A 72,089-nucleotide genomic window follows, 5' to 3' on the forward strand; every position below is an offset into this window, starting at 1 on the left:
TGAGAGTGGAACAGTGATAATGTGATAGGAGAGCAAATAACTGAAATGAGGGAGAGTGTGTAAGAGAGAGAGAGAGAGAGAGGGGGGTGGAGAGAGAGGGGGGGTGGAGAGAGAGAGCGATTGTATGCGAGAGATAAACCTGAGTGTTTCAAAGAGCCTAACGTAACATGATTCCATTTACCTCTAGCTTCACATTGCATTCTTTTATCGAATTTAGTTTTGTTTTCATTTCTTTCATCTCAGCTACCTGCTGTTGTTTCATCTTTCCTTGTCGCTGAATTGCACTGTTCAGGTTCTGTTGTTATTGTTGTTGTTTTACATTAATGAAAGAAAAGAGAAAATGGTTTAAAACGCTTCAAATTTAACCACAAGATTTACAAAATTTCAAATCATTTAACAATTTTGCTTTAACATGAGATCGTTGCCAGTGCCCCTGGACTGGCTTGTGCGGGTGGCACATAAAAGACACCATTTCGAGCGTGGCCGTTGCCAGTATCGCCTGACTGGCCTTCGTGCAGGTGACACGTAAAAGCACCTACTACACTCTCTGAGTGGTTGGCGTTAGGAAGGGCATCCAGCTGTAGAAACTCTGCCAAATTTAGATTGGAGCCTGGTGTTGCCATCCGGTTTCACCGGTCCTCAGTCAAGTCGTCCAACCCATGCTAGCATGGAAAGCGGACGTTAAACGATGATGATGATGATGACGATGAGCAGATGCTTCATTGTTAGTTGGTGGGCTTGATCGCTGCCCCGTTTAACATCGACAATTGGCCGTTTGGGTGGCTTAAGTGACGTCCCCTCTGTTAGAAGCTGCCTGACCAGGTTTCGGGTCCTTCACTAACTTCCTGCCCCATCCTACCAGTCATAGAGGTTCTACAATGAGTCAGCAACACCGATATTCCTCCTCTGATGACGGCATAATTATTTTTATGTTAAATATACAACCCACTTACAAAATGCTGCGAATGGCTGAGTCGTTAGAGCACCAGACGAAATATTTCGTGATATTTGTTCCAGCTTGCTGCGTTCTGAGTTCAAATGCTGTTGGGGTCAACTTACTTTCCATCTTTTCGTGGGTGGACAAAAAGTACCAATCCAAGGCGATGGATGGGCAGAATTGAACGAAACGTCGGACTAGATACCTTGTAGTATTGGTCACACCTCTTTACTTTCTGAGTTCAAATTCCATCTGGGCCCACTTGGGTTTTACTGTTAACCCGTCCCTGGATTAACACTGGCACCTTGTGTGCCTTGAGCGGATTCTACTCAGGCCCTGTTTCCGGTTTGATGATACCTTCTTCTCTCCCACAAGTCTCGGAAACCCATATGAAGGGTCATGGCACTACCTTTCCTCCTGTCTCAACGATAAAAAAAATCCGTCCAGCTAGAAAATATATCATTTATGTCCGCCACCAACCCGACCACCATCGCCCCCAAATAATTATTCCACAACAAATATTGCATTAAAAGTTGCCAAAGCCAGGCTATAAAACTACCAAACTCGCAATGAATGCACAAAAATACCTACTAGTAATATGATAACAAAAGGACTAAGGATTAATTTCGAGTGAAGGCAGTGTATTTCAGTAGAAACATGATAACAAAAGGGCAAAGGATAATGAACACTCCCTTTCATTGCTTTCAAACGAAAAAGTTAGGTACTTTTTTCGTTATCTCACCCCCATTAAAATATTGGGTTATCTTCCCTTGTTTTACCAGAAATATCGGTACTTCTGGTTATCTCCTTCAACTAAAAAAATTGTTTAACCTTCAATAAAAGAAAAAAACAAAAGTGAAAAGATCTTATCGAATCTGATAAAATTTTTATAATAAATCATACAAAACTGACAAAAAATTAATAAACATGAAAACTGAAACAGAGCACGTGGTTGTTGAAAGTGACCCTTTTTCCGGACTGACAGGTAAGACTACCACCATTCTCGCTTCGCTACCGTCCTTTCTCTCCATTTCCAGGTATAGCGCCAATGCTGATCGATCGAGGTACAACGATATAAAACTCCGCTAGGTTATCTATACATTGGAGTCTTGCCGCCAACTTAACTTTTTGCAGCCAAGCGGTGACATCTCTCTCGCCACAAAATAGCCTAACCGGCTCAAGCAAAAAAAAAAAATGATTGGTATGGTCCGTGTTTCGAATGAGAGTAAAAAGCTGGCTTGCGTAGGACCAACACCCCTACCTACAAAAAAGCAGTTACACTAGCATCAATATCAATTCAAAACCAACAAGATCTGAGAAAGAAAAGCCTTTTCTCAGGGAAACATGTGACGTAATGCAATACGTGACGTAAAGCGGTGGAACTGGAAAAGCCTGGATTCAGTTGGAGAGAAGCAGTAAAAACAGCCCAGAGCCGAGGAGAGGAGAGAGAAAGCGTCGATGGCCTATGCACCTTGGGGAGCTAAGGGCTTAAATAAATAAACTTGATACCTCTATTTCAGCTGTAGAAACTTTCAACAATTTGTCCTTAAATACGAGATTCTCTTTACATTCCTTCAGGTCTTCAGACATTTTCTGTAAAAAGTGCTCCCATTGTAGATGCACTTGGGACTTGTATTCCGTGATGTCAACACGCATCAGGTTTTTCTGGGAGAGAGGAAGAGGAATACAGAATAGAATCATTAAGAAGTTATGATGGATATATGTGTGTGTGTGTGTGTGTGTGTGTGTGTGTGTGTGTGTGTGTGTGTGTGTGTGTGTGTGTGTGTGTGTATTTCTGAACAAATAAATATACACACACGTACAGTCATGCACACACATACACGCACACACACATACATAGACAGACAGACTAAGAGAGTCAGAGAGAGAAAGAGACAGAGAGACAGAGAGAGGCAGGTAGACAGATAGAGAGATACATACATACATACATAAATAAATAAACAGACAAACAAGCAAGCAGACAGATAGTCAGACAGACAGACAGACAGACAGATAGATAGATAGATAGATAGATAGATAGATAGATAGATAGATAGATAGATAGATAGATAGATAGATAGATAAGCAGAAAGACAAACAGATAGATATATAAATTTTTAGAAATTTCTACTACCAATGGCCTAGCGTGTAAAACAAATTAGTCAATAGAGTTTATATAATTCATACAATGGTGGATTTGAAAAATTATAATGTATAAGCACGGGGCACATGCTGGATTGCCTCGTACTTATATGTTTAATCTAGGTGTACCTGCTGATGAAGACTTCGCCAAGCAAATTATTTTATTTGCTAAAAAAAGTCTGAAACCATGGTCCAGTAGATAGATGATAAATGTTATTATTTTTCATTCCCTTCGAAATTTATCCCCGTGCAAGGAATCCTATGACGGATACTTCTTATGTATTTAAATGTACACTGTATATATATATATATACATACATATATATAACGATGCGTACTGCCTTAATTCTTCGAAACACCGATGTTTTAATGGTGGCAGCTGATGAAGGAGATGTTTCTATGTGGCTTCCTTGTTTGTTGTACCTTGTTTATCATTTTGTCCATGTTCTTTTGCCACGTCATGTACCCAGTTATGTATCTATATGTACATGTAGATGAAGGTATGTACATACATGTACATATATATGAATATACTCATATATTGTTTGTATCACGACAGAACGTACGCGTTAACCTTTATACAGTAAGTTTTAACTATTTTTCTAACGCGACTCTCTCTATATCTATATCTATCTCCCCCCCTCATTCTTCCCTCTGCTGTTCTTCGCCTCTACCTGTCACTACTATCTCTCTATTTCTTGTTACTCGTCCTTCGCCTCTCACCGCTACTACTACTATATATCTCTCTCTCTCTCTACCTCTCGTTGCTCACTTTTATTCTACTTCCTCCCCTTCTTTTCCCTCTGCTACTCTTTCTCTTTACACAGCCTTGGTCACGTGTGTCCGGCTGCTATTTCTTTTCGTTCTTGGACTCCCCAAGCTCGCACGTACTTCTTTGCCCCTCCTGTTCGTGCTTCACAGCTTTCAATACATACGCACTTCACGTCTGGCTGTACAGCCTTTTTGCTTGTTTGTTTATTCACCGTTTCGTTTTCCTGTCTTGTTTTCTGTCCGCCACTACCCTCCACGAAAATAATTTAATTTGTGTTCGTGGGAAGAACCATTTCAACGATGCGTACTGCCTTAATTCTTCGAAACGCCGGTGTTTTAATGGTGGCAGCTGATGAAGGAGATGTTTCTATGTGGCTTGCTTGTTTGTTGTACCTTGTTTATCATTTTGTCCATGTTCTTTTGCCACGTCATGTACCCAGTTATGTATCTATATGTACATGTAGATGAAGGTATGTACATACATGTACATATATATGCATATACTCATATATTGCATTGTATATATATATATATATATATATATATATATATATATATAGTAGACTTACTTGCAAAAAAGGACGTGTGCGTTCAATAATGTAATAATACAAAGAATATATATACATGTATACACACATATATGTACATACTTACATCTACATGTGTATATACATGCATATCAGGGTACAGGACGTTAGAACAATAAACTACAGACAACGGAACGAACACATAGGAAAACGGAAAGCCACTTGGAATATCCCTTCATCAGCTATCTCTATTCTATCTAGACGTTTCGAAGACCAGACAGGACGTACTCTAGAATAGTCTCTTCCTGAGTAGTGGATCAACCCACTACACAGAGGATTCCAAGGTGGCAAACACAAACCAAGACAGGAAAAATTGGACAGTGAAAACAACATTCAAAAGCCGTACATATATGTGTGTGTGTGTGTGTGTGTGTGTGTGTGTGTGTGTGTGTGTGTTTATGTATATATATATGTATATATATATATATATATATATATATATATATATATATATATATATATATATATATATATATATATATATATATATATGTATGTATGTATGTATATCATACGTGTGTGTGTGTCGCACCACAGATTGATATCGAGCGTTGGTGTGTTTTTGTCTTCGTAACATAGCAGTTCAACCAAAGAGGTCGATAGAATAAGTCTCAGGCTTACAATGAAAATAAGTACTGGTATTGACCTATTCAACTAAAATTCTTCAAGGCGATGCCCCAGCATGGCCACGGTCGAATGACTGAATCAAGTAAACGATATAAAAAAAGATAAGTAAATACTTTAAGCTTCTTTCGATTTCGTTTGAAAGATAAGATACTACGAACGATTACAACCTACCTCTTGTCTAAGAGCTTCCTTAGTCCGGCTTAACTGAGTGATTTCGTTGCTATACTGCAAGACAGAACAGACCACAGGTAAGAAGTGTGTTGCTACGATATATATATATATATATATATATATATATATATATATATATATATATATATATATATATATATATATATATATATATATATATATATATATATATATTCGGTGCGAATGGGTTTTTTTATACGGTGCCAAGTTTACAATCTCGTAAATAATATTGTTATTTTTATATAAGCTTAAATCTTATGGTGATGACCGTGCAATGACTAAAGAAAATAGTCTAATAAAGGGACATATGAGCCCTCAACAAAAAAAAAGGCTTTCCTATCCGCCTTCTTTTTTCTGTTGAGGGCTTGTATGCCTCTTTATTAGACTATTTTCCTAAGTCATTGCACGGTCATCGCCATAAGCTTTAAGCTTATATAAAAAATACCATTATTAATGTGTGTGTGTATCTATATATATATAATTGAAAAAGACATAACTACAGTTTAATACTTCACCGACTTAGTTGCCTCATAACTTCCAGAAACATGGATATTTTTTAATGTAACTTTCACCAAATAATTACTTATGTCCTGTAGATTGAGTGTATGTGAAGATTTCTTGGAAAAAATTTTCCGAAGGGCTAGGGAGAGGAGTTTCGGAAAATTTCCAGGACCCGACATTTTCCTCCTCATAACTTTCTGGAAAATAGGTATTTTTTAATAAAATTTTATACAAATACCTTTCAAATGGTGTAGATTACGATTACAAAGAAATCTGTAGGCAAAATTTTTGGAAGGGAGCGGGAGGGCAAGTGGGGGGAAGTTTCTGGAAAACGGAGTTTCAGATCAGACGGCCCATGTAAGTTGGAATTTCTCAGTTTTGCCGGGGATTTTTTCCAATGTTTTTCAGTAAAGTCTTCAGAATGATGGGGGGGACACCTTTTCACGGCATAAAAAAGAAAAAACTGGGAAAATTTTTTTTTCACTCCTGCCACTTCTTCACCACCCCAGTCCAAAACGATTTGGGCCGTTTTTTTTCACTACGCACTTAAAACCTGTGAGAGAAGCATTTTCGGTTTTAAACAAATTGTTAATAATTGCAGAGGAAAATATGTGATTTAAGAGATATCTGGCTGTTGTTTCTAGCATATCCCAAAACCTACCTCCTCGTTTCTTTCTCACTCACACATCTATTGATGTTTTTCAATTTATTCCTCCCCATAAACAAATTTTATGGAATGATGATGTCAAAGTAACATACGTGTAGTCCCAACTGAGCGAGGCCGTGTTGTGCGTATGTAAGACAAAAAACACTTAAAAACATCTTTAGTGTTCATATTAATCTATCAAATGTATTAATTGACGTTCTTTTGAATTATTCAGGTTCAAGAGGGGTGTCCACAATATTTGCTTGTAACTTTATAAATTTTTTACATACAGATTTAAATTTTTGTCAGTGGGTGCTTTATATACCACTGGTTTATAGTTATGCAATTTTAGCTGATCTTGCTGAGTAAATTTGACTTTTATGAGCCGGTAAATTTAATTAACATGTCTAAAAGCAATAACATTATGGATAAACACTAAAATTGAAGTTCTTAATGCATCTTACCTGTTTGATTTGTTACTAAAATTATCCCAGATGGCAACCGACAACAATTTTGCCACTTTTCAAGATGAGGTACATTAATTTGAATGAATTAAAATACAGGTATAATTGATACAAGATTTTATTCTTTCGGTAAATATTTCGTACCACGGTGTGGAATAATTTTTTTCCACAGTTTTTTTTTTCCGGGTGCATTCAACGTATCCAAGTAAAATGGGGATTCAAGGGGCTCCATAGGTCAAAAACAAAAAAATTGAGGGCCACTGATCCAAGCCAATAACCAAACATTTTAATCCAATACAAATTAATTTTAAATTCTAGGAATAAATTTTCCCTTAACCTTTTCGGCAATTTCTCTCTGTAATTTCAGTTCTCGCTCAAGTTGTAGGTTTTCCTGATTCAATTTGCTAATATGACATTCCACATTGTAATCAGTACTGCTAATTAATGACACCGAGTCTGCTTGCCTGACGAAGGGTTCAAAATGCTGAATAAATTAAGAACAGAAGCACGTATCAGTTATGGTGATCCCTTTGTATTTATGAAGTAAAAAACAAAAATTATTTAAATTATTTACATTTGAAAGATATTTGTCCTCATTTTGTTTGTTGTTAACACAAAGTTTCGGCTGATATACACTCCAGCCTTCATCAAGTGTCTTGGGGAAATCTCAAACCTGGGTTCTCATTCCTAAGGTATTTTTCAATGTTGTTATTATTATTATTATTATTATTATTATTATTCAGGTCACTGCCTGGAATCGAACTCGGAATCTTAGGGTTAGTAGCCTGCGCTCTTAACCACTACACCATATGCCCATGGCGTAGTGGTTAAGAACGCAGGCTACTAACCCCAAGATTCCGAGTTTGATTCCAGGCAGTGACCTGAATAATAATAATAATAATAATAATAATAATAATAATAATAATAATAATAATAATAATAATACAAGTATATATAACAAACAGAAAATTGCACTACTGGGTACTGCGCACATTCTACGCAAAACACTTTCAATACAGTAAACGTAAGAGCACTACAGCAAACCACAGCACATACCCAAGGCGCACAGAGCTGCGCTCGGTAGTGAAGTGAAAGCACGTTATAAAAATAAAACTACTGAACAAGGACTCAAAGCAGAGACTGAAGGATTTTTAATTGCTGCACAAGACCAGAGCCTCCCCACCAGAAATTACCAAAAACACATAATGAAAAGAAATATAACAAGTAACTGTAGAATATGTGGAGATCGACAAGAAACAATAAATCATATTATCTCTGGCTGCCCAGTCCTGGCTAAGAAGGAATATATTCACAGATACGACAGAGCTGGGACCTATATACACTGGAAGCTATGCCAACACTATGGAATAACAACAGAAAAAAGATGGTATAAACACACGCCAGAAAAGGTCACAGAAAACGAGAAAGCAACCATACTCTGGGATATGCCAATACACACAGATAGAGAAATTAAGGCAAATAGACCAGATATAGTTGTCAAAGATCATGAAGAAAAAAATGCTTTCTAATTGATGTATCAATACCAGCAGATGACAACGTTTCTCTAAAAGAAATGGAAAAACTTTCAAAATACAAAGACCTGGAAATAGAGATAACTCGAATGTGGAATCTAAAAACAGAAACAATTCCTATCATAGTAGGTGCCTTAGGTATAATAAAAAAATATTCAGACAAATACATAACAAAAATACCAGGACTTACAAATATATATAACATACAGAAAATTGCACTACTGGGTACTGCACACATTCTACGCAAAACACTTTCAATACAATAAACATAAGAGCACCACAGCAAACCACAGCACATACCCAAGGCGCACAGAGCTGCGCTCGGTAGTGAAGTGAAAGCACGTTATAAAAATAAAACTACTGAACAATAATAATAATAATAATAATAATAATAATAATAACATCGAAAAATACCTTAGGAATGGGAATCCAGACAAACAGACAGACAGACAGACAGACAGATAGATAGATAGATAGATAGATAGATAGATAGATAGATAGATAGATAGATAGATAGATACCGCATGAAGCTCCTTGTGTTTCTGTTCTTTAATGACTGTAATATATATACATATATATATACATTAATCAAATTAATACGGCTGACGTTCATTTTGAAAAATTATGAGAGAACAAAGAATCTTATATTTGTTTCCACTTCCTGATTGGACAACTGGTGTCGGTGTGTTTATGTCCCTATGACCTAATGGTTCAGCAAAAGAAACCGATAGAATAAGTGTCAGGCTTAAATTAAAAATAAATACTGGGGTCGATTCGTTTGACTAAAATTCTTCGAAGCGGTGCTCCAGCATTGCCGCAGTGTAGTGATTGAAACTAGTAAAATATATCAATAAAAGATACACACATATATAAAATATATCTACTTGCATGTACATGCATGAATGTCAACACACTTTCCAACCACATGGTTCCGGGTTCAGTCCCACTGCGAGGCACCTCGGGCAAGTGTCTTCTAATATAGCCTCGGGCCGACCAAGGCATTATGAGTGGATTTGGCAGACGGAAACTGAAAGCCTATCGTATATACACACTCACACGCGCGCGTGTGACCGTTTAACGTCCGCTTTCCTTGCTAGCATGGGTTGGACGATTTGACTGAAGACTGGCGAACCGGATGGCCGCACCAGGCTCCAATCTGATTTGGCAGAGTTTCTACAGCTGGATGCCCTTCCTAACGCCAACCACTCCGAGAGTGCTTTTATGTGCCACCGGCACGAGGGCCGGTCATGCGGTACTGGCAACGGCCACGCTCAAAATGATGTTTTTTACGTGCCACCTGCGCAGGAGCCAGTCCAGCAGCACTGGCAACGACCTCGCTCCAATGATTTTCTAACGTGCCACCGGCACAAGTGCCAGTAAGGCGACGCTGGTAACGTTCGCGCTTATATATATTTAATCAGAGGTTATGTTAACCTCATGAGAGGATGGTTTCATCCAAGTCTAATATTTTCGGGTAATTAATTTCCTTAAAATAATAGGTATATATATATATAAACATAGTTTATATTCATTTAAAAGAAGAAAAAGAAAATGGAGATTGGGAAGTTAATAATTGTTTTATTATTAACAGCAAATTATTCATCTTCACTTACAGCTGTTTCAATTATTACTCAGTAAATATTAAATTTATATTTATATGACCTGAGCGTATCTTCAGAAGAAAAAGATATAGGCTTGGATGTTGTATATGTGTTTGGATGTATGTTTATATATATGTATGTCATTATTCAGTTTATTTCAAGATTTCTTGCCAATAGAGAAAGAACTGGTTTCTAACCTAAATCCAAGGCTCCTTCATTGAAATTTCAACATCAACAACAGGGTATGTATGTATGTATGTATGTATGTATGTATGTATGTATGTATGTATGTGTGTATGTATGTTCAAGGTCAATCTGGGCCAAGCGGCTTCACTCTGCATAGTTTAGTTCGTTACTATGGCAACAGTCCCGATACTTATTGATCAAACCACGTACACATGCATCAACATACAGACACAAACATATGCATATATGTCAGCGTATACACAAACACTGAAACAGACAATAATTATATCAGGGTACATTAACCCATTAAGTCCCACTGTCCTATAAATAGGACACTAAATGAGAACATTAAATAAGTTATAACACATTGTCCCATTGTCCTATTTATAGCTCTATCACATTGTCCCAGTGTCCTATTTATAGCTATATCACATTGTCTCAGTGTCCTATTTATAGGACACCGAGTATTTTCATTTCTACTTGAAGTAAAGGAGTTTTAATAATTATTTTTTTCATTTTAATCTATTTTCAATCATCTGTAAAAATTTAAAAGTAATATTCAGAAATTTAAGTACTGTGGGATTTAATGGGTTAAAAAGGGCCACACAATCTTCTAAGTCAATTGATCTCTAGTTCACAGCCTTGCGGGTACACATTGCACCCGTAGAGAAGAGCATAACCAAAGGTAAATAGGTAAAACGATCTGGGTGTGAAACAAATATAACCAGGTGCTTAGACAGGTGAAAAGCAACTGTAATCCGGTATTAGATATTTGATATTGTACTACCGAAGTTTGGTCACCCACGTGACTGATAATAATATAAGCACATTCAGAGGGAAAAGAATACATACATGCATACGAGTGGTTGCATGGTAAGTAGCTTGCTTACCAACCACATGGTTCCAGGTTCAGTCCCACTGCGTGGCACTTTGGGCAAGTGTCTTCTACTTTAGCCTCGGGCCGACCATAACCGTGTGAGTGGATTTGGTAGATGGAAACTGAAAGAAGCCCGCCGTATGTGTGTGTGTGTGTGTGTGTGTGTGTATGTGTATGTATGTGTGTGTGTGTTTGTGCGTGTGCGTTTGTCCCCCAAATATCACTTGACAACCGATGCTGGTGAGTTTACGCCCCCCGTAACTTAGCGGTTCGGTAAAAGAGCCCGATAGAATAAGTACCAGGCTTACAAAGAAAAAGTCCTGGGGTCGATTTGTTCAACTAAAGGCGGTGCTCCAGCATGGCCACTGTCAAATGACTGAAACTAATAACAGAATAATACATACATACTCCGCAAGAGACCATTTATTTTAGTGGGGTGCAGGCACCGCCAATTGGGAAACACCCAGCCTTATCGCTAAAGGTGCGAAACAGAATATCACCAATTGGTCGATAACTGATGAAGAATCACAGAGCTTCTGTTTGTCTCCCGATCGTTTTTCCATTCAGTATACGTTACGTTGTTTGTTTATACATTTTTCATTTGTGTCTGTGTGTGTGCATGCATGCGTTCGTGTGTGTGTGTGTGTGTGTGTGTGTCTGTGTATGCATGTGTGTGTGTGCGTGTATATCTGTGTGCGTGTGCATGGTTGTGTGTTTGTATGCGTGTTTGTATGAATTTATGTATGTCTGTGTGCGTGTGTATATATGTATGTATGTAGATTCGTATGGTTTGTTTTATGAATGTATGTATGAAGGATTTTAGTTCAACAAATCGTCCTCAGTACTTGTTCTTTTGTGTGTCTGTGTATGTGTGTGTGTGTGTGTGCGTATGAGTGTGTGTGTGTGTGTGTGCGTGTGTGTGTCTGTGTATGCGTGTGTGCGTGTCTGTGTGTCTGTGTCTGTGTGTGTCTGTGTATGTGCCTGTATGTGTATGTGTGTGTGTGTGTGTCTGTGCCTCTGTGTGTGTGTGCGTCTGTCTGTCTGTGTGTATGTATCTGTCTGTCTGTTTGTCTGTGTGTGTGCGTCTGTAAGTGTGTTTGTGTGTGTGTGTCTGTCTGTGTGTGTGTATGTATCTGTCTGTGTGTGTGTTTGTGTGAGTGTGTGTCTGTCTGTGTGTGTGTGTATGTATCTATCTGTCTGTCTGTCTGTCTGCGTGTGTGTGTGTCTGTCTGTCTGTGTGTGTGTGCGTGTCTGTCTGTGTGTATGTCTCTGTGTATGTGTGTATGTGTGTGTGAGTGTGTATGGGTTAAATAAAATGAGATGACAAGGTCAAAGCAATTTGATATTCCTAGCGGTAACCTCATTTTATATTATTCCCCATACACACGCCCACACTTGACCCGCCTTGGCCTCCTCACTCATGCCATTAGTGGACCGGGAGCTTAACAGCGCTCCTCCCGTAGCACTTACATAGCCTAACCCACCTTTTGGGTCATCTGAGGCACAGGCATGGTTGTGTGGTAAGAAGCTCGCTTCCAGGCGGCGAGCTGGCAGAAACGTTTGCACGCCGGACGAAATGCTTAGCGGTATTTCGTCTGCCGTTACGTTCTGAGTTCAAATTCCGCCGAGGTCAACTTTGCCTTTCATCCTTTCGGGGGTCGATAAATTAAGTACCAGCTACGCACTGGGGTCGATATCATCGACTTATTCCCTTTGTCTGTCCTTGTTTGTCCTCTCTATGTTTAGCCCCTTGTGGGCAATAAAAGAAATAAGAAGCTTGCTTCCAAACCACATGATTCCGGGTTCAGTCTCACTACGTGGCAAGTATCTTCTCCTATAAACTCGAACCGATTAAAGCCTTGTGAATGGATTTGGTAGTTGGAAACTGAAAGAAGCCCGTCATATATATGTATGTATGTATGTATGTGGAGGCGCAATGGCCCAGTGGTTAGGGCAGCAGACTCGCGGTCGTAGGACCGCGGTTTCGATTCCCAGACCGGGCGTTGTGAGTGTTTATTGAGAGAAAACACCTAAATCTCCACGAGGCTCCGGTAGGGGATGGTAGCGAACCCTGCTGTTCTCTTTCGCCACAACTTTCTCTCACTCTTACTTCCTGTTTCTGTTGTGCCTGTAATTCAAAGGGTCAGCCTTGTCACACTGTGTCACGCTGAATATTCCCGAGAACTACGTTAAGGGTACACGTGTCTGTGGAGTGCTCAGCCACTTGCACGTTAATTTCACGAACAGTTGATCGGATCAACTGGAACCCTCGACGTCGTAAGCGACGGAGTGCCAACAACAACATGTATGTATGTATGTATGTATGTGTGGGTATGTTTTGTATCTGTGTTTGTCCTCCACCACCACTTGACACCCGATGTTGGTGTCTCTACGTACTCGTAACTTAGCAGTTCAGCCAAAGAGATTGATAGAATAAGTATCAGGCTTAAGAAAAAAGAGCAAGTACTGAGGACGTTTTGTTAGACTAAAATTCTTCAAGGCACTGCCCCAGCATGGTCGCACTCCAATGACTTATTTCGGTGATTAGAGTGCGACCATGCTGGGGCACCGGCTTCAGGAATTTTAGTAGAACGAATCGACCCTAGTACTTATTTTATTGATCTCTTTTGTCGAACTGCTAATTTAAGGGGACGTAAAAACACCAGCACCGGTTGTCAAGCAGAAGTGGGGAGCAAATACAAATACAAACACACACACACACACACACACACACACACACACACACACACACACACACACACACACACACAGATACACACACACACACATACACGCACACACACACACACGCATGTATACATGCATACGTACATACATGCTTACAAGTTCAGGCTTATACCTGTAATTATTTGGGACACTGGGATATGTAACACACTGCCTAAATACTAATCTAGAAAAGAGAAATCTGATTCGAAGACAACTAATCGAAGCCATCACTGGAACTGTAAAGATCTGTAAAACTTTCCAGAAGTTTATCATTTAAATATATATGAGCATGTCTAGATATGCAACTATATGCATGAGAATACATACATAAAACATAAAAATCTGCATATACATACATACATACATACATACATACATACATGCATACATACATACATACATACATACATACATACATACATACATACATACATACAAATATACCCTGTTGTTGGTGTTGAAATTCCAATGAAGGAGCCTCGGATCTAGGTTAGAAACCGGTTCTTTCACTATTGGCAAGAAGTCTTGAAATAAAAGTGAATAATGACATACATACAAACATACATGCATACATACATACATCACTTGCTAAACTTGTATTGGTTGGTACTGTTTGGACTTTTGACGTTCTACATGTATCTCATGGTTTATTATTACAAAATTATTTCTAGACATTGCTTTTTAACCACTTGGTTTCCACTTCACTCCCATTATGTGGCACCTTAGGCAAGTGTCTCCCTCTGTAGCACATGGGTTTGGTAGACAGAAACTATCTAAATATCTAGGCGGCGAGCTGGCAGAAACGTTAGCACGCCGGGCGAAATGCTTAGCGGTATTTCGTCTGCCGTTACGTTCTGAGTTCAAATTCCGACTTTGCCTTTTATCCTTTGGAGGTCGATAAATTAAGTACCAGTTACGTACTGGTGGGGGGGGGGTCGATGTAATCGACTTAATCCCTTTGTCTGTCCTTGTTTGTCCCCTCTATGTTTAGCCCCTTGTGGGCAATAAAGAAATAAGAAACTATCTATCTATCTATCTATCTATTAATATGTCTATACGCTTTGGCGTTTGTAAGTCCCACCACTACTTCAGAACCAATGTTGCTTTGTTTACATCCCCGTAACTTTGCTATTCAGGAAAAGAGACCACCAGACCTAAAATAAGTGCTGGGACGATTTGTACAACTAAACCCTTCAAGATGGTGCCCCAGCATGGCCGCAGTCTAATGACTGACACAAGTAAAAGAGAATTATAAAAGACGAGAAAGACAATGTGATAAGAACAAAATGTAAATTAATACCTCGTTTAGCTCCGTCTTTAGCATCTTGTAATGTGATTTTTATAGCTTCATCCAGTTGGCATTCTTTGATGGTTGCTAAAATTCGGGTTATTATGAAAAGCTGCCTCAATTGTTTGACATCAGAAATCTCTTTAGGTTTCACCTAAATAAAGAATGGTAAATAAACACAATGGAACCGAACACTGTCAACTTACAGGAATACCAATTGGTACTTTTTGGTTATCTCACCTCCATTTAAAAAAATTGGGTTATCTCCCCACGTTTTATAAGGAATATCGGTATTTTATTTAATTTGCGTTGTGGGAGCAACTGTTTTATCGAAAGTGTATATTGTTGCTAAATGTTCTAAATACGAGAGTAGAAAAACAGCCAACAACTGATGAAGGGCCGTTCTTTATGTTGCTTGTCTTGTCTTCCATTTGTGTCATTCGTTGTTCGAAAAAAATAGTTCATATTCCATGGACTCGTACTTCAAATTTTTTGTTGTACACATTTCGTGACGTCCTGTGCCCACATATGCATATATATAAATGTATAGATGTAAGTATGTACATACACGTATGTACATACACGTATGTACATACACGTATGTATATATGCATATGTATATGACTGAACGTTACGCATCCTCTTCCAAGTAAGTTTTATATATATATATATATATATATATATCTGTAAAAATATGTGACACTTATTCGGTAGCCATGATAAAACTTCGAGTTTCGGATGCCGGGGTGGGAGCTCACGCTAACATCTCTTCAGTTATCCGGCCATTGAAAAGAGATGTTGGCGTGGGCTCCCACCCTGGCATCCGAAACTCGGAGTTTTATCATGGCTACCGAATAAGTGTCACATATTTTTACAGATAAATTCCTCTATTTGCATAATATCGAGGTCTCTTTCTTTCTTTTGTTGTCCTTCCTATCAATATATATATATGTATATATATATATAATAAGGGTGATAAATTGGATATTAATTTAACACCAATTTAAAACCAGTGGCCTAGCATAAAGATTTCTAACGTAAAGGATGTCCACTTAGTGGTCATCCCTTCTCACATGTATATATATATATATATATATATATATATATATAGATAGAGAGAGAGAGAGAGAGAGAGAGAGAGAGAGAGAGAGAGAGAGAGAGATTGACAGACAGACAGACAGACAGACAGACAGACAGAGAATTAAAAGAATATTACTTACATTTTGAATAATTTCAAAATAAGTATTTGCATCACTTTCTATGGTACGTTGATCCACCGACATTAACGCATCCAAATTCACGGGATACATTCTTTCTTTCCTTTTTCTTTTTCTTTTTCTTTTTTTTTTTTTCAGGTTCTGAAAGTAAATTTATGTACATCTATGAGAAATCAAACTCAGAAATCTCCCTCAAAAAAAAGTGTGTGTGTGTGTGTGTGAGCGTACGCATGTATTTCTTTTTGTGAATGCCGACATGATGTGCGATACTTTGTCATAGCTATGGATAAGCTTTAACCAAGGGAAAGAACTCTGGTAAAAACACTTTGGATTATCTTCCATAAAGTTGATAAAAACCGACGAAACGATGTCTCCGTTATGATTGTAATTAAATGACTGTAGGAAGTAAAAGTATGTGTCGTCAGTCGACACAGCGTATTACTGGTACCTCTTCTATCTGTGCCAGGAGGATGAAAGATTAGTCGGTCCCTGGCTAGACCTCAACTCAGAATCTGGAACAACAGAACGAAATTCTCTCTCTCTTTCTCCCTACTTTCTCTCACCCCTCTCCTTCTCCCTCCTCTGTCCCTCTCTCTTCTTCTTCACTCTCTCCTTCCTCTCTTTCCCACTCTCTCCTTCTCTCCTTCTCCCTACTCTCCCTGCCTTTTTCTCCCCCTTTCCGTCTCTCCCACCTTCTCCCACTGTTTTTCTCCCACTCTCTCTCTCCTCTCTCTTCTACTCTCTCCCTCCCTCTTTCTCCCCACTCTGCTATTGCTGCTATTGGGTAGATAGATCTACCCCAGGTCAAGAGACTGATCGAACATGTCTATGATCAAACATCTCCCGTCCGTGACCATCGCGTCCTTTAGCATATATACCCAGGAATACATCACATAACACTAACTCCTTCTTTTTAAATAGTTGTGCGTATTTAACATGGAAAAGGTGTAATCACCAGCGTAACAATAAGAAAAGGATGAGAATACTTCATCGCCCACTTCTCTAGTAAGATCCGTCTGGAGAGGAGGAGCCTGTCGCAAAGCATGTTTGAAAAAAGATGGATGACAGTGGTAAGATGACAGTGGCACGGTCGGTCAAAAAATAAAAGGATAAGGAAAAGTGACCAAAAAAAGAAAAAACGACCGGCGGATTAAATCATAAACCCAAAACTAATTTATCATTCGCCATTTATATTTTTAACTTTTCATTCGTAATTGTAACTTCATCCGTTTTTAAATCATATGTGTAAGAATGTATGTCCGTCCCCTACATGACTTTTGTCTGTCCTTGTTATGTCCCGTCAATGTAAACCTTTTAATAAGGGAATAAAGAAATTCTGTTGGTTCTAGATTTTCTAAGGTCTAACCACTGACCACGTTACAGCGACCTCCATCTTCGTCGCCACCACTGATGTCTCTCACCAACGCCGTCAACAACATCTACACAGCACCAACACACTGCACTGGTTCTAACATATTGCTGTTCGTGAGCTTTCCTCACCAGGGTTAACAGTGGATCTTTTCAATCTGACGGCCAGATTTTTTTATAATTTTTTTTTAACTAAACACTTTGGAACTTCGGATACTGGTAGAATGTGTCATATAGAAGACGGTTTACTCTTAACGTTTTTGACAAAATTTTGTATTTTAGAAGTTATTTCGTGTTAAAGTTGTTGTATTTGAGTATTTTAAACCAATCAATGACGTGTATTCAGCTGAAGAAAATTACTGCTGCTGTTTGCAAACAACAATTTCCTGGTCCATTGACAAACATATATGTGTAAAAAAATCTCATCATGCAATTGAACCAATGAAAGAGATTCTACCTAGTCACTCGACACACTAAAAATAGCAGCCAGAGTGTCCCCCTACTTAAATCACACGCCCATTGTACATAATGTCCTAGATTATCTCTAAAAAGACAGTATGCTGAAAGCTGGAATGTAAATTAGTAATGAGAAACACACGTAGAGCCGGAAGATGCAGCCGATTTTGTCCATTAGTTTGCCTGCAATCGTTACTCTTGAACTGTATATGCAACTATTTATTCTCCTTCGAGAGTCAAGATAAAGGGTAAAGTTAGACACTGGAGCTCAGGTCTGTGAGGGTTAAGCTACAGAAGCCAGCTCGTTAGTGCTACAAACTCTTTTTCGTACAAGGAGTGTTTGGCTGTCGATATCGGCTGATGTTGAATAGTGCCTGATATGAACGCATCATTGCGCTCTGCTCTCTGTTCTGTCTTTTGCTGTACTGTTCTCAGAATAGTGTCGCAATCAGCCACCCGACTGTATCAGCTTCCAATATCTTCGTAGTAACGCCTTGTCTCGTGCGCATGCGTAGTCATCAATATCCAAGTTTGGCGCCCTGATTCTTTCTCTTTTCTCGCTGGCCGGCGACGATGGCAGACGTCCAACAGCGGAGCTCTCTAACATGTCAGCACCAGAGCTTCACAAATAACCACTTTCCTATAATTGGTGACCCCGAGTAAGAACAAACGCAGCCGAGGATTCTGATCTACCAACCGAATTCATGACAGCCAGTTTACAGCGACTCCATCAACAGCATCTCCAGCTACGACTACACACCGCCGTCGCCATCAACAACCACGACGAACTACAAGCATCGCCCCGACGTCGCCAACAGCGTCAACATGACATCATTATCACCACACACATACAGAACTAACCAACTAGAATATTCAGTACCAGGTAACAGGTCTCAACTAGCATCCGACGCTCAACTACAGCTCTGCTCACTGACCACGACTTCCTGCGTATTAGCATTCTAAATCTCCTTGTGTAACTTTTATAGGATATTCCGTACCAGGTAACACAAGTCCCAGCATCGACGCTGAACTACAGCTCTGCTCCTTTGACCACAACTTCCTGCGTATGGATATGCTATAATCTTGTGTAACTCTTATACGAACTGGATTTTTTCTCTACAGACACTTTTACTATGTTCTGTGTTTTTTCTCTCTCACACACACACTTGTGCACTCATATATTTTCTTTCCTTTCAGAAACATTGCATGCATGTATCTCACAAGTGTACATTCATTTCTTTGATTTTCTTTGTGTGTGTTTGTGCCACATCTTGTGGGTGGTTTTCAGTGGCCATCCTGCCTCAGGCGTTCCTCCAATTTCTATTTTCGTGCGTTCCGCACTGGCAGGGGAGCCCTGTAGTAACGCCTTGTCTCGTGCGCATGCGTAGTCATCAATATCCAAGTTTGGCGCCCTGATTCTTTCTCTTTTCTCGCTGGCCGGCGACGATGGCAGACGTCCAACAGCGAAGCTCTCTAACATGTCAGCACCAGAGCTTCACAAATAACTGCTGCCTATTTTCACCATAAATAAATATTGTTGTGTTGATAGTTCGGAGTCAGCGTTTCGTTGTTATTTAGAATTTAATATAGGAAAGCAGGTGTACACCTAATGGTGTATAACCAATTTCCTATATCTTTTTGTGTTTCTAAGCAGAGCACATCGACATGAAATATTGTCTCAGGACGTGTGCTGTGTGCATGAGTATATATATATATATATATATATATATATATATATATATATATATATATATATATATATATATATATATATATATATAAGATTCCATACTCGATCGCATGGAAAATACTCGAGAACCCAGGCCCCTACATCAACGGGACGAAACGGTGCAAGTTTTGCATTGCCGAACGCACGAGGATCCTTAAAAACTCGCTCGTGCCAGGGGGCATCCTGAGCTCCAGGATAGAGATTTTCGGACCATGCCTGCATTTTAAAAAATTCCTGCTAGCTTTTTGGAATCCATAAGGCGCACAGCCGGAAATCAATAGCCAAGGCCAAAGGGAGACAATCGTTTACCTTCGTGGTGCTTTGGTGCTGGTGATGGTGATAGTGCTGGTGCTGGTGATGGCAGCGCGATCGAAGATCGACGGACAATGGCAAAGGGAGATAATCACCTAAGGTTTTACCCATAAAAACGAGGCTTTTCCCCCTCCATATTTTAAAGGTCTCAGGCCAGCAGTATTTGGGTTCTGAAGATACGCCGAAAGGCTAAACCCCTTATGAGCGAGAAACCCAGGGTAAACCCATAAACCGGCCGACCCCACTATGATATTAACTGCTCTACATCTTAGAGCAGTTAATATCATCTGGATTTATGTATTTCCACAAACGATATATGTGTGTGTGTTTACATATATGTGCACAAACATACGTACGTTAATATGTGTGTTTATGAATTCGTGTGTGAGCGCGCATGTACGCACGCGTGTGCGTGGGAAGGGTCAGGGATTGATATTTTGATACGGAGGATATTTGGGCTGCCATTGCTAACAGATCGAACAACTGTGCAGAGAAATTTCCCCAAAGTATAAAGACGAACTTTTCACAAAGGCAAAAGTTGGATGAAAACGACACTCTAAGAAAGTAAATGTCTTGAGTTGTATTTAGAAATAAAAGTAATACAAATTATTTATACTAACCGAAATATCACCAAAATTTAATGAAGACCATCAAATTTCTCAAAAGCATTGGAAATTATACGAACATCGCAGAGGTATCTTTGCCGACAAATTTAGTCTTTCATAATTTAGTCTGTTGGTGTCATGCTTTAACGAAAACTTGTTTCATAGTTCCATTAAACCGTGGTTATTTAACGATAGTTTTTAGTAAAAGTCACAGAGGTTTTAAATTCTGATTAAATCGTCTCTGTGCTGTCATTAATTTTAAAAACCATAGATAAAGTGAAAAGAAGACAGGGTTTCTTTGAAAATAACCATCACGGTTTTGGATGCAATCATCGTGGTTTCAACGATGATTACGTTGTTTTGTTGAGTTTATTCTTTCTTTTTATTTTCCTGAGAAAATAAGGGCTGACGTCACAAATGCCATTTTTTGTTTTTTGTTTTTTGTCTTTCATTTAGGCGCAGACATGGCCGCGTGTTTAAGAAACTCGTTTTGCAACCACGTGGTTTCCGGTTCAGTGCCATAGTGCGGTTTCTTGGGCAAAGGTCGTCTAATATAGCTCCGGGCCGACCAATGCTTTGTGAGCGAATTTAGTAGACAGAAACTGTGTGGAAGCCCGTTGTGGAATTGGACAAATGGTATAGGCATCGATGGACAATGGCAAAGGGAGATAATCACTTAAGGTTTTACCCATAAAAACGAGGCTTTTCCCCCTCCATATTTTAATTATTTCAAACTGAGGTTACGAACGGGTCTTTTATGAAATATTTATGCCAAAAAGAATTTTTGCAATGGTATTCACTTCGAAAAATAATTTAGAATCCATTAAGATATTGTCTGTTTAAAGAAAGCTAAGATATAAATACTCATCGTACAAACAACTTACATCTTTGAAAACACATTTACTTAAAAATATTTCTAAATGATTAAAATATTGTGTTTAACAAAAGCGAAAATAGAAACATTTTTCATTTTTAAGTCACTGTATAATCGAAAGCTAAGAGTTACTTCCCTTTCAGGATCAAGTTAATTTCGGAGACTTTTCCCTTAAGCACCGAAAACCCTTAATATCTTCACAACGACTTATCCAATTTAAGCGAAATTTGTTTTATTCCGCTTGTATTTATATTTCTGCGTGAACTTCATTCATAGTATTTTCTCATTATGCGCCAGTTTGCCTGAGTAACATTGCAAGCAAGCAAGCAAGATAGGAGTGGCTGTATGGATAGGCACTTGCTTACGAACCACAAGGTTCTGGTTTCAGTCCCACTTTGTGGCACCTTGGGTAAGTGCCTTCTACTATAGCCTCGGGCCGACCAAAGCCTTGTCAGTGGATTTGGTAGACGGAAACTGAAAGAAGCTCGTCGTATATATGTATGTGTGTATATGTTTGTGTGTCTGTTTATTGGTGTGTTTGTGTCCCCGTAACTAAGCGGATCGGCAAAAGAGACAGGTAGAATAAGTACTCGGCTTACAAAGAATGAGCCCTGGGGTTGATTTGTTCAACTAAAGCCGGTGCTCCAGCATGGCTTCAGTCAAATAACTGAAACAGATAAAGGAATAAAAGGGATCCTTCTGATTTGGCGGACACCATTTCTTATTTAGTGCATTTTCTACCGAAACACTTTAAAACTTCGTATACTTGTATATTTTGTCTTATAGAACAGAGAAAAAATTTTATATTCGAAGTTATTTCATGTTAAAAGTTGTCGTATTTCGGTAATTTCAATCAATCACTGACGTCTATTGAGGTGAAAATAATTACTGCTGTGGATTGTCAACAACACATTGTGGCGGTGTAATGGGAACGATGTCATAAATAACAGTACCGCCGATAGTTGTTGTTGACAAACAACGGCACTAATTTTATTCAAGGGAAAAGATCCCATTACACCGCCACGTGTTGTTGACAATCCACAGCAGTAATTGTTTTCACCTCAATAGACGTCAGTGATTGGTTGAAATTACCGAAATACGACAGTTTTAACACGAAATAACTTTAAAAATATAAACTTTTCTCAACAACACTAAGAGTAAAAGATGTTTTATATGACACATTCTACCAGTGTCCAAAGAGCCTGACTTGTAACATTCTATGTCATACTAAATCTTCCTGAGAACAACGTTAAGAGTACATATGTCTGTGGAGTGCTCAGCTACTTGCACGTTAATTTCACGAGCAATTTGTTCCGTTGATTGAATCAGCTGGAACCATAACTCTAACCAACGGAATGCTGCAATACAATACAATTTTGAGCAACAGAGATTCAGAATCCAACCGAAACCAGCTGGCGAAAGTTCTGCCTGGTGTTAAACTAGTAGTAACATGAAACAGCCACTTTGATGTGGCGATTAACTTTACTGGTATTCTTTTATTGGATCTTTCGAAGCTTTAAAGTGTTTCGGTAGAAAACACACTAAATAAAAAATGGTGTCCGCCAAATCAGAAAGATCCCTCAATTTTGCCAGCTGAATAAACTGGAGCAACATGAAATTTATTCCATGTCTTGCTCAAGGACAGAAGGCGCGCCCAGGAATCGAACTCATGACCTCAGGATCATGAGCTGTCCTAACCACTAGGCGACACGTCTTCAAAAGGTCCAAAAGACAAAATTCGGAATTTTTCTTTAAATACAAGCTAGAAGAGACGATTGAAAAAAAATTCACGCTGAAACGAATAAATTCTGGAAGTTTTAGTAGTTTCGTTTAGCTGAAATAAGAAGACAATATTAAACGCATTCCCGGTTTTGTATATTTATAAGGAACGATAGCAAATATGGAGGAGCACGTGGATAAGTCTCGGACCCTGTTTGTTAGGAAAATACCTCTGACAGCAACAAATGAATCCCTTGCGAATAAATTTAGTGAGGTTGGACCAGTTAAACGGGCTTTTGTTATTAAAGAAAAAGGTAAGTTTCTCATGATTTCTGTTTATTATTTATAAATCGCTCCAGTTACACCGATGTTGGTTCAATTTGTAATTAATGTCAGCATGTGGTGAAGAATATTTATTAATTATGAATATTACAGACTTAAATATATAAAATAGAATTAATAATTATATTTCTAAGAACTGAAAACGTCGGTGAGAGAAAGACCAACAACTAACTGATTTTTGTTACTTATGATCATAACATGTAAAAGTAATTAATGAAGACAACACAAATATATACATCGGCTGTAATTAACCGTAATTAACATCAGTATTAATACCAACTAAGGCGGCCAGCTGGCAGTCTTTAGCACGCCGGATAAAATGCTTAGCGGCATTTTTGTCCGTCTTTACTGTCTGAGTTCTAATTCCGCCGTGGGGGGGGGGGGGGGTAATGCAGAATCGCACCTCTCCTAAAAAAATGCGATTCTGTATTAGCCCCTGGTCGACTTAGCATTTCATCATCAAAAATAGGAAAGACGTAGCGGTTGGGTCCTGGGGTCGATTTACAACACGCACCTCTGAAATTGCTGGCCTTGTGCCAAAATTTGAAACCTAAATCCCATGTGATATAAATCCTTTTATTGGTGAAAGTGCTTAAATAGTGTAATAGGTGTAAAACAACATGTAGTAAAGCCAACGGGGAATCCTATAAGTGGTCATTGAACTTTCTAGAAACAACAGCTAAATCTCTCACCCATATTGAATCCTGTATAGCCTTTAAAAATAGGATTATCACGGCCCAATTGCCTTTGATGAGCGAAACAACATCTTAATGCATGAAACAAGGAAACCTGATCACTTGAGTTGCTAGAAAGAGCAGCTAAATCTTTCGCTTAACAACCTCCAGTGTCTTAAAATTGTGAAGCAAAAAAAAAACGAGCTGGTCGTTGCTGGAATGTCTTGCATGCTTGCATGGATTAGATTGCCTGGTCATAGTGACGTGGAAAATTGGAAACGAATGACAGCATTTGCATGAGCTTTTTTGCTTACGAAGAACGTGCAAAGAAGTCAAGAAGCCCGGACATATTTTTGCAGTTGACAACAACCGAATCGACACCACCTGAGCCTTTTTGTAACCAGCGAAACACATGTGAAGACAGGGGAAATATGAATTCACTAACATACACACACACACACAGGTGCAGGAGTAGTAGTGTAGTAAGAACCTTACTTCTTGGTTCAGTCCCACTGTGTGGCACTTTGGTCAAGTACCTTCTACTGTAGCTTTGGTCGGCCGAGGAGTGGATTTGGAAGACGGAAACTGAAAGAAGCCCGTCGTATATATATATTGCCCTAACTCTTCGAAACGCTTAGTTTTAGAATGGTGGCAGCTGATGAAGGAAATGTTCTCTATGTGGCCTGTGTGTTTTCTGTACTCCGTTTATCATTTTGTCCACGTTTTTTTTTGCTACGTCCTGTACCCAGATATGCATCTATATATACATGTAGATGTAGGTATGTACATACATGTACGTATATACACAAATACTCATATATTATTTATATATATATGTATGTATTTGTGTGTTTGTGTTTGACACACAAATACACCAACATCGCTTGACGACCTATGTTGGTGTATTTACGTCCCCGTAAGTTAGCGGTTCGGTAAAAGAAATCCGATAGAATAAGTACTAGGCTTACAAAGAATAAGTCCTGAGGTCGATTTATTTGACTAAAAAGCGGTGCTCTAATGACGGAAACAGGTAAAAGATATACCTATGTATGTGATGGGTTTCTATCTGCCAATTTCACTTGCAAAGTATTGATTGACTTGCTGTTATAGGCATTAGCTGAAAGCTTCCACACACTGGTTTGAACCCCTACTTCATGGTTGTAGAATGAATTGCTTAACCATGCACTTATGTCTGCCTCTCATGAAATTTGTTGATTTTTATTTCTAGGTGAAACTAAGAAGAACCGAGGCTTTGGTTATGTCACATATTCTTTCAGGTTTGTAATAAATATTTCATTGAATTTGTTTATCTTCTACTGTTACGTGATTTGTTATTGAATATGTATTTATTGGGCCTCACAGGCAGTGTGGCCGATGCCATTGTAGCATAGCTAGCACTTGTGCTGGTGGCACATAAAAAGCATCCTTTGAGCACTGGGCCTCACAGAGGCAATGTCAGTTGACCAAGATCTTTGGCAAATGCTGTGCTTGAGAAGGAAAACCCATCAAGTTAAATGAAATCTTAGTTGTGGCAGATACTGGTGTCGTGCAAATGGCACCCATGCCAGTGGCACATAAAAAGCACCCATTACACTTTCGGAGTGGTTGGCATTAGGAAGGGCATCCACCTGCAGAAATTATTCTGAAGTCTGGTGCAGCCCCTCAGCTTGCCAGCTTTGGTCAAATCGTCCAACCCACGCCAGCATGAACAATGGACACCAAATGATGATGACGAAGATGAAACAGAACAGGTAACCAGATGGTCACAGTTTCAAATCCTGTCACTACCCATTCTTTAAATGTTACTCAACTTGTTCAGTTATCCAACATCATGAAGAGAGCATTTTGCTTCATCATTATCGTTTAACATCCACTTTCCATGCTGGTATGGGTTGGACGGTTTGACTGAGAACTGGCAAGCCGGGAGGCTGCACCAGGCTCCAATTGGATCTGGCAAAGTTTCTACAGCTTGATGCCCTTCCTAATGTCAACCACTCTGAGTGTAGTGGGTGCTTTTTACATGCCACTGCCACGAGGGCCAGTCAAGTGGTACTGGCATTGACCACGTTCCTGTGGTGCTTTTTACGTTCCACCAGCACAAGAGCCAGTTAGGCGGCACTAGCAACAACCACGTTTGAATGGTGCTTTCTACATGCCACTGGTACGCGTGCCAATCATCGGCAATGACAGTGACTTCACTTGACTCAACAGGTCTTTGCAAGCACAATTTATTGCCCAATGATTGAAGGGTACTCTTAAATGGGCTGGTTATGGTCTCACTTGGCTTGCCAGGTCTTCTCAAGCACAGCATATCTCCAAAGGTCTCAGTCACTTGTTATCACCTCTGTGAGGCCCAACGTTTGAAGGTCGTGCTTCACCACCTCATCCCAAGTCTTCCTGGGTCTAACTCTTCCACAGGTTCCCTCATGATAACGATATGTATGTATATATTTAGTATCATCATAATGATATGTGTGTATATATAGTATGAGGACTAAATATATTTTCTTCTTCTTCTTCTTGCAGAGATGACGCTGTTAAAGCAATGGAAACCATCAAAGAATTTGATGGTCGTAACATATTCATCACTTTTGCCGATCGGAGAAATATGGGGGATTCTTCATCACAGAAAAAAGCACCCCCAACCAAACGTACGTCGACATGTTGACTTTCTATCTTTTATAATGTAAACGTATCCAAGATCCCTCAAGCCGAATATTTTGTTTTCTGTGTTGTGGACAGAAATAGGTCTACAGCGAGACACCTAATCCATCATCATTGTTTAATGGTGATGATAATGATGAAATAGCTGTCTTGTTGTAGACCTATTTCCTGTCTCCTTATTCATAATTCTACATGATCCTGTTTTTAGGTGCAGGTGTGGCTGTGTGGTAAGAAGTTTGCTTCCTACCACATGGTTCTAGGTGCAGTCCCACTCCGTGGCACCTTCAGCGAGTGTCTCAGGTTGACCAAAGCTTTGTGAGTAGATTTGGTAGATAGAAACTGAAAGAAGTCCCCTCTGTGTGTGTGTGTGTCTCTGCATCTGTGTTTTGATCTGTTTGTCCCCCACCACTGCTTGACAACCAGTGCTGGTGTGTTTATGTCCCTGTAACTTAGCAGTCCAGCAAAAGAGACCAATATAAATAGCTACCAAGCTTGAAAAAAAATTAGTTCTGGGGTCACCTCACAGAGGTAGTGACAGGTAACCGAGACCTTTGGCAATATGCTGTGGTTGAGAAGACCTATCAAATCATAGTCTGATTGGCTAATGCCAGTGTCAGATAACTGGCACATGAAAAGCACTCTCTGCACTCTTGGAGTGTTGGTGTTAGGAAGGGCATCCAGCCATAGAGACCACGCCAAAACAGACATGGAACCTGGTGCAGCTTATCAGTCTTCTGTCAAACTGTCCAACCCATGCCAGCATGGAAAATGGATATTAAATTAGGATTATCATTTCAATTCATTCAAGGAAAATTCTTCAGAGTGTTACCCCAGCATGGCCACTGTCTAATGACCAAAACAAAAGATTAAAGAAAGATGAAAATAATCTAACTTGTCCTCAAATGGCACAAAGCCATCTTCCTCAATACTGTTCCCTGTTCGGTTGAGGAGTCTTGTATTATTGTAAGATATTTGGTAATCTCACTGCAGCTGGTGCCATACAAAAAGGAACCCAGCACACTTTGTAAAGTGGTCGGCATTAGGAAAGGCATCCAGAGAGGGAAACTGTTGCCAAGGCTGACATTGAACTCAATGCAGATTGTTGTTAGATCCTGTCAAACCATCTAAATCTTACACGGATAGAAAAAAGGATGTTAAATTGTCATCATCATCGTTGTCATTTAACGTCCACTTTCCATGCTGGCATGGGTTGGACGATTTGACTGGTGGCACGTAAAAAGCACCCACTACACTCTTGGAGTGGTTGGCATTAGGAAGGGCATCTTGCTGTAGAAACCTTGCTGGATCAAATTTGAGCCTGGTGCAGCCTCCCAGCTTTTCAGTTCTCAGTCAAACTGTCCAACTCATGCCAGCATGAAAAGCAGACGATAAACGATGATGATGATGATTCCAATAAGGCATTCTTTTCTTGACAAAATATCAGTTTTTGGTTACAATAAATGTTGTGTTGTGGTTATTATCCTTCCTATGGCTTACTTTGTAACATATCCATGACTATTTGACATGTGTCCAGGCTCAGTCCCACTGCATGGCACCTTGGGCTAGTGTCTTCTACTACAACCTCAGACCTACCCAAAGCCTTGTCAATGGGTTTGGTAAATGGAAACTGAAAGAAGTCCATCGTGTACACACACACATATATGTGTGTGTGTATGTCTACGATAGACTTCTTTCAGTTTTATATATATGTGTGCATGTGTGTGTTTTTGTCTGTGTTTGTTCCCTACCTGTGCTTGGCAAACGGTGTTGGTGTGTTTACATCCCCGTAACCTAACAGTTCAACAAAAGACACCAGTAGAATAAGTAACAAGCTTGAAAAGAAAATAATTGCTGGGATCAATTCGTTCAGCTACAAACATCTTCGAGATGGTGCCACAGCGTGGCCTCAGTCTAATGGCTGAAACAATTAAAAGAGTAAAAGATTTGAAAAGCAGGCGACTTTTGTCTTTCCAGGGGTTGAGTCGAGTAAATACTTAAGAGCCAGAACTATTGTCGTGTCACGGATTCCGAAAAACACACCACTTGAGAAAATCGAGAAACTGGCCAAGTAAGAGTTACTTCCCTTTTTCTTTCCCTTTTTTTTTTTTTTTTTTTTTGGTGGGCGGGGTAATGCTTTGTCCTTTGGTATATATAAATCATATTAAGAATAATGAAAAATTTAGTAAAAATACCTTTATCATTATTAATCCTTTAGCATCCATACTGCCTCCCGTGCTGGTGGCACATCCAAGAGTGGTCGATACCAGACTGGCTCCCGTGCCGGTGACATGTATAAAGCACTATTTGAGCATGGTTGATACCAGTGCCGCCTGATTGTCTCCCATGCTGGTGGGACAAAAAGCACCATCTGAGGGTTGTCAATGGCAGTGCTGCCTGACTGCCTCTTGTGCTGGTGGCACATAAAAAGTCCCATTCAAGTGTGGTTGATGGCAATGCTGCCTGACTGCCTCCCGTGCTGGTGGCACAAAAAGCACTGTCCGAGATTTGTCGATGCCTGACTGGCTCCTGTGCTGGTGGCACATAGAAAGCACTATTCAAGCGTGGTCATTGCCAGTGTCACCTGACTGGTCCCCCCTCCCCCTGCTAGTGGCATGTAAAAAGCACCCACTACACTCTCTGAGTGGTTGGTGTCAGGAGCGGCAGCCAGCTGTAGAAACTCTGCCAAATCAGATTGAAGCTTGATGCAACCTCCTGGCTTACCAGTCCCCAGTCAAACCATCCAACCCATGCCAGCATGGAAAACAGACGTCATCATCATCATCATCATCGTTTAACGTCCGCTTTCCATGCTAGCATGGGTTGGACGATTTGACTGAGGACTGGTGAAACCGGATGGCAACACCAGGCTCCAGTCTGATTTGGCAGAGTTTCTACAGCTGGATGCCCTTCCTAACGCCAACCACTCAGAGAGTGTAGTGGGTGCTTTTACGTGTCACCCGCACGAAAACCGCCACGCTCGAAATGGTGTCTTTTATGTGCCACCCGCACAAGCCAGTCCAGGGGCACTGGCAACGATCTCGCTCGAAAATCCTACAGGAGCCAGTCAGGCGGTACTGGCAACGGCCACGCTCAAAATGGTGCATCTCATGTGCCACCCGCACAAGAACCAGTCCAGGGGCACTGGCAACGATCTTACTTGGCTTGCCGGGTCTTCTCACGCACAGCACATTTCCAAAGGTCTCGGTCAGTAGTCATTGCCTCGGTGAGGCCCAATGTACGAAGGTCTTGCCTCACCACCTCAGCCCAGGTCTTCCTGGGCCTACCTCTTCCACGGGTTCCCTCAACTGTTCGGGTGTGGCACTTTTTCACGCAGCTATCCTCCTCCATTCTCACCACATGTCCATACCAGCGCAATCGTCTCTCTTGCACGCCACAACTGATGCTTCTAATGTTCAGCTTTTCTCTCAAGATACTTACACTCTGACGGGTATTCACATTGACATTACACATCCAACGGAGCATACTGGCTTCATTCCTTGCGAGCTTACGTATGTCCTCAGCAGTTACAGCCCATGTTTCACTGCCATGTAGCATGGTTGTTTGTACGCATGTGTCATACAGTCTGCCTTTTACTCTTAGTGAGAGTCCCTTTGTCGCCAGCAGGGGTAAGAGCTATCTAAACTTTGCCCAGGCTATTCTTATTCTAGCAGCTACACTTTCAGCACACCCACCCCCACTACTAACTTGGTCGCCCAGATAGCGGAAGCTATCGACTACCTCTAGTTTTTCACCCTGGAATGAGATAGAAGTTGTTTCCTGTTTGTTTACAGTCTTTATTGCACCTGAACATCTGCCACAAACAAAAACTAACTTGCTAGTTAACCTGCCTTTGATGTTGCTGCACCTCTTATGTGTCCATAGCTTGCACCGGGCACATCTTATAGAGTTACTACCTACTCCTTTTCTACATACTGAGCAGGGCCATCTACCTGAAGGGGTTTGTGTTTTATCTACCTTCCTACTTATTAGGATTTTGGTTTTAGCTAGGTTGACTCTAAGGCCCTTCAATTCTAGACCTTGCTTCCACACCTGAAACTTCTCCTCTAGTTCTGATAGTGACTCCGCAATTAGGGCAAGGTCATCAGCATAGAGGAGCTCCCAGGGGCAACCTGTCTTGAACTCCTCTGTGATTGCCTGGAGGACTATGGTAAATAAGAGGGGGCTGAGGACGGAACCTTGGTGGACCCCTACCTCTACCCGGAATTCATTGCTGTACTCATTTCCAACCCTCACCTTACTTGCAGCATCTCTGTACATGGCTCGCACAGCTCTCACTAACCATTCTTCTATCCCAAGTTTCCTCATTGACCACCAGATAAGGGATCGGGGGACCCTGTCAAAGGCTTTCTCCATGTCAACGAAAGCCAGGTACAGAGGTTTATCCTTAGCTAGGTATTTCTCCTGCAACTGTCTCACTAGAAATAAGGCATCAGTAGTGCTTTTACCTGGCACGAACCCAAACTGCATCTCATCTAAATTGATTCGCTCCCTAATTAGTTGGGCTATGACCCTCTCTGTAACTTTCATAACCTGATCTAACAGCTTGATGCGTCTGTAATTATTTGTATCTAAAGCGTCACCTTTACCTTTGTAGCAGTTGACTATGATGCTGCTACACCAGTCATTGGGTATGACTCCTTCGTGTATCACCTGGTTCGTAATACGGGTGACTAGGCTATAGCCAACACTGCCAGATATTTTGAGCATCTCTGCAGTGATTCCTGATGGGCCGGGGGCTTTCCCGGTCTTCATACTCTTAATTGCTTTATCTACCCTGGTACTATCAACTCGGATAGATGGTCCCTCTATTGGGTCGACATACGGCAGGCTCTCTTTCTCCCATTCATTCTCTTTATTAAGCAATCTATCGTAGTGGCATCTCCAGACCTCTTTCTTTGCATCCTCATTTAATGCAAGCGTACCATCATCCATGCGAACACATTTCTCTCCTACAACATCACTATTCTCTCTCCTACACTGTCTTGCAACACGAAATACCTCGAGTCTTTGGTCCTCACGGCGCAGAACATTGGCAAATCTTTCCTTATCTGTTTCCCCTCTGGCTAAATAAACCTGTCGCCTAGCCTCCCTTCTGGCACATTGGTACAATTCCCTGCTACCACCGTTCTTCCAGTCCTTCCAAGCCTGTTTCTTTTGTCTAATAGCCCTGTCTACCTCCTTGTTCCACCACCACGTTACTCTGGGTCGGGAGGGGACCTTACACCACCCACAAATCTGGTCGGTGGCTTTCAACAGGTTGTCCCGCAGAAATCTCCAATTGTCTTCCACGTTGTATGATGCTATATCCCCTTCTATTTCGTTAAATGCTTCAAGTAACTTGTCTCTAAGTCTCTGTCCGTTTGCAGGGTCTTTAAGCTTCCACACCCTTCTCCTCCAAGCCTGTCTAATTCTGGGCACCCATTTTGCCTTGATCCCAAAGTCGCTAACTACTAATCTATGTTGTGGGGTACATTCTTCGCCAGGGTAGGTTTTGGCATTTATAAGCCGCCCTCTTTCCCTATTTCTGGCGAGGATGTAGTCGATTTGGCTAGAGTGTCTGCCGGAGCGGTAGGTGACTAGGTGACTGGCAGGTTTCCTGAAGGTGGTATTGCAGACCATAAGATCGGTTGCATCACAGAACTCCAGCAGTCTGGTTCCCTCCTCGTTGCGGGAACCGAAGCCATAGCCTCCATGTATGCCATGGAAGCCTCCAGCACGATGTCCGACATGACCGTTGAAGTCTCCAGCCACAAAGAGAAGGTCCCTGTCACTCGTCGACGAGGTAGTTTGCAAGAGGGTGTCATAGAATTGGTCTTTCAGACCATCTGGTAGCCCCGGTTGAGGTGCATAGGCGGAGATGACAGTAGCTAATCTATGATGAAGCACTAGTCTGATCTTAAGTACTCTGTCACTTACTCTAACGACCTCGATTACCTTATCCACCCATTTCTCCGCTAGAAGTATTCCTACGCCCCCGACCCCGTCAGTGTTCCCTGCCCAGAAAATCTTGTACCTGTGTTCTTTGCCTGTGAGGAACCTCGCAGAACCTCCTCTCCATCTTACTTCCTGGATGCAGCACATATCTACGCGTCTCCGTTCAAGCATCTCAACAATTTCACCAGGTGGTTTTGTGATTTTGGTGATATGATTGTTTATTTTTAGAATGACATTGTAGAGTCATTGTTTAACATCCGCTTTCCATGCTGGCATGGGTTGGATGGTTTAACTGAGAACTGACAAGCCGAGAGGCTGCATTAGGCAACAATGTGATCTGGCAGGGTTTCTACAGCTGGATGCCCTTCCTAACGCCAACCACTCCATGAGTGTGGTGGGCCAGTTTGAACATAAAACAGATAGAATATTTAGACCAGGTATGGCAAGTTTAAAAACTAATGGGTTAATCCAGTTCTTGGAATATAAATCAACACAAAATTTTGATGGAAGCTCTTAATTTAGATCACTTTAATTCTTTAGTATTCAAACCAGCCATGTTCAGCCCAAATATTCTATTTGTTTTACGTTCACACTGGCCAGACGCAGCCTCTCACACCTACTCTACAATGTCCTTCTAAAAATAAGCTATCACATCTTAAAAATCTCAAAGCTATGAGATAATACATGATTAATTCAAACCAATGGGAAGAAATAAGCATTACATTTGACAGAGAAATCTGAATGCTAAAGAGTTAAACATTTTGTTTATTATTTCCATTGAAATTCATTGTCTTAATTTCAATTAATTTTGAAAATAAAGAATTGAATGAATTACCTTCCACAGCTAATTTTTTAAATATTGTTTAGCCTGAAATTTTGATGGAAGATTTTAATTTTGCTCACTTTATTGTAAAACAAAGAATTTGTATGAAAGAGCCAAGGGCAGTCTCAGGTGGATTGGTGCCAAGATGGTTAATGTCTCCTGTGAAACCTTAAATGTTTTTTTTTTTTCTGTGACAGGTCCCTAAAGAAGGTTATTAATATGGAATACAAAGATGCAGAAACCAATCCAACGGCATTGATGCATTTTAAATCTATCCGTGAAGCAAAGATGGCCCTGCGTAAACTAGACAATTCACAATTCAGAGGTAATATACATTGTCTTTTTGGGTCATTTCTAAAAATGTGTGTGTGTAGTATCATCATCATCACCAAAATATGCACTAAGGTTAGTAAACTCCATCTGACACATATAAACTTGGAAGAAGTCGACAGTAAAATGATGATGATGATGGTGGTGGTGGTGATTATTATTATTAAAACTGTTCCTTTCTAATAATAAGATTTATTGTCCAAAAGCAAAAAAATATTTGTCTTAATGAAAAATGAATCTCAGATAATTAATGTGATGCAAATTAAAACCTCACATCAGTGGTTCCCAACCTGTAGTCTGCAGACCCCTAATGGTCTGCAAAATTGTACTGAAACTAAATTCAAAATTTCCTGTATATATACACACACATAAGGATAAGCATATCAAAAGGGGTTCATGGGAAAACTCATTTAAATATAAGGGGTCCTTGGTACATTATTTACATTTGACAGATATTTGTCCTCATCTTGTTTGTTGTTAACACATTTCGGTTGATATACCCCCCAGCCTTCATCAGGTGTCTTGGGGAAATTTTAAACCTGGGTTCTCATTCGTAAGGTATTTTTTCGATGTTATTATTATTATTCAGGTCACTGCCTGGAATTGAACTTAGAATCTTGGGGTTAGCCCGCGCTCTTAACCACTGCGCCATATGCCCATGTATCAGTGTTACCAACTTGCTCTCTTCCTATGGGCATATGGTGTAATGGTTAAGAGCACGGGCTACTAACCTGCAGAGTCCGAGTTCAATTCTAGGCAGTGACGTGAATAATAATAATAATAATGTAAAGAATAAAAAGTTTAGAATGGTACAACAATAAACTATAATACAAAAAATGGACTATATACCTGTTGTAATTTAGTTATCCATAGTCCGATGATATTTCGGAATACAATTCCTTCTTCAGATATTCTTAGATGGTGTCGCTGCTATAATCGGTTTTCCAACGGCTTTCTTTTCTTTTTTTTTAATAATGATAATAATAACATAAAAAAATACTTTAGAAATGAGAACCCAGTTTCGAAATTTCCCCATGACACCGGAAGAAGGCTGGAGGGTATATCAGCCGAAACGTTGTGTTAACAACAAACAAGATGAGGACAAATATCCGTCAAATGCAAATAATGTAAATAATGTACTTCCTCATCTCTTAAATATAGAACTTGGTCCTTGGTAGTAAAAATGTTGGGAACTGCTGCCTCACATCAAAATTTTGTGTTAACTCAAAATGCCGTCATAATAATGACAGTTATTTTACTAAATTCTTCATTATTTTCAAAATTATTTGAAACAAACACAGTATATATATATATATATATACACACACACACACATATATATATATATATATATATCAACAGAAATATGGTAAACAAAAGGATTAATTAATTTTGTCTATATTTGTAATTTTTCTTTCCAGGTGTGACTTTAAAGGCAATACAACAATGTAACGATGCTGCTTACATGCCTCGGAAAGTTCTCAAGATGCGACGCCTCATAGTTAGGAACCTGTCTTTCAAAGTATGTTTATTCACAGAAATTTGACCCCCTCCACTGTTTAGTATATACTATAGGTGCCGGCTTAGATGTGCAATGGCCCAGTGGTTAGGGCAGCGGACTCGCGGTCAGAGGATCGCAGTTTCGATTCCCAGACCGGGCGTTGTGTGTGTTTATTGAGCGAAAACACCGAAAGCTCCACGAGGCTCCGGCAAGGGGTGGTGGCAACCCCTGTTGTACTCTTTCACCCCCAACTTTCTCTCACTCTTTCTTCCTGTTTCTTGAGTAACGCTGCGATGGACTGGCGTCCCGTCCAGCTGGGTGGGGGGGGAACACCTACGCCATAGAAACCGGGAAACCGGGCCCATGAGCCTGACTAGGCTTTGAAAAAGGGCGGGAAAAGAAAATAGGTGCTGGCATGGCTGTGTGGTAAGACGCTTGGTTCCCAACCGCATGCTTTCGGGTTCAGTCTCACTGAAGTGTCTTCTGCTATAGCCTTGGGCCGACCAAAACTTTGTGAGTGATGTGTGTATGTATGTGTTTGAGTCCCCCACCGCCATAGCTTGACAACTGATATTGATGTATTTACGCCCTGTGAATTAGTGGTTCAGCAAAACAGACCAATAAAATAAGTCCCGTGGTCGATTTGTTCGACCAAATGCAGTGCTCCAGGATGGCCACAGTCAAATAACTGAAACAAATAAAAGAATATTGTTCTTATTGAATTCACATCCCACCAAGGTTAACTCTGCTTTCCTTTCAGAGTTAATATAATTAAGTACCTGTTTTATACTGGGGTCCAGTGTAACCAACTTGCCCTCTTCCCACTAAATTGGTGGCGCAATGTCAGGATTTGGAACAATTATTATTAAGGCAGTGCACTGGCAAAATCGTTAGCATTTCAGACAAAATGCCTAGTGGTGTCTCATCCGCCTTAGTTCTAAGTTCAAATTCCAGTGAAGTCGATTTTTGCCTTTCACCCTTTAAGGGTCAATAAAATACATACCAATTGAGCACTGGGGTCAGTGATGTTACTGCCCTAAGATTTCAGGTCCTGTGTCTATAGCTGAAAGGATTATTATCTCCTCCTTAGCAAAGGCAGAGGTATTGTTTTCAGTTGTGTTTGTTTGTTTGTTTGTGGACAAGATATCTCAAGAACTGCTGGATGGATTCGGATGAAACTTTCAGAGATGTTTGACCCCATGACTTGCACAAACTGATTAGATTTTGGGATCGATCCGGTACCAGACAAAGATACTGGATTATTTTTCCGTTTTTTTTACTTAATTTTTGAGAGCAGTCAAGTTTATATCAGATATTTTCATTCTAAAAATCATCTCCAGCGAATCGTTGAGAGGACATTGGTGTTACCTTGGCAGAGGTTTGTGCTCTCTGAGTGCTCTTGTTATTCCTATGAGCGGCATTTCATCTGTCTTGATGTTCTGAGTTCAAATTCTGCCAGGGTTGACTTCACCTTTCATCCTCTGATGGTCAATAAAATAAGTACCAGTTGAACATTTGGGTTAACATCATTGACATACTCCCTCCCTCGGAATTGCTGGCCTTGTGCCAAAAATTGAAACCATTATTACTTTTGACTTGGATTTATGTGGCCAGCAGGTAACTACCTGGGACCTTAGGTATTCACAAGCTTTCAATATAGTCTTTGAAAGGCTTAGAACCTTCCTGGTAATCTTTCCTGTCCCCAAGAGGCAGACTTTCTGTAGAAGCTCTCCAGGACATTTTATTCCAATCTCCTTCAACCATTTGTCTATACCTTTGCTTAGAGTTCCCAATGCACCAATTATTATAGACGCAACTTTTACACTTTCCATATTCCAAATTCTTGCAATTATTATTAAGAGGTGATGAGCTGGCAGAATCATTAGCATGCTGAACCAAATGCTTCGTGATATTTCACCCGTTGCCTCGTTCTGAGTTCAAATTCCGCTGAGGTCAACTTTGCCTTCCAACACTGGGGTCAATATAATCGACTCATCCTCTCCCCCAAAATTGCTGTCCTTGTGGCAAAATTTGAAACCATTATTATCCTTTTGTACTCTAGGCACAAGGCCCAAAACTTTTAGGGAGCGAGGCCAGTCGATTAGATCGACCCCGAAAGGATGAATGGCAAAGTCGACCTCAGCGGAATTTGAACTCACAATGGAAAGACCAACGAAATACTGCTAACATCTCTGCCAGCTTTCCGCCTCGGAACCATTAGTGGTGGGCGTTAGGAAGGGCATCCAGCTGTAGAAACTCTGCCAAATTAGATTGGAGCCTGGTGTTGCCATCCGGTTTCACCAGTCCTCAGTCAAATCGTCCAACCCATGCTAGCATGGAAAGCGGACGTTAAACGATGATGATGATGATGATGATTATTACTATTTATATTAATCTTAATGGGTTTCTTTTTCCTTCCCTTGACAGACTACTGTTGAAAATTTCAAGAAAACTTTTGAAAAGTTTGGTGAAGTACTTGAAGCAGTGATACCGAGTTCAAGTAAGTTCATTTTCCTGTATAACTTTTCATCATCATCATCGTTATTTAATGTCCGCCTTCCAGCAGTTTGATGAGAGCCAGCCAGGCAGAAGCCTGTGTCAGACTTCTGTAAATGTTTTGGTAGGATTTTTACAGCTGGATGTCCTTCCTGACACCAACCACTCAGCAGAGTGGACTTAGTGCTTTTTACGTGGCACAAGCACAGGCGAGGTCAGTTTTGGCAAGGTTTTTGCAGCTGGATGCCCTTCCAAATGCCAACCACTTTACAGTGTGGACTGGGTGCTTTTTAAGTGGCACCTGCACTGACAGGGTCACCAAGTACTTGCAAGACAACAAAAAAGAACAAAAATAGAAAATATTTCTGTGTGTTTGTGAAAGTTGTTTATTACAAGTGATGTTGTTGTTACTGCTCTTGTCTTCAGCTTGCTCACATACTTTGCACCTTCAAAGGTGTACGAAATTAGAAATGGAATGGCATTCAGCTGTAAAAATAATGCTTTGATAATATATTCGTCTAGCCCATTGCTCTGCAACCAGTATGCCACGGCACACTGGTGTGCTGCAGTGTAACCTGAATATAATTTTTTCCCCCTGTACTTTTAGTTATGTTTTTAGTTCAGGTGTGCCAGGAAATTTTGAAAAGAATATGAGGTTGCGGAGCACTGGTCTAACCCATACTAACAAAGTAAAACAAATGTAAAACCTCTCTCTTCATATACGTGTTTGTATTTACACTGGTCTAGAAACCTGTATTGTGTCCCCTTATGTCTTGCTATGTAGCAGTTCAACTAATAGTGATTAATAAAAAAAAAAAATGGTTCAAACTGAAATAAGTGTTGATGTGAGCAGCAAAGACCTTTGATGACAGTGCCCCAGCATGGCCACAAGCTAATGATTGATGATTCCTAATGGCTAAAATTATCCTTCTATTCATTAGGTTATTGAATGGCTGGAATTACTTTCCTTACATTTTTACCATGCAACAAAACAAATTACAACATAACCGTAGACATTTTTTGGAGACAGTCTCTGCTAATAATATTAATAATAAGAGAACTCAGAGAATACAAACCAAGGTACTACTGTATGTATATGTATATATATACATACTCTCTGAGTGGTTGGCGTTAGGAAGGGCATCCAGCTGTAGAAACTCTGCCAAATCAGATTGGAGCCTGGTGTTGCCATCCGGTTTCACCAGTCCTCAGTCAAATCATCCACCCCATGCTAGCATGGAAAGCGGACGTTAAACGATGATGATATATAAACAATTGTACCGTGGAAGATTTTTATAAGCCATTTAAAAACACACAAAAACCGTTAGATTCACTTCAACATTTAAATTCAATTTGCCAAAATATTTTCATCGCTTTGAGACCACAACCTGTTCACTGACAAAATTCCGAGATGCAGCACAGAATTTTGTCAGTGAACTGGTTGCGGCCTCAAAGCAACGAAAATATTTTGGCAAATTAAATTTAAATGTTGAAGTGAATCTAACAGTTTTTGTGTATTTCTTAAATGGCTTATAAACACCTTCCATGCTGCAATTGTTTTTGTTCCAGCACACGATCTCAGATCAGGTCACTTACTATGCAAGTACATTTCCATAACATATATATATATATATATATATATATATCATCATATGGCATGGTGAGTTTCCGGACAGATTCCATCTACGTAGTTTCTTTCACATGGTATTATTACTTTATACCATCATTTTATATTGCTTATTTATAACAAAGTCAACATGTCTTCTTTCTTTTCTTTCCCGCTACTCAATCTATGAAGGTAATATTTGTTTCCATTTCAGATAACAGAAGTTGCGGTTTTGGATTTATTCAGTTCATAGACATTCGAAGTGCTGACAGAGCTATTAAAGAGATGAATGCAAAGGAAATTGATGGTTTGTTTTCCGTATTTCTTTCTTTCTGCTGTTTTATGTTAATGTTGGCGGCATTGGTGTTAACTCGTATCCATGTAGTATCTCTGTAGCTCCTATCTTGACGGGTGTGAAGGGTGTTGGTGCCTGAGGTGATGGTAGTATTAAAGAGGTAGGGGCAGATGCAACAGCAAGGGAAATAAGCTACTAACCAGAAGGTCATGCAGGTTATGGGCATGTTTGAAGGAAGGAAGATATGGGAGGTGAAAGGGGTCAGATTGAAGTTGGCAGAAGGCTCGAAGAATGGTACATTGGAGGGGTAGGTGTGGGGAAAGAGAGTGGAGGCACAGGCGAGGGCAATTTGGATAATGTTGGGGAGTCTCCCCATTGGGTGAAGTGGCAATCCACAAATTGGGGTTGTCTTCACTACAGGGCCTTCAAATATTGGGGGAACTGAAAGTAAGGGACGGGCAGTTTGGTGTTGGTAGGGTGGGAGAAGTTGAGATAGGAGGGTGAGTCTTTGGGGTTTATAGAGGATGAAAATGGTAAGATAAGAATGGTGGCTGGTGACAGAAACATCAAGAAAGTTGATGGAGGTGTTTGAAACAGAGCAGGAGAATTGGAGAGCAAGGTGGGAAGACGTGATGAAAGAGAGGAAGGAGTCATGATGTTCATGGGAAAGTGAGATTGTGCCAATGCAGTCATCTATATTGTGTTTCCTTATGTTAGTCAATATATATAACCATTACCCATGTTACTGTGTATAACATTGCTTTTATCTATCCTTTCTTCATCTCTTACAGGACGAGTTGTTGCCATTGACTGGGCAATATCCAAGACAAAATATGATAAATACAAAGAATCGTTACAGCAAAAAGGTCAGTTACTGATCAGATATACATGGATGTGTGTGTGTGTGATATAATCAACTAAAATCCTTAAAAGTGGCACCCTAGGGTGGCCATAGTCCTATGAAAGAAGCTTACTTCTCAACCAATTGGTTCTGGGTTCAGTCCCACTGTGTTGCAACTTGAGCAAGCGTCTTCTACAATAGACCCAGGCTGACCAAAGCTTTGTGAGTGGATTTTGTAGATGGAAACTGAAAGAAGCCTGTCGTATAAAAATGTGTTTGTGTTTGTCCCCAACTACCACTTGACAACTGGCGTTGGTGTGTTTGTCCCTTTAACTTAGCAGTTCAGTTTTAGAGACCGTTAATACGAGGGTGAGTCAAAAAGTAATGCCATTTTGTTTAGGACAGGTATAATTACCAATACAGGAACATGTATCATACATCAAAATGAAGCTGGTCCTCTGTGGATCACATCCCTACTTCTCAACATAGTCACCGTTTCTCTCAATAACAATGTTCCACCTTTGAATGAAAGCATGTATCCCTGCTCCGTAAAATTCTGTTGGCATTAGGAAGGGCATCTAGCAATAGAAACTATGCCAAATCATACTGGAACCTGGTGAAGCTATCTGGCTTAGCAGTTCCAGTCAAACCATCTAACCCATGCCAGCATGGAAAGTGGACGTTAAAGGACAATGATGATTATTATATATATATATCGTCGTCGTCGTTTAACATCTATTTTCCATGCTGGCATGGGTTGGATGGTTTGACTGAGGACTGGCGAGCCAGAAGGCTGCACCAGTCTCCAATCTGATCTGGCAAAGTTTCTACAGCTGGATGTCTTTCCTAACGCCAACCACTCCAAGAGTGCAGTGGGTGCTTTTTACGTGCCAGTCAGGTGGTACTGGCATTGACCATGCTTGAACAATGCTTTTTACGTGCCACTGGCACGGTAACCAGTCAGGCGGCACTGGCAATGTTCACACTTGAATTGTGTTTTTTATGTGCCACTGGTACAGAACCAGTCTGGTGGCACTAGCAAGTTATATATATATATATATATATATATATACATACACATACGCACATCATTTAATAAATACAGAATTTAAACGTGAGCTACGGCAAGTTTCATGCTTGGATAGTACAGTAATCCGACACACTTGTCTAGTGTGCCATTTGCTTGTTTATTTTAATTTTTTTCCTTTTTCTTTTTTAGATTCTAAGAAAGATGACAGTAAAGTCCCTGTCAATGGTAAGGGTTCAGGTGGTGACAACGATGATGATGATGATGATGATAATGACGATGATAACGATGACAATGATGATGATGGCAGTGATGACTCTGCCAGCGTTCATGAAGATGTGAAGTCAGGGAAGAAGAAAGTTAAAAGCAAAATCTCTGATGATGATGAGAGTGAAGGAGATGACGACGGCGACGATGATGATGATGGTGTTGAAGATGATGATGGTGATGATGATGGTGGTGAAGATGACGATGGTGATGATGATGATGACGATGGTGATGAAGATGATGATGATGAATCTGATATAAATGACAGTGACATAGAAGACAGCCAAGTTGAAGACAAGGCATCAAAGAAGAAAGGTAAAAATAATTTTTTTCTAAATTTCATCTCTATATATGGTTACCCAGCCTACTAGAAACAGCAGCTAGATCTCCTTCAAATCACACCCTTCTGCCTTTATTTTTTTATTATTATTCTAACCAAAATGGAAGAGTGAAGGTGTGTAGCCTATCAGTTAGGATGTTGTGCACCCAATCACAAGATTATGGTCTTGGTTTGCAGATCAGGTGCATAATAATGTTCTTGAGTAGAGCACTTCATTTCAGGACATTGCTTCATTCTACTCAACTGTAAACAAGTTTCCCTGCAACAGACTGGTATTTCTTTGTGATCTCAGTCATTTATATATGCCATGGGAACAGGGAAACCAGCTCTGTGGGTCCTAGAACTTGAGACAATAACGTCCAATGGGTTACTCTTTTACTTGTTTCAGTCATTTGACTGCGGCCATGCTGGAGCACCGCCTTTAGTTGAGCAAATCGACCCCAGGACTTATTCTTTGGAAGCCTAGTACTTATTCTATCGGTCTCTTTTGCCGAACCACTAAGTTACGGGGATGTAAACACACCAGCATCGGTTGTCAAGCGATGTTGAGGGGACAAACACAGACACATATACACACACATACATATATATATATATATATATATATATATAAATGTGCTGTGCGTGAGAAGACCCGGCAAGCCAAGTAAGATCGTTGCCAGTGCCCCTGGACTGGTTCTTGTGCGGGTGGCACATGAGATGCACCATTTTGAGCGTGGTCGTTGCCAGTACCGCCTGACTGGCTCCTGTAGGATTTTCGAGTGAGATCGTTGCCAGTGCCCCTGGACTGGCTTGTGCGGGTGGCACATAAAAGACACCATTTCGAGCGTGGCCGTTTTCGTGCGGGTGACACGTAAAAGCACCCACTACACTCTCTGAGTGGTTGGCGTTAGGAAGGGCATCCAGCTGTAGAAACTCTGCCAAATCAGACTGGAGCCTGGTGTTGCCATCCGGTTTCACCAGTCCTCAGTCAAATCGTCCAACCCATGCTAGCATGGAAAGCGGACGTTAAACGATGATGATGATGATATATATATATATACATATATACGATGGGCTTCTTTCAGTTTTTGTCTACCAAATCCACTCACAAGGCTTTGGTCGGCCCAAGGCTATAGTAGAAGACACTTGCCCAAGTTGTCGCGCAGTGGGACTGAACCCAGAACCATGTGGTTGGTAAGCAAGCTACTTACCACACAGCCACTCCTACGTCTTATAAGGATTTTTCTTCTTTCTTCTTTGGGTGCCATGTCCAGAATGTAGGACATAGGCAGTCATGTCCTGCTGCAAGTCTCTGTTCTTTGTTTTCTTTAACAATTCCACTTCCTTGGCCGGGTTGGTCATTTGAGCCCAGAAGCTTTTCGGCCGGCTGCAGCCAGGTTGGTAATGAAACGGTTAATGTTACTTCTTCATTGTCATCATCATTATCATTTACCATTTCTTATTTGTGGTTTATTTCTTGTGTTGATGTTTCTTCCAGCTCAAACCAACAAACAGCTGCAGAACAAAAAGAGTGATGTTAATCAAGGAAGAACCATTTTTGTCAGGTAAATAAAATGGATAGCTTTAATCAGTTATGCTTAGTTATTATATATATTTTATATATGTATATATATGTACACATATTGCCAGTGACTCCTGATTGGCTCCCGTGCCGGTGGCACATAAAAAGCACCATTCAAGCATGGTCAATGCCAGTACTGCCTAACTGACCCTCGTGCCGATAGCACATAAAAAGCACACACTACCCTCTCGGAGTGGCTGGCGTTAGGAAGGGCATCCAGCTGTAGAAACCTTGCCAGAACAGATTGGAGCCTGGTGCAGCCTTCTGGCTCACCAGTCCTCAGTCAAATCGTCCAACCCATGCCAGTATGGAATGCAGAGGTTAAACGATGATGATGATAACATATGCCATTATTTTCTATTTAGGAATGTTCCATTCAGTTGTACTGAAGCAGATTTAACAGATTTATTCTGCAAATTTGGAGAAATTACTTACAGTGTCCTGGTAAAGAAAGATAATATTCCTAGAGGTTGGTTCATTCTATATTTTTAATAGTTTTTTTTTTTTAATACATTATTTATATTTGACGGATATTTGTCCTCATCTTGTTTGCTGTTAACAAGTGACGGCTGATATACCCTCCAGCCTTCATCAGGTGTCTTGGGGAAATTTTGAACCTGAGTTCTCATTTCGATGTTGTTGTTGTTGTTATTATTATTATTCATGTCACTGCCTGGAATCGAACTCGGAATCTTGAGGTTAGTAGCCCGCGCTCTTGGCGTAGTGGTTAAGAGCACAGGCTACTAACACCAAGATTCCGAGTTTGATTCCAGGCAGTGACATGAATAATAATAATAATAATAATAATAATAATATCGAAAAATACCTTACGAATGAGAACCCAGGTTCGAAATTTCCCCAAGACACCTGAAGAAGGTTGGAGGGTATATCAGCCGAAACGTTGTGTTAACAACAAACAAGATGAGGACAAATATCCATCGAATGTAAATAATGTACATAATTCCTCATCTCTTAAACATAGAACTATTTTTTTTTAATGTTTTTATATTTTTGTTTGATATTTGTGTTCATTTTATTTCTTCCTAATCATAAAATTGGTGGAAATTAGATTTAATGTTTTGTCAGTACAATTTACAACAATTCTGAATTCAAATTCCGCTGGGGCTATCAGTACAGGTATAACGGTGTGGTTCAGAAATTTGCGTCTCAGCCTCGGTTTCAACTTTGCTCCCACTGCGTGCCACACTGGGCAATTGTCTTTTGCTGTTGTCTCTGATTGACCACTGTCTTTTATATATTACCTTTTACGTGTTTAACCCTAAGCCATTGGATTGCAACCATATTAGGGCACTACCTTGAGGGTCCACTCAAGCATATCAGCTTCTTAACCAACCAGTCGTGCCCAGTAAAAAAACAAAAAACTATTGTCAGCTGTGTTATGGACCTTCTGCAACATGAACTTATAAACTTATAAAACACTGTAAAGAATAAAAAGTTTTGAATGGTACACCAATGCACTGTAATACAAAAAATGGACTATATACCTGTTGTAATTTAGTTATCTATAGTCCGATGATATTTCGGAATACAATTCCTTCTTCAGATATTCTTAGATGGAGTCTCTGCTATAATCTGTTTTCCAACGGCTTTTCTTTTTTCCGGAAGTGTCTCAGTAGTGGTTTCACGAAGCTCCTTCCAGAATTTCTCATGAGAAGTGCATGAGGTTGGCTATGTCTCAATCTCGTGTGTGTTGGTACATCTTATTTCTCTACTACCCACAAGGGGCTACACACAGAGGGGGACAAACAAGGACAGACAAACAGATTAAGTCAATTACATCGACTCCAATGCATAACTGGTACTTATTTAATTGACCCTGAAAGGATGAAAGGCAAAGTTGACCTTGCCAGAATTTGAACTCAGAATGTAGCGGCAGACGAAATACCGCTAAGCATTTTGCCCGGCATGCTAACGATTCTGCCAGCTCACCACCTTTTGTGTTGGTACATCTGTAGCGTTACTTCTAAGTTATGTGTTATACGTGCAGCTTCCCTTTTTTTTTCCTTTTTTTCTCTTTTTTTTTTTTTTTTTTTTTTTTTTTTTGTTATAAACAGTACATGAGCATGTAATCAAAAATGAACCTACACGCATCCAGATGTAGCTAAATAATATATTGATTACCAACCTCCAGCCTGTTGTTAATATTTGGGGTCCTAGTCTGTGTATGAGTATAGCCTCCTTAATTCTTAAATTACCCAAATTTCTTTCATTGGCCTCTGCTTTTACTTACATGTTTCATGTTTATATTTTCAATGTTTCAGGATCTGGCTTTGTACAGTTTGTAAATAAAGAAGATTCAGAGAAGTGCCTTGAAAGATGTAGTGGAGAAACACCGGTAAAAAGCTACTTAAAATCATATTTATCAAATCAGAGTAATTAACGAGTTTTAAGGTGACAAGTTGGCAGAATCATTAGCACACCTGGCAAAATGCTTAACAACATTTTGTTCATCTTTATGTTCTGAGTTCAAATTCCACCAAGGCTGCTTTGCCTTTCATCCTTTTGGGTTGATAAAATCAGTCCTGGTTGAGCTCTGTGGTCATTGTAATCGACTACCCCAACTCCTGAAATTGCTGGCCTCATCCCCAAAATTGTAATCAATGTAATGTAGCTGTGTTTAATATAATATAGGGCGGCGAGCTGGCAGAATTGTTAGCACACCGGGCGAAATGCTGAGTGGTATTTCGTCTGCCATTACATTCTGAGTTCAAATTCCACCAAGGTTGACTTTGCCTTTCATCCTTATGGGGTTGATTAAATAAGTACCAGTTACGCACTGGGGTCGATGTAATCGACTTAATCCCTTTCTCTGTCCTTGTTTGTCCCTTCTGTGTTTAGCTCCCTTAAAGAAAGAAATATGTGTTTGTGTACTCTTCTGTGCTTTCATGGATCAGATGGAATTTTTTGGGGTAGATTTTCTATGCTTGGGTGCCTTCTTGTCACCAACCCATATCTATTTGCAAAGAAGATAATATTTCCCCATGATATGATATCACAGAATTTTGTAAAATAACATTATCGTTAATTAATTAATCTGTTGATTGGAACTTAAAATTAACATTAAATTTTGATGGGAGGTTTTAATTTTGATCATTTTAAAACCAGAAACTTTTGATGTCAACTCACCTGTGAATTGGCATCAAAAAGGTGAACCCTTTTGTTACCGTATTTCCATTGAAATATTCTTTGTCTGATTCTCCCTCCTCTCTCTCTCTCTCTCTCTCTCTCTCTCTCTCTCTCTCTCTCTCTCTCTCCCCCTCCTCTTTCTCTCTCTCTCTCTCTCTCTCTCCCTCTCTCTCTCTCTCTCTCTCTCTCTCTCTCTCTCCTTCCCTGTTCCTTATATCTAACTACTACTACTACTTCTACTACTCAGATTAACTCTTTTAAATGCCAATGCCATTTCAGAAAGAGAAGATCTTAAGTGGTGGTCGCCAACTGTTTGTCTCCGCTGCCCTCTCTCGTGAACAAGTTGACAACTTGAAGACTTCAAAAACAGAAAATACCAACAAAGATGGTCGGAATTTGCATTTAGCTCGGGAAGGATGTAAGTTCTGTAGCAATCTTAATCAACAAAAGAAAATACATGCTTCTGTTTTATTTCTGCAACCCTTAATAACTTTTTAAATCATGATTGAACTAAATTCGATGACTGGCACCTGTGCCAGTGGAGGGCTAAGAGCACTGTCCGAGCGTGATCATTGCCAGAGCAGCTGTCTGGCTTCCATGCCAGAGGTACGTAAATAGCACCATTTGAGCATGATTGTTACCAGTGTCGCCTTACTGCCACTTGTGCCGGTGGCACGTGTAAAAACATTCAAGCGAGGTCATTGTCAGTGTCGCTGGACTGGCTCCTGTGCAGTTGGCATGTAAAAAAAAACTTTTGAGCGTGGCTGTTGCCAGTACCGCCTGACTGGCCCTCGTGCCGGTGGCACTTAAAAGCACCCACTACACTCTCAGTGTGGTTGGCGTTAGGAAGGGCATCCAGCTGTAGAAACTCTGCCAGATCAGATTGGAGCCTGGTGCAGTCATCTGGTTTGCCGGTCCTCAGTCAAATCGTCCAATCCATGCTAGCATGGAAAGCAGACATGATGATATGCAGGAATGGCTGTGAGGTAAGAGGTTTGCTTCCCAACCACATGGTTTTGGGTTCAGTCCCACTACATGTCACCTTGGGCAAGTGTCTTCTACTGTAGTCTCGGGCCGAACAAAGCTTTGTGAGTGGACTTGGTAGATTGTAAGCTGAAGGAAGCCTGTCGTGTGTGTGTCCCCTAACACTGGTTGTCAAGCTGTGTGGCTGACATCCCCTGTAACTTAGCAGTTCAGTAAAAGAGAGCAACAGAGTAAGTACCAGGCTTAAAAAAAGATAGGTGCTGCAGTGGATTCATCATCATCCTCGTTATCATACACCCGCTTTCCATGCTGGCATGAGTTGGACGGTTTGACTTAGGATTTGGCAAGGTTTCTACAGCAGGATGCCCTTCTTAACGCCAACCACTCCAAGAGTGTAGTGGGTGCTTTTTACGTGTCACCGTCATGGAAGCACAACACTGCACTATAATACAAACAATGGACTCTAATAACTGTTGTAATTTAATCATTCATAGTCTGATATGATATTTCGGAATATAAATATTCCTTCTTCAGATATCCCTAGGAATTGATGGAGTCGTTGCTATAATCGGTTTTCTAACGGCTTTTCTTTATTTTTTACGGAAACATCTCAGCAGTAGTCTCACGATGTTCCTTGGAAAACCAATTATAGCAGCAACTCCATAAATTCCTAGGGATATCTGAAGAAGGAATTTTATTCCGAAATATCATATCAGACTCTGGATGATTAAATTACAACTGTTATTATAGTCCATTATTTGTATCATAGTGCAGTGTTGTGCCATTCAAAATATTTTATTCTTTACAAACAATATACAATGCTTCAAGCAAACTACAATACTCTCATCATCATCATCATCATCGTTTAACGTCCGCTTTCCATGCTAGCATGGGTTGGACGATTTGACTGAGGACTGGTGAAACCGGATGGCAACACCAGGCTCCAGTCTAATTTGGCAGTTTCAACAGCTGGATGCCCTTCTTAACGTCAACCACTCAGAGAGTGTAGTGGGTGCTTTTACGTGTCATCCTATATATCTATATATATATATATATCTGAAGAACCTGCAAGAATAGGTGCAAGCACTAATATTTATAAAACATGTGACATATTAATAAAAATCTGTAAATGTACAACCATCCAGATATCTGAGTACCTTATTATTTTTTCTAATATATAATTCCTGGACATCACCTCCAAACCTTCCAATATGTATGTATATCATCTGTTTCTTATTTCCCACAGTAATCCGTGTTGGTATGAAAGCTGCTGAAGGCCTTTCCAAATCAGATTTAAATAAACGACTAAAGGTAAGTTTCCCTTTTTTGTTATTGGATTTTAATCCCAGAATTCAGCTGTGCAAATACCCTAATCCCTTGGTTTCAATCATCATCTTTACCATCATCCTTGTTTAGCAACTTTTCTCCAAGTTGTTGGAGGTCAGACACCTCTAGCAATCAGTGTCTTCATATCTGACCTCATTAACCATTTCCTTCTCCATTTTTAGTCTTCCTGTTCCCTTAGGACCTTCTGCCTATCACTTCATGGCATGTCATAGTAGTAGTATAACAAGCTTATTGTATAGTGCACAGGTGTACTGCAAATCGTTGGATAAAAAGGTTCAAGAGAAGATAGAAGGCTGCAACCCATTAACTGCCAAATTTTTTAATCCATATTTTTTGGCTTTGCCAGGTGTCTTAGGAGTTAAAATAATATATAGTATTTAAATTTTCTTCCTATGTGAATTATTTTGGAAATTATGATTAATTTTTCAAAAAGTCCCAAATGGGGATCATTGAAAAAAAGCATATTTATCCTTTTCTATTCAATTGCAATAATAAATGTTTTAGTTGTTTTTGTAAACTATATTATCAAATGCGAAAGTGTATGAAATATTAATTAATGATATAGACGAGAAATACAAAAAAAAAAAAAAATTTCAAAACAGTCAATATTTTTGTATTTCAAAAATTGTGATTTATGACACAAAATGTCCTCTAGAATTGGCCAGATTTAATAATGACAAACATTAATTACTAAATATTGTTAAGCACATCTCTGCATATGCAATGTACATAAGCAATTCACTTTCAATACAGCGAACAATCGGCAGTGGGGACTGTTTTTAGCAGATCCCCAAATGGGGCTCATGGCAGGCAATGGGTTAAACAAAGACAGCAATGAAAGCTCAAACTACATGTATAGTACACAGAATAAAACAGAAAAGTGACCCTTAAAGAGCCATGAAGAGGAAAGGGGTCATCGGCACATTTAGAGTAATGTTAGTGCATTTTGGGAAGCATGGAATTTTGGAAGGATTCAGTGTCCTGACAAGAACTGATGCTGGTAGTATGTTCCATGCTTTGATAATTCTGAGAGTGAAAAAGTGTTTCTGACAACCAAGAGGGCTCTGCTGGTTTTAAAATGATTTAAATTAAAACCTCCCATCAAAATTTCATGTTAATTTGTTCCAAACAACCGATTGATTAATTAATGATGATGTTATTTTACATATCCGTGACTGGTGGAGACACTAAATTAAAAAAAGGTGGCCCAAAGATGTTTGTTAATCTTTTTGGCTTCCACCAAGTCAGCTGGTAGACATGAAAACTTTTGGTCTCACTGCTGAAAGGAGTAATTTATATTTATTCCTTATCCATTAGTATCATAATCATCTCTCTTATACACTTTAGCTGATGGCTTAGCTGCATCCTCTCTCCGTTTTTCAGTCTTCTTCCACAAATGCTTGTCATTCTCAGTCCCGAGAATTTCTATCACTCATCCATTCTTCTCGCAGTTATCTCCCTTGCACACTTCAGTTGATGCTCTTTCAATGCCTTCTTTAATATAGGTTAACATAATGCTTTGTGCAGATCTTTCAGTCCTTGCTAATTAACTACAATTAATGCTGATGTCCTTCTACCAGTTGCCCTTCTCTTCTTACCACCCACTTCAACACAATGGGCCATTCGGTTACCCACTTATCTGTGCAGCATCTTCTTCCATCATGGCTTCACACACTCAAAAGAAATGGAAGGAATATTTCATATTCAAACTGAACACCATGTCACTAAGTTTAACTGAATGTTTTTCCTTCTTCTCCTTCATCCCCTCTTCATTCATCAATCCTTGAAGAAATGAAGCTAGTATGATCCACTGGATCAGTGTGCACACATGACAGAGTGTAAGCGTCCTGAGAGAAATGCTGGACATAAGAAACATAGGATGTGGCGTGCAAGAGAGACGTTTGTGATGGTATGGTCATGTATTGTGGATGGACGAGGAGAGCTGTGTGAAGAAGTGCCACTCCCAAACAGTGGAAGGAATCCAGGGTAGAGAGAGACCCAGAGAGACATGGGATGAGGTGGTGAAGTATGACCTTCGAACATTGGAATGGACGTTAAACGATGATGATGATGAACTCACATTTTGCCTCAATTCTTCCTCCAACTCACCCGTTTCTTCCCTTCATTTCATTTCTCTTTCCTTCTTTCCTGTGTATGCAGCTCAAACTGTCTTGTGTTCCCCATCAGTTGCAGCCAATTACTTAAACATAGAGGATGTAAAACGCTGCTATCTTTATTTGATTTCCCTCCTGTCAACTTTACTCTGAAAAACGATTTTACTCCAAACATTGGATACTCCACCTCACACACCAATTACACACACACACATACACACATTTTATCTTCTATGTACAAATAGATGTACGACTGCTACTGTAAAGTTTAGTCTCCACATAGATTATCATAGTCCAGTCTGCTTCTAGTATATCATCATCTGCTTTCCATGCTAGCATGAGTTGGACGGTTTGACTGAGGACTGGCAAACCAGATGGCTACACCAGGCTCCAATCTAATTTGGCAGAGTTTCTACAGCTGGATGCCTTTCCTAACGCCAACCACTCTAAGAGTGTAGTGGGTGCTTTTACGTGCCACCGGCACGAATGCCAGTCAGGCAGTATTGGCAATGGCCACGCTCAAAATGGTGTATTTTACGTGCCACCTGCACAGGAGCCAGTCCAGCGGCACTGGCAATGACCTCACTTGAATGTTTTTCCACGTACCACCGGCACAAGTGCCAGCAAGGCGAATATCATCATCATCATCATCATCATCGTTTAACGTCCGCTTTCCATGCTAGCATGGGTTGGACGATTTGACTGAGGACTGGTGAAACCGGATGGCAACACCAGGCTCCAGTCTGATTTGGCAGAGTTTCTACAGCTGGATGCCCTTCCTAACGCCAACCACTCAGAGAGTGTAGTGGGTGCTTTTACGTGTCACCCGCACGAAAACGGCCACGCTCGAAATGGTGTCTTTTATGTGCCACCCGCACAAGCCAGTCCAGGGGCACTGGCAACGATCTCGCTCGAAAATCCTACAGGAGCCAGTCAGGCGGTACTGGCAACGGCCACGCTCAAAATGGTGCATCTCATGTGCCACCCGCACAAGAACCAGTCCAGGGGCACTGGCAACGATCTTACTTGGCTTGCCGGGTCTTCTCACGCACAGCCCATTTCCAAAGGTCTCGGTCCGTAGTCATCGCCTCGGTGAGGCCCAATGTACGAAGGTCTTGCCTCACCACCTCAGCCCAGGTCTTCCTGGGCCTACCTCTTCCACGGGTTCCCTCAACTGTTAGGGTGTGGCACTTTTTCACGCAGCTATCCTCCTCCATTCTCACCACATGTCCATACCAGCGCAATCGTCTCTCTTGCACGCCACAACTGATGCTTCTAATGTTCAGCTTTTCTCTCAAGATACTTACACTCTGACGGGTATTCACATTGACATTACACATCCAACGGAGCATACTGGCTTCATTCCTTGCGAGCTTACGTATGTCCTCAGCAGTTACAGCCCATGTTTCACTGCCATGTAGCATGGTTGTTCGTACGCATGCGTCATACAGTCTGCCTTTTACTCTGAGTGAGAGTCCCTTTGTCGCCAGCAGGGGTAAGAGCTCTCTAAACTTTGCCCAGGCTATTCTTATTCTAGCAGCTACACTTTCAGCGCACCCACCCCCACTACTAACTTGGTCGCCCAGATAGCGGAAGCTATCGACTACCTCTAGTTTTTCACCCTGGAATGAGATAGAAGTTGTTTCCTGTTTGTTTGCAGTCTTTATTGCACCTGAACATCTGCCACAAACAAAAACTAACTTGCTAGTTAACCTGCCTTTGATGTTGCTGCACCTCTTATGTGTCCATAGCTTGCACCGGGTACATCTTATAGAGTTACTACCTACTCCTTTTCTACATACTGAGCAGGGCCATCTACCTGAAGGGGTTTGTGTTTTATCTACCTTCCTACTTATTAGGATTTTGGTTTTAGCTAGGTTGACTCTAAGGCCCTTCAATTCTAGACCTTGCTTCCACACCTGAAACTTCTATATATATATATATATATATATATATATACATACACACTCACACAGTGGGATTCTACACCTACTGTTTATGAAATTCAACACAAATACACTATATTTTAATGATTGTATTTGATTATAAAGTTTACTTTATTTTCTTCATCTCTCTCTCTCTTCTTAACTTTCAGGCAGAAATGAGGCGTCGTCAGAAGTTAAAAGACCCTAATATATTTGTCTCCAATACAAGGCTGTGTGTCCAGAATATTCCAACGTTTGTCACAGACAAAAAGTTAAAGGAGGTCTTTCTTAAAGCTGTCAATGATAAGAAGTGTGTGATCACTGAGGTATTGTTTTCACTCATTCATTCATTCATTCTTCATCATCATCAATGAATTATACTTGTATGTGTAAATGATGAGAAGTGGAGTTATGTAATCGCATTCATTAGCTTACAGTTGTTTCTGCTATAAGAAGCAGTGCACTCTAAACTAAGTGCTTGTGCAGCATCCTATAGCTTCCTCAGAGGTATCAAAATGTAGGCTATGATGGTGATTACACGATTCCTATTCTTTTATCAGTCGTTAATATATATTCCACTCTGTCCTTGATTAACATCTTTCTCTAAAGCATAGGTGTATTGAGTTCTAACGACTGGTTATTAAGTACTGTTCTGCTTCAGTAAAGTCATAAAATATATGTATATAATTGATGTGTATGTGTGTATGTATATTTATATGTATGTGTATGTATATATATATATGTGTGTGTATGTATATATATGTATATATATCATCATCATTTAATGTCCGCTTTCCATGCTAGCATGGGTTGGACGATTTAACTGAGGACTGGTGAACCACATGGCTGCACCAGGCTCCAATCTGATCTGGCAAAGTTTCTACAGCTGAATGCCCTTCCCAACGCCAACCACTCTGAGAGTGTAGTGGGTGCTTTTATGTGCCTCCAGCACAAGGGCCAGTCAGGCGGTACTGGCAATGGCCACGCTCAAATGGTGTTTTTTACGTGCCACCTGCACAGGAGTCAGTCCAGCAGCACAGGCAACGACCTTGCTCAAATGTTTTGTTCACGTGCTACTGGCACAAGTGTCAGTAAGGCGGCGCTGTGTATGTATATATATATATATATATATATATATATATATGTGTGTGTGTGTGTGTATGTTTATATATTTGTGTATGTATGTATGTATATATATATATATATATATATATATATATATATATATATATATATATATATATATATATATATATATATATATATATATATGTGTGTGTGTGTGTGTATGTATATATATGTATATATTTATATACATGTGTATATATAAAACATCATCTACTTCAAAAACAACTGACAAACAGTCTAGTTCTCAGCTTGAAAAAATCCAGAATAAATTAATGTTTCAACGAGGAAACCCTGGGTAGCTGTATCTCACAAGACTTCTGGTTTTTACTTATAACATTATTTTGTCCTCTCTTAGCTGATTGAGTGCAATTCAACTTATGTTGTTGGTACTGCTGTTAACTCCTATCCAAGTGATTGAGCCTCCTCATCTTGACAGGTGCAAAGGGTGCTGGTGCCTGAGGTGACAGTTCAGGCTAAGCATGTTACATGTATTTATGTAGGTGTATATATACAAAATTTGTTTAAGCATGCAGTTGATAGTGAATCCTTGTTACTGATGATGTGTAAAGATGCTGAAATCCTGATTAATTTCAGCACCTCTACTGGATGCTCTTCATCTGCGACTGATACATCTCTGTGCTTTTCAGCACTAGGCATCTATATGAAAAACTTTCTCAAGGTGAATACTGCAGTTTTGTGGATAATGATTGCATAATCCCTGTTCAATAATGTATGCAGACTTATTTTGAACCAGTATTGCTTCTATCATCAATAATGAATGGATAGAGAAATACACAGGCTGGCAAGCAGATAATTAGATAGATATTAATGAAGTAAAGGTTGTTTGCCAACATGATATGGCAGTCCTGGTTTAGGACGAATATTACTTTAATTTAGCCCTTGGAGACATCATCTCCAGGTGGCTATATGACATGATCTGTATCCTTATATTTTCAAACAAGGGAATCTAGCACCCGCCACCCAGCTCAAAACAATATCTGTGTATCGCGATTTCTGGGTTATTTCTCTTCATCAGCACAATAATTGTTTGGCTAGAGGTGACGCTGCCAAATTCCCGTTCGAAATGTATAATTTTCAAAGTAACAACTAGTCACTGATTTATAAATTAGAAAATTACTATTTTTAAATCTCACAACGAGAGATATTCAGCAACAGTACTTTGTAGTAAAGATTGTTTGCCAACATAACATGGCAGTCCTGGTTTAGTCCTAAACCAGGACTGCCATGTTATGTTGTGAGATTTAAAAATAGTAATCTTCTGGTATTAATGAAATATCAATGGTGATGATATGCACACACACACATATACCCTTCTGTAATTTCTAGCAACTTCCATTTTCTATTTTCTAGTATCCATAAATCTTAACTCCTGTTTCTTCAAAATATTTTCTTTCTCTCCCCAGAGTCGAATCATGCGTGATATGAGTCGCACCAGTGCACAAGGTGTTAGTCGTTCCCTGGGATATGGTTTTGTGAGCTTCCAAGAACACCAACATGCTTTGACTGCTCTTCGAAATACAAATAATAACCCAGATGTCTTTGGTTCAGATAAAGTAAGCAATCTTTTTACTAGACTCCATTTTGTGCTCAACCCTCCTCCTCCTCTTCATTGTAGATATCAAGGAGGAGGCAGAGATGAGGGGTCAACCCTTTTGTGTTCATATTACTGTCAACTGTAATTTATACCAGTATGCAACTGGTACTTAATTTATCAACCCCGAAAGGATGAAAGGCAAAGTCGACCTCGGAGGAATTTGAATTCTGAACATAAAGACAAACAAAATACTGCTTAGTATTTCACCCAGCGTGCTAACGATTCTGCCAACTCACTGCCTTATACACATATATATACTTCTAAAAGTCTGTGATTGCTTCCATGCGTGCTTGTCTGTAATTTAATACAGCCAAAACGATGCTTAATGGGAAAATACTCTGAATGTAAGAAACCCCTGAAATGTGAATACAAATGGAATAAAATAAAGTTTCATGTAAATTGAACCATAGATTCCTGAGATACACAGTTTTTTGGGGGTTTGTTTCCACAAATTTAAGCAGTGAAACCTAGAGTTATTGGCCTTTATTGTGAACACTTAGATAGTTTTGTTTGCATGCTTGTCTGTAACTTAATGACTGAGACGAATAAAAGAATATTTTTAATACAATATTATTTTACATGTATATTTTTGTGAAAAGTCTTTTGATATTATTATTTCACAATATTATATATATATATATATATATATATATGAAAATGAATCATGTCATAACCTTATCCATCTATTGTTTTCATACTCGGTCATAATGTCTTACGTTTAAGATGATTCCCATGCATTCCCTGAAGAGAAGGTTACAATTTTAACATCACAGATCCCTATGGATCACATAGGTTGTAATCCTTTGAAACATATGTAGGAATAAAGTATGCAGTTATAACATGCATTTTCTCCATTCCTTAAATTTTTAAATATACTCAAATACCCAAAATTTCAAGGAGTTTCTGCCTCAAAAACAGGAACTACACCACAGTTATTTTGTGTTCTTTGCTACCTTGGTTTCTATTAACCCATTTATTCTATCCGAAGAATTTTTATTCATTAAGATAGAAGAAATACATATAATTAAATATATATATATATATATACCTCTGGCATTTGAGTACTCTTTTTTCCACCTTGTTGCACATTTATGTGCTTACTCCAGTGTGTATATCAACATCTCTTATCTGTTTGTATTATAACTTTATCAGATGTCACCATGTGGTAATATTCCATCATCTAAAATATATATCAAGGGCTTCACTCCAGTTTTCAGTGTTTCATTCTATCTTTCAGAGACTTATTGTTGAATTTTCCTTGGAAAACAGGAAAGCTTTAGAAGTTAAACAGAAAAGATTGGATAAATCTAAGGTAAGCTGCTTTATTGTCGTCACAGGTGGTGGTCATGGTGCTGTTCATGGCAGTATTGGTGGTGGTATTAGGGGTGGCTGCTATTTCTAGCATATCAATCAACCATGTTGAAGCATTCTCAGTCATTTTTTTCATATCGTGTAATTATTAAATGTTGGTTTTCGGGGAGGGGCAAGAAACTGAAGAATCATTGTGTGCATCATCATTTAACATCCTTATTCCTTGCTGGCATGGGTTTGACAAGAGCTGGGTAGCTAGAGTGCCACACCAGGTTCCAGTGTCCCTTTTGGTTTGGTTTCCAATTTTGGGTGCCCTCTCTAACCCTTTTTTTTTTCTTCGTTCAGTCATTTGAGTGCAGCCATGCTGGAGCACCGCCTTTAGTCGAACAAATCGACCCCAGCATTTATTCTTTGTTAAGCTTAGTACGTAGTCTATCGATCTCTTTTGCCAAACCGCTAAGTTACAGGGATGTAAACACACCAACATCAGATTGTCAAATGATGGTGGGTAGGGGACAAATACAGACACACAAATACATATATATATCATCATCATCATCATCATCATCCTCATTGTTTAACGTCCGTTTTCCATGCTGGCATGGGTTGGATGGTTTGACTAAGGTCTGGAGAGCCAGCAGCTGCACCAGGCTCCCAATCTGATCTGGCAAAGTTTCTACACCTGGATGCCCTTCTTAACACCAACTACTCCAAGAGTGTAGTGGGTGCTTTTACATGCCACTGGCACGAGGGCCAGTCAGGCAGACTTGGCATCAACCACTTTCAGATGGTGCTTTTTATGTGCCACTGGCATGAGAGCCAGTCTGGGGGTACTGACTTTGGCCACATTTGGTTAGTGCTTTTTACGTGCTACCGACATGGTAGCCAGTCAAGTGGACCTGGCATTGACCATGTTTGGATGGTGCTTTTTATGTGCCACCAGCACGGGAGCCAGCCAAGAGCAGCGGCCCTAGCTATGATATTGGTTTTACTTGACTCAACAGGTCTTCTCAAGCATATTATATAGCCCAACACATTAAGGTATTCTTAACAGGGCCGCACAAGCGTGGATGTGATCTCACTTTAGTTGCTGGGTCTTCTCAATCATAGTACATCCTCAAAGGTCCCGGTCTCCTGTCATTGCCTCTGGGAGGCCCAGTGTTCGAAGGTCATGCTTCACCACCTCATCCCATGTCTTCCTGGGTCTACCTCTTCCACAGTTAGGAAGTGGCACTTCCTCACACAGCTGTCTTCATTCATACATAACACATGACCATACCAGCGCAGTCGCCTCTCTTGCACACCACATTTGATGCTTCTTATGCCCAACTTTTCTCTCAGGGCGCTCATATATATATATATATATATATATACACATATATATATATATATATACACATATATACAACGGGCTTCTTTCAGTTTCTGTCTACGAAATCCACTCACATGGCTTTGGTTGTCCCGGGGCTATAGTAGAAGACATTTGCCCAAGGTGCCACACAGTGTGACTGAACCCAGAACCATGTAGTTGGGAAGTAAGCTTCTTACCACACAGCCACACTGGTGTCGATATGTATGATTTATGATTTATTTATTTTTGTTCTTATTTCCTTGTGACAACAGCAAGTTTTATCACAGAGGCAAAAGAAAGACATTTTTTCCAAGAAAGACAAGGGACAGCAGCCAACAGCCGGTGCCAAAAGAGAGAGATTCCATGGTAAATCACAGAAACAGAAAATAATGCCATCGCATTTGGGACCAAAGAATCGTCATAGAGACAAAGGATTGCCTGTCGCTAAAGCAGGGAGGAAGATTAAAGAGAAAAGGATCAGAGAATTCCAAAGCAACCAAAAACAGAGTCAAGTACGTGTTATTTTTATCTTTTACTTGTTTCAGTCATTAGAATGTGGCCATGCTGGGGCACCACATTGAAGAATTTTAGTCGAATGAACTGACCCCAGTACTTAAATTTTTGTAAGTTTTAGTACTTACCGTATTTTAACATGTATAAGGAACCCGTTTTTTGTCAAAAATTAGGTTAAAAAAAATCTGGGAGTTTCTTGTACATGGATAGCATAATCCCTTACAAAACCGTTTTTCCAAATTTTAAACCTCAAAAATTACGGGGTTCCTTATACACATTAAAATACAGTATTTTATCAGTCTTTTTTGCTGGACTGCTAATTGACAGGGATGTAAACATACCAACACCGGTTGTCAACTAGTTGGTGGGAAACAAACACAGACACAAAGAAACACACACATGTTAGACTTCTGAACTCAACACGTTTTTTTCTTTCATTCTCTCTCTATTTATTTCTGCTTATTCTTTCCTGTCGAAGAGCATTGGCTCAAAATGTAAAAAAACTCTTAGAATATCAAATGTACATACACCTCAAATTCATGTTGTTCTGCATTTGCACCTATCCCTCCACATTAATTACTGGTTTGTCTTGCTTTTTCAGAAACCACAAAAAAGAAAAGCATTGTCAGATACCTTTGATTCAATGGTTGCAAAATACAAAAAGAAGATGTTAAACATGTCGTCATAGGCCATGTATTGATTGCACTGTCTTTGCTTTTTATGGTGAGAAACCATTGAGTGTGTGTGGTTCAATCACGTTATCATCTTCATCATAGTGAAGGAGATTTTTCCCTCATTCAGCTACAGAACATTTTTAACACCAACAAATTCAAATGCAGATTTATATCGCTTGAAATGATGTCTTATTAAATATTACTGATTCAAATAAAATCTGACATTGTTATCCAAACCAATACAAGGTTCTATTTTCTTATTGTTTTCCTTTTCAGTCACATTATCTTCTTACAGCTATAAATCTGTTTCTCTTTGTAATACCACACCCTCTGTCATCCATCCCCCCACACCTAAATCCACATTCTCGCTCCTATTCTTTTCTCGTTCACGAAGCCTCCTTTAGTCTCTTCATTCTTGCAAGTTACTCAGTGACCTCACTAATGCTAGTGCTACAAAGCAAAAGCACTCAGTAGACTCTGCTGCTCCCACCGAGTCATCATCATCATCATTTAACGTCCACTTTCCATGCTGGCATGGGTTGGACGATTTGACTGAGGACTGGCAAGCCAGATGGCTGCACTAGGCTCCAATCTGATTTGGCAGAGTTTCTACAGCTGGATGCCCTTCCTAACGCCAACCACTCCAAGAGTGTAGTGGGTGCTTTTTACATGCCACAGGCATGAAGGCCAGTCATACGGTACTGGCAACAGCCTCACTCAAAAGGTGTTTTTTATGTGCCGCCTACATGGGAGCCAGTCCAGCGGCACTGGCAACAACCTCGCTTGAATGATTTTCTAATGTGCCACCACCACAAGTGCTAGAAGGTGACTCTGGTAACGATTACGCTCAAATGGTGCTATTTACGAGCCACTAACACGGAAGCCAGACAGCTGCTCTGGCAATTAACACGCTCGGACAGTGCTGTCAGTGCACCACTGTCGCAGGTGCCAGTCATCGTGTATGGTTCAATTACGATTTCGATTCCAATTTCACTTGCCCCAACAGGTCTTCGCAAGCAGAGTTTAGTGTTCAATGAAGGAGAGGTTGGCATGGGTGCCAGTCGTTGGATTTGGTTCGAGTCATCGTTGAAAATGGTTTAAATGGATTACATAGTTCCTCATCAGAATCTTAATATTCTTCAGTATATAGACGAAGTCTATTGCTTCCATCAACAACTTAGAGAACCATATGCATTAACCAGATCCAGCCGTATGATGTTCAGACCCTTTTACTCTTCTTTGCATCTTGTAATGTATGTTCTACACATACATGCAGGAATTGTGGCGATTCCGGCATTCAGGACACTTTCATCCACAAAGCCATTATCTTGTTATCATCATTTAACGTCTGCTTTCCATGCTGGCATGGGTTAGACGGTTTGACTGGAACTGGTAAGCTAAGGAGCTGCAGTAGGTTCCAGTTTGATTTGGCATGGTTTCCATGGCTGGATGCCCTTCCTGATGCCAACCACTGCAATAGTGTAATGGGTGCTTTTTACATGCCACCAGCATGGGTGCCATTTACATGACACTGGCAACGGCCACAACTACGATTTCACTTGGCTTGACAAGCTTTCTCAAGTACAGTATATCGCCAATGGTCTCTGTCACTTGTAGTTGCCTCCGAGAGGCCTGACATTTGAAGATCTTGAACACAAAGTCCCATGACTCCAAGGATCTTTTTCTTTCCAAGAGCTGAAAACATTCCCCCCCATCTTCCTCCCAGTTCTACAAGCTCAGAGCTGGCACTGTGAAAGGTAGGTCTGGAGAGATACTTGAGATGTTTGAGTGGAGACGTAGATGTGTGCTGTGTTCAAGAGGTATGATGGAGGGTAGCCTCAGCTAGACTGCTTACGGGCAAAGAACATAGATACAAATTTTTCTGGGAAGGCAACAATGAAGGCCTAGGTGGTGTAGGTATTCTACTAGCAGTGAAATGGATGGATAAGGTCATTGAGGTAGTTAGAGATGTGATAGGATTATTAAGCTAAGAATAACTGTGACATCTCTGCAACTGTTTTGCACACCGGATTTGCAGATGCTCAAAAGGACCATTTCTACGAATCTTTTCTGAGGATCACCTTGACGACGACATTCTCATCATAGCAGCGACTTCAATGGACATGTTGGACATGGCAGCTATGGCTTTGCTTCCAGAAATGAGGAGGGGACAAAGCTACTGGAGTTTTACTATGCTCATGGCTTACTGGTCTGCAACACCAACTTCAGAAAAACCGCCAACCATCTGATCACTTATCAATCTGGGGGACACACTGGCCAGATTGAATACATCCTCACCAGACAGGGGTAAATATATGCTCATAAATGCAAGATTCTTCCCAGGGGAAGAATGTATAACTCAACATAAGCTAGTGATTTGTGATTTCAGGCATAGGGCCAGAAAGATTCTGAGACACAAGTCAATATGGAGCCCAAGGGTCGCTCAAATGGGCAAAAATTTAGAGATATCCTCAATGAGACTTATGATGAGGAGGGAGATATAGATATATGATGCAGAGGACAACTGGAGGTTCTTACGGGACAGTCTTCTAACGGCAACAGACCAAGGGTGATGTGGTGGTGGAACAGTAACGTTGATAGGGCCATAAAGGAGAAAAGAGTGGGGTGATGACAAGGATCTTATCAGAAACAAACTAACCAGATTGAATACATCCTCACCAGACGGGGATAAATATATGCTCATAAATGCATAGACTCGGCTGAGTCTATTATCAAGATTGTGCCGCCTCCCTCCCTTAACAGGGAAAGGAAAGCTTGTTTTTTTTTCTGTGTAGTAGCCACACTGAAAGAAACAGTATGGAAGACACAAGTAAGCGGGATAGTGGTAGGTACCTTCGTCTCTCCGGCCAAGGGCTGGTCAACTTTTTTAGTTTCCACCTCGATAGTAAGATCAAGCTGGAGAAGAGATACCTGTCACTGGATATATTCGCGAAAAGATGGAAGCCAGTCATGAACTTGCTGCGAGTGACTGGAACCAGGTAAGTGGGGCCAGAAGGAAACGTAAAGGTTCGAACCTGGCGGTTGGATGCCTTTCCTTCAGTTACACACATTGCAAAATTTGCAATTAAAAATGATTATCACGTTTAATTTTGAAATTTAAAAAGAGAAAAATATATAATTTTTAACCGCATGATATTTGTATATCATCATCCAAAACACTTTCGTTTGTAGTAAAGCAACTTCTTCGCCCTCTATGTTTGTTTGTCCCGTCTGTGTAAGGCTTCTGTAGTCTCCTTCAGAGAGACTTAGAAATATTAATAACTCTATTTCTGAAAACCAGTGGATAGATTCCACTGAAATTAGATAAATAACCTTCGAACAGACAGTCAGTAGCGCCGCCTGGCTGGAGCTTGGCTGCTCTGCATTGACAAGGGGCAACACCCTGAAACTAGTCTAGTCTGCAGATGCCAAACCAGCAAGGGGAAGCTGCTGACCTCCCCTGTTCGAAGGTTATAAAGGACACAGGTTTCGTGTGTCACATAGCTAGCTAGAGGCGATGGCTTCTTGGAGCTAATTCACGGCAGCTTTCGTCCTAATTTTGGGACTGCCATGTTGGCTTGGCGATAACTATTATTATTTATCTTATCATCCACAAATGTAGTACGTGTAGCTTTGTTTATCACTGATTTATTCAGCAGTGATTCGGGATAACACGGTGCGTTCAGTTGTGAATCGATGTTACACTTTGTGGTGTGTGCGTACGAGTAGATGTAATCGCCTTACCTCGGTTTTCCTTTCCTCGACTGCGAGCCTGTCTTGCGGTATCCAATCCTTGAAGCTTGCCCCGACCCAAAGTACACCGGGAACAGCAGCTGCTTCTCCCAAACCCAGACCGTCGCTTGACACGTCTTGTCCTGACCACAACCCCGTTCGAAAAGGGCACGAATCCCGATCGAGGCTCCCTCTGCCCTTTCTCCCCTTCCGGTCAACTCGCCCTTCCGGTCAGCCTCCCCAGACACTGACTTCATACCACACGCCACCCTGATCTTAAATATTACGTTCACCCCTACTCCAATTCGAAGTCCGCCATCCAACCGGGCGGGCGCCTTACACGTCGAGATCTTCTCAAGCTAGGTGGCTCGTTTCCATCGCACTCTTCATCTGACGAAGTGGCTATCCTGCGCAGATCCAGCACGTGACGCGGCATTCCATCCACAGATACATTGTTTCTGGAATTGACCGCTGTCACTGTTCCCCTGCCCCATTGTGATGTGCAGCGTGCCTTCGGCGGCTTGACCCAAACTTCCTCCCTACTTTCACGCCGGCGGGTCCCTTCTCTTCCTCGCAGAACTCCGGCGTCTTACTGGGATGCCTCCATTCATATTTAAACACCGCTCTGTGCGGCACAGACTCTTCCGCTTGTCCGGATCGGGGAGACATGTTGTACCAGTAGACCGCTTCCAGGGGCGAAATGTGCCCCCTTTCAGCCATGGCCTTGATCGTCCGATGGTGCCTCTCAACGATTCCGTTGCCACTCGGCCTATGCGCCGCTCTAAATAATCGTCGCACCTTCCACCGGTCAAGCATCTCTCCCAACGCTTTCGAACGAAACGCCGCCCCGTTGTCCATTAGCAGTTCTTCTACAGGACCCCTCTCCAAAAATATCCTGTTCAGAATGCGGGCAATCTCATCGGCAATGCCTGTCCTCAGCTCCCTCCAAATGGCCAGCCGGCCCGGCCCGCAGTCGACCATGCTGAGATACATTTCCTGACGGTAGTGCGTCACATCCACAGCCAGTCTCCTCCAGTTGCACTCTACTGAGAGGTTCCCCTGCTCATGCCCACCCGGGGCGGGGTCAATGGACTGGCATCTGTCACATTTCGCGACCACTTTCTTAACGTTTCTCCTAGTGACGTCAGCATCAACCATTTTCGCCAGATACAGGGTCCTATCCACCCCCAAGTGGTGCATAGCATGTAGCTCCTTCAGTTCGGAGTCACCCAGCCGACACGCTGCCGCTATCCCTTTCCTTGCTTTCTCCGGTTCCTCCAGCCACGCCCTTTTCACCCTGGTCAGTGCGTCCGCCCTGTTTCTTTCCGAAGGCACGAAAACCACGTTCAGCTTCAGTCCGAACTCGGCGATCAGCCCTCCCAGAACTCATAGGCGGCGTTTCACCAACATCTCCGCGGCACCTTTCGTCCGGACTCTCTTCTCGCTGATAATTACTGTTCCTACCCAGCCGACCACGGTGGCCGAATCCGTCCGGATCTCGATCGAGCGCAGTCCCCATCTCAGGGCCAAGTTCACCCCCTTCAGCACCGCATCTAGTTCGGCGACATTGATGTGGTTGAAGTCGTCCGCTTTCCGTAGTCAGGCCGCATCCTCCACCTCAGCACCTTCGATCTCCAACACAACCCCTATCGCTATACTGCTAGCATCACACCAAACCGTCTCGCACTCCGTCTTGGGCACATACCAGTTTCCTCTGACCGGGTCTTCCGCTCTCGTTCTCTCCAGGATTTCCCGCATCATCGCCACCGTCGCCTCTCCTACCTTGTCACTCCAACTCTCCCCCTCTGCTCGTCTCTTGATGTAACTACATGCTATGCGCAACCAACCAGCGATCGGATAGTGTCCGATCAACTTCCCACAAACCGAGAACAACTCTCTCCTGCTGACGCTGGAACTCAGCTCTGGGATCTCGTTTCCTCTCCGGAACACCAGCTCGCCCGATCTGTCTTTTTGTAGCTTCAGCCCCAGCGCAGCTCCCCCACCATCGACTCAGGCGGCTTCGCAATCAGCCCGAACCTCTCCAGGTGTCTCACTACCTCGGTGGCTGGCACTACAGTCTCGTCAACCAAAATGTCGTCGATGTAGGAACTGGTGGCTTTCCTTATCCTCTCCTCTTTCCCTAGGATGGACTTGAGCACCATCGCCATAATTTTCGGAGCGGAATTCAGCCCGAAACCCAGCCTGGTTAAACAGTACGTCCGGCCCTTGTACCGCACCAGCTGGTATCGCCACAGCTTGTCACTCACACGGAGCTGCAAATATGCCGACTTCAAGTCGACGATCGTCGCTGCCTTGGTCGACTGTCTCCACACACGTCTCACCGCAAACGTCCGTTGCCTCGCCTCCCGTGTGGCACGATATATGGTCGTTCAGTTCCCTAAAGTCCAGCACCGGTCTGACTTTTCCTTTCGTCGGCTGCACCACCGCCATCAGAGGCAGCACTCCACTCACCACCTCCTCTTTCCACGGGACAAGGACTCCTTCCTTGAACCATCTCTCTACCTCCTCGTCGAACTCGACGCCGGCGTGACCTTTCAACGTATGCTGGTAGCAGCTCACCCTGTTCTTTAGTAGTGGGGGCTCGTCCTTCCATCGCCACTCTATCGTCCACCTACGACCATCAAACGCCGCCTGAAAATCTTTGTCTTCGATGGTGTAAGCGGCGCTGTCCTCGACGGGGCTCTGCTCTCCCTGGCCGTCCCGACTCACGGCGCACGATGCCCCCACGCTTCCGAACGTGACCTCATCTCCTGCAATCCTAACGCCACCAAGACGGTTGATGGCGTCCATCCCCAACACGACATCAACCCCGTCTATCACATAGTCGATCACGATCACCCGTAGCCTCAGCGCCGCGCTTGGCAACGCTATCTCCAGACTGGAGCTTCCCCTGCAACGGATCTCTCTACCTTCGACCGCCCGGACGCTACTCGTCCCATCCCATTTCTTCGCCACCCTTGGCGTCACGAGGGTAGTCGTGCAACCCGTGTCCACAAGGGCCTTGAACTTCTTCCCCTCGACCTCGACTTCGACCACGGGCAGCGTCTCCACAAGCGCCTCTACTTGGTTGCGGGGAAAATTTGAGAGGCAGCAACTTCCCCACAGTCGTTTCCCTGGTCGCAATCACGGGCGATGTGCCCAGTCTTCCTGCATCGATAGCAGACGGGCCCCGATTCGGCGCATTCCCTCGCCATGTGCGGCCCCTGACATTTGAAACACCGGCCCGAGAACGGCCGCTGTCGTTGCTCGGTAGGCTTCCTCACGCCGTTCTCAGGCTGTCGTCTGTCGGAACGCGCCTCTGTCGCCGCCATCGCTATCGGCTTCCGTCCGACGTGCTGTGTCAACACGCGAGCTTGCGCTACTAGCTCGCTGAGCGCCATCTTTCTCCCGCCAGGCAACTGCTGCAATCGGATCCCTACGTCGTCGGGGAATCCATTTACAAACGCCAGCCGCGCCGCTCTGTCCAGGCCTTCTCCCGTAAATCCAGCCAGCGTGACTAGTCTACGCACTTCCGCCGCGTACTCATCCACCTGTTCTCCCCCCCCCCACACCATCTAATCGTTCCTAGTTTTACGAAGGCAGCGTATTCGCTCTCCGTATACGCTTCTCTCAACCTCCGTTCGACGTTCTCTGCACTTAATCTTTCTTCCTCGTCCATTTCTAGGTAGAGGGTCAGGGCGCTCCCTTCCAAGTATAGAGCCATGGGACTCGCCACATCAATTATTCCTTGCAACTTGGCAACGAGCCTAATTTTTCGTATCCAAGCCATCACATCTCCATCGCCATTAAAAGGCCTGATCACATCGCTGGCGATCCTAATCTTGGTGGCTGCCATCGCGGCGAATTTCTGCACGTGGGGCCGAAATAGCTTGTGGTGTATGCGTGCGAGTAGATGTAATCGCCTTACCTCGGTTTTCCTTTCCTCGACTGCAAGCCTGTCTTGCGGCATCCGATCCTTGAAACTTGCCCGGACCCAAAGAACACCAGGAATAGCAGCTGCTTCTCCCAAACCCAGACCGTCGCTTGACACGTCTTGTCCTGACCACAACCCCGTTCGAAAAGGGCACGAATCCCGATCGAGGCTCCCTCTGCCCTTTTTCCCCTTCCGGTCAACTCGCCCTTCCGGTCAGCCTCCCCAGACACTGACGTCATACCACAACGCTTATCACGGATTGATCTGTGATAACATGGTCGGCGATCAGTCGAAGATCCTACGTGGACCGTAAAAACACTCCCCAGCAACCAATCGCAATTCTAGAGTGCACTGGCCATCTCCTGTGTTTAAATGACCATGCTGTTGGACTGCGTATTTTTTCATACGTACGAGTCTCCCTTCACTATGAGACTAACAAACATGGCAGACGACCGTATTCTCTCTCTCTGTTTCTCTCTGTCACTCACTGTCTCCCCCTCCATCTTTCTCACTCTCTGTCTCTCTCTGTCTCTCTCCTAACAAACGTGGCAGACGACCGTATTCTCTACATGAATAGGCAGAGGTGATCAAGAAATGATAACGGCAAAAACTTCGCTGTTTTAGGCCGCAAGTGTGGCGTCAATGAATGTGCCATTAGTTCTATTTACAAAGTGGACGGAGATGATTCATTTGTCGCTGATTTATATATATCATTATTTTTAACCAAAACCCTGCGATAAACGAGTATAGATGTAACAGTTACAGAAACCCGCATAATCAAACACTAATTAAAAACCTGCATATTAATTCAATGTACGCAACTGAAGCAGTTTTAAATTAAACCGCCATCTATGTATTAATTGTACTTAACGCTGGCAATTCGCAATATCGGCAAAGATATCATTATTGACTGTTTCCTGTATATCAGAAGCGACAAATCGCATCTAGACATGTGACTGCTTTTCACTTGTCATTGACAACGGTAAAATACATCTGGCATTCTCGCTAGACGCTGCCGGGACGATTTTCTTCCTCCGACTTCTTTTCTATTGGACTTTCCTCTATTTCTGAAGAAGAGCTTTGCTCGAAATGTTAAATCCTTTTTCCTTCCTTTCCTGAGCGTCTGATAATACAGTACTTGTACCACGTCCTCGCGTTGTTTTTTCATGTTTGTTCTTCTTTGTTTGGATTCACTATATATATATTTATATATATAGTGAATATATATATATATATATGAGGTCTAATCAATAAGTATACGGACGGTTGCCATGGTAACATAGCTAAAGCACGGAGAGCGAAGCCGCTTGGCACAAGCTGACCTTGAAATTTGTTGTACCTGCGCACTAAGTTTTAACGTTCTAGCTTACTTCCTCTGTTTACAGCAGTGCTCGGAAGAAAGGTGTGTAGCGTGTGATCATCGCATTGACAATGACAGAAAGTTACCTTAGTGATACCTGCTGAGAGGCCTGCGCAAAGTTGCAGAAAGTGTATGGAGAGGAGTGTATGAGCCGTACACAAATGTACGAGTGGTTCAGGCGCTTCCAAGATGGCTGAAAAAAGGTCGATATTGCCGGACGTTCTGGGAGACCCACAACCAGCAGAACTGAGAAAAACATCGCAGATGTGCATGCAGTTGTGAAGGGAAATCGTCGAATCACCATCAGAGGATGTGCAGATTAGTTACGGTTCAGTTCAGTCCATTATCACTGAATATTTGGGTATGAGACACGGGTCTGCCAAGTTTGTGTCAAAACTCGTTTCAGCTGACCAAAAAGACACTCGAGTTTCAGTTGCACAAGATTTCTTTGATTGTGTCGAGAACGATGAAAACTTTTTGAAAATTTGCGTAGGCCTCTGAGCAAGTATCGCCAAGCTTTTGGCAAACTTTGATTCAGATTTTCCGCTCAACTCTCTCTGTCATAGTCAACGCGACGATCACACGCAACACACCTTCCTTCTAAGACTGCTGTAAACAGCAGAAGTGAGCTAGAACGTTAAAACTTAGTGCGCATGCACAGCAGAGTTCAAGGTCAATCTGTACCAGGCGGTTTCATTCTGCATGCTTTAGCTTCGTTTCTATACCAACAGTCCGGATACTTATTGATCAGAGTAGTATATATATGAGTGTGTGTGTGTCCCCACGACGGCTTGACAACATATGCTGTTGTGTTTACGTTCCCGTAACCAGCGGTTCGGTAAAGGATACCGATTGAACGAGTACCATTACTAAATATTCTTCAAGGCGGTGCCCCTGCATGGTCGCAGTCTAATGACTGAAACAAGTAAAAGACATATATGCAGTATACATATATACAGTATATATGGTTAATATACACAAACACACACACTGAAAGGCTTTCATACAGTTTCCACCTACCAAATTCACTCACAAGGTATTGGTCAGCCTTGGGCTACAATAGAAGTCATTTGCCCAAGGTGTAGCACAGGACTGAACCGGAAACCATTTGGTTGCCAAACGTGTTTCTAAACCACACAGCCATGCCTGCGCCTTCTTACAAACCCATGAGAAAATATTGGTGTCAAATGTTGGCCCGAGGCCAGCAATTTCAGGGGAAGGATAGATCGATTACATTTACCTCAGAACTCAACTGGTACTTATTTTATCGACTCCGAAAGGATGATAGGTAAAGTCGACCTTGGAGGAATTTAATCTCAGAACGTGAAGACGGACGAAATACCGTTAAGCATTTTGACCGGCGTCCTAACGAAGCTGCCAACTCGCCGCCCTAATTTATGTGAAAATATTAATTCGAAAATTGATTTTAATTTAATATACAGTGATACCTCGGCAGTACGAGTTCAATTCGTTCCATGACCGAGCTCGTCTTATGATTTACTCGTTTTACAAATCAGTTTTCCCCATTGAAATTAACTAAAATATAATTAATCCGTTCCAGCCCCTCAAAAGCCACTCAAAAATAATCTTTTTTATGGGTTTTAAAAACAGAAAAGGTGTAGTTACAGGTAAAATGACAATTATAAAAAAAGAGAATGCAAAAGAAATATATAAACTGGTTTTATTAACTGAATTACCTTAAAGATGAGACGATCTGTTCGCTCGTACTGCGGATTTCTGCTCGTACTTCAGGACAAAAGTTCGCACGAGTCTCAGCTCGTACAGAAAATTACTCGTGCAATGGGGCACACGTACTGCGAGGTTTTACTGTATTTTTAAATTGAATTAAATTTTTGAGAAATTAGAAGTGGTAGCACAGAGGCAATCACCGTGGTCAAATCGGTAGAGCATCGGTCGGACTAAATACTAGCGGTGTTTAGTCAATACCCTTTACGTTCTAAGTTCAAATCAAACCGAGAGAAATTTGGCAAGACGGAACAAAACTCCATTCGGGCCCCAGGACTAGAGGGTACTAGAATGGAATAGCTCTCAAGATTCAAAGATTATGGATTTTTTTGCTTTTCTTTCCTTTTTTGGCGGGAGTAGAAACCCAACAGATCGTCACAAAATCCGAAACGGTGTACTGACTGAAACCCGCTTTCATAGGCCCTGTTTCTGGGTTCAAATTACGCTGAGAAAATTTTTATCTTTTATGCTTCCAGTATCAACAAAATAAGGTTCTTCTCAAGGCGTAGCTGTTTGGTAAGAAGCTTGCTTCCCTACCACATGGTTCCAAGTTCAATCCCACTGTATGGCACCTGGGGCGAATGCCTTCTACTAGAGCCTCAGGCCGACCGAAGCCTCATCAGTGGATTTGGTAGACGGAGACTGAAAGAAGCCTATCGTGTGTGCGTGTCTGTGTGTGTGTCTACTACTTGGTGTGTTTATGTCCCCATAACTTAGCGGTTCGGTAAAAGGATTCAATAGAATAAGTACCAGGCTTTTAAAAATTTAGTAATGGGGTCGATAAATTCGACTAAAAAATTTTTTAAGGTGGTGCCCCAGCATGGCCGCATTCTAATAACTGAAACAGGTAGAAGGTAAAAGCTTAGTAATGAGATCGGTTTTAATATTCCCCCAATTACCATCACAGATGGCGATGGAACCTTAAAGAAATTACACTTTGACTCTTCCTGTTTATGAAATAGATTCTACAGAATCTTTTATCATTTGACTGCGGCCATGCTGGGGCACGGCCTTGAGAGGTTTTAGTCAAACAAATCGACCCCAGGACTTATTTTTAAATTTTGGTAGTTATTCTATTGGTTCCTCTCTCCTAGGCCGAACCATTTGGTTTCGGGGACGTAAACA

The 72,089-nt window shown here is 41.2% G+C and overlaps 2 protein-coding genes across 3 annotated transcripts in view; one reads left to right on the forward strand and one right to left on the reverse strand.

Annotated features, from left to right (window-relative positions):
- LOC106867242 (centrosomal protein of 290 kDa) overlaps positions 1 to 21,275 on the reverse strand; it is a 41,825-nt gene extending 20,550 nt beyond the window's left edge. The window contains exons 1-8 of one of the 2 annotated variants that reach the window (XM_089348201.1): positions 20,781 to 21,275; positions 16,299 to 16,436; positions 15,091 to 15,232; positions 8,921 to 8,955; positions 7,205 to 7,351; positions 5,236 to 5,289; positions 2,447 to 2,602; positions 182 to 295 (exon numbers count right to left, since the gene is read on the reverse strand). In XM_089348201.1, coding sequence (XP_089204327.1) covers positions 182 to 295; positions 2,447 to 2,602; positions 5,236 to 5,289; positions 7,205 to 7,351; positions 8,921 to 8,955; positions 15,091 to 15,232; positions 16,299 to 16,388 — 738 coding nt within the window. In that variant the 5' untranslated portion in view covers positions 16,389 to 16,436; positions 20,781 to 21,275. Of the gene's footprint in view, positions 1 to 181; positions 296 to 2,446; positions 2,603 to 5,235; positions 5,290 to 7,204; positions 7,352 to 8,920; positions 8,956 to 15,090; positions 15,233 to 16,298; positions 16,437 to 20,780 lie in introns of those variants that run through there. The other variant, XM_089348202.1, reaches the window with a different exon arrangement.
- A 2,245-nt stretch (positions 21,276 to 23,520) lies between these two features.
- On the forward strand, positions 23,521 to 60,432 carry LOC106867243 (RNA-binding protein 28). Its single transcript, XM_089348200.1, has 20 exons — positions 23,521 to 23,672; positions 25,603 to 25,651; positions 26,901 to 27,025; positions 29,013 to 29,106; positions 34,014 to 34,141; positions 35,568 to 35,668; positions 38,075 to 38,147; positions 39,964 to 40,056; positions 40,836 to 40,910; positions 42,105 to 42,494; positions 44,000 to 44,066; positions 44,449 to 44,552; positions 46,366 to 46,439; positions 47,510 to 47,648; positions 49,461 to 49,525; positions 53,771 to 53,926; positions 56,153 to 56,302; positions 57,581 to 57,655; positions 59,278 to 59,517; positions 60,120 to 60,432. Exons 1-20 carry the CDS (start codon positions 23,540 to 23,542, stop codon positions 60,204 to 60,206), a joined length of 2,418 nt encoding a protein of 805 aa, XP_089204326.1. The 5' UTR covers positions 23,521 to 23,539; the 3' UTR covers positions 60,207 to 60,432.
- The last annotated feature ends 11,657 nt before the right edge of the window (positions 60,433 to 72,089 follow it).

The sequence above is a fragment of the Octopus bimaculoides genome, chromosome 2 (genome assembly GCF_046866305.1).
Source record: "Octopus bimaculoides isolate indiv1 chromosome 2, ASM4686630v1, whole genome shotgun sequence".
NCBI classification, from domain to species: Eukaryota; Metazoa; Mollusca; class Cephalopoda; order Octopoda; family Octopodidae; genus Octopus; species Octopus bimaculoides.

Bases quoted from the DNA above. Each gene is read 5' to 3' on its own strand.
- LOC106867243 (XM_089348200.1), top strand. From the start codon at position 23,540: ATGGAGGAGCACGTGGATAAGTCTCGGACCCTGTTTGTTAGGAAAATA. The intron at 40,057-40,835 runs GTTTGTTTTCCG...CATCTCTTACAG, and splicing joins GAATGCAAAGGAAATTGATG to GACGAGTTGTTGCCATTGAC. The intron at 42,495-43,999 runs GTAAAAATAATT...TGTTTCTTCCAG, and splicing joins CAAGGCATCAAAGAAGAAAG to CTCAAACCAACAAACAGCTG.